Source organism: Podarcis melisellensis (genome assembly GCF_964234715.1).
Source record: "Podarcis melisellensis genome assembly, chromosome: 14".
NCBI lineage: Eukaryota > Metazoa > Chordata > Lepidosauria > Squamata > Lacertidae > Podarcis > Podarcis melisellensis.
In genome coordinates, this window is record NC_138546.1 from 42,300,521 (window position 1) to 42,361,468 (window position 60,948).

General features: G+C 47.0%; 1 protein-coding gene and 1 long non-coding RNA gene across 2 annotated transcripts; both read right to left on the reverse strand.

Moving 5' to 3' along the window:
- Positions 1–10,144: 10,144 nt before the first annotated feature.
- On the reverse strand, positions 10,145–12,983 carry LOC309356430. Its single transcript, XR_014162784.1, has 3 exons — positions 12,750–12,983; positions 11,042–11,159; positions 10,145–10,632 (listed from the first exon to the last, which is right to left on the reverse strand). It is a non-coding gene; the product is annotated as an uncharacterized lncRNA (long non-coding RNA).
- A 30,714-nt stretch (positions 12,984–43,697) lies between these two features.
- BCL2L10 (BCL2 like 10) lies at positions 43,698–56,782 on the reverse strand. Its single transcript, XM_081888821.1, has 2 exons — positions 56,265–56,782; positions 43,698–44,889 (listed from the first exon to the last, which is right to left on the reverse strand). The coding sequence occupies exons 1-2, from the start codon at positions 56,691–56,693 to the stop codon at positions 44,758–44,760; spliced, it is 561 nt and encodes a 186-aa protein (XP_081744947.1). The 5' UTR covers positions 56,694–56,782; the 3' UTR covers positions 43,698–44,757.
- Between the last annotated feature and the right edge of the window lie 4,166 nt (positions 56,783–60,948).

Sequence of the window (60,948 nt, forward strand, 5' to 3'; positions counted from 1 at the left end):
TCTTCCCTTTAAAGCAGTTATGGTTTCTCCCAAAGCATCCTGGGAGCTGTAGTTTGTTAAGGGTGTTGAGAGTTGTTAGGAAATCCCTATTTCCCCTCACAGAGCTACAATTTGCAGAGCTCCCCGAAGAGAAGGATTGATTGTTGAACCACTCCAGGAACTGTACCTCCCTGAAAAGAATAGGGGTCTCCTAACAACTCTCAGAAGGGACGTGGGTGGCGCTGTGGGTTAAACCACAAAGCCTAGGACTTGCTGATCAGAAGGTCAGCAGTTTGAATCCCCACGACGGGGTGAGCTCCTGTTGCTCGGTCCCAGCTCCTGCCCACCTAGCAGTTCGAAAGCACATCAAAAGTGCAAGTAGATAAATAGGCACCGCTCCGGCAGAAAGGTAAACGGTGTTTCCGTGTGCTGCTCCAGTTTGCCAGAAGCGGCTTAGTCATGCTGGCCACATAACCCGGAAGCTGTATGCCGGCTCCCTCGGCCAATAAAGCAAGATGAGCACCGCAACCCCAGAGTCGGCCACAACTGGACCTAATGGACAACTCTCAGCATCTTCGGTAAACTACATTTCTCAGGATTCTTTGGGAGAGACTGTGGCTATTAAAGTAACATAATAGTGCCTTAAATGTAATAAGGTAAAAAAGAAAAAGATAAAGGACCCCTGGATGGTTAAGTCCAGTCAAAGGTAACTATGGGGTTGCGGCGCTCATCTCACTTTCAAGCCAAAGGAGCCGGCGTTTGTCCACAGACAGCTTTCCAGGTCATGTGGCCAGCAGGACTAACCTACTTCTGGTGCAACAGGACACCATGACAGAAACCAGAGTGCACGGAAATGCCATTTACCTTCCCGCCGCAGCGGTACCTATTTATCTACTTGCACTGGCGTGCTTTCAAACTGCTAGGATGGCAGGAGCTGGGACAGAGCAACGGGAGCTCACCCCATCATGGGGTTTCAAACTGACAACCTTCTGATCGGCAAGTCCAAGAGGCTCAGTTGTTTAGACCAAAGAACCACTTGCGTCCCTTGTCTTAAATGTAATGTGCAGGTGTGGCCCTTATGAATTTTTAAAAACTATTTCAAATTCTAATGCAGACCCTTTCTAATTCACATCTCACCATCCTTATTTACAGAAACACTTCAATTACTCCCAATATGTGAATATAATATGTGTGTTATTAGAGAATGCCATTCGCTGGGATTGGCAGAAATGACTGAAGTGTAGTAATTCAAAGGCCAACATTTTACAGAGCGTGCAGAAGCTAAAAACAGCACACGGAGGCATCAGGTCACCATGGGTGTCCCAACCAAACGAGTGTTTTTCACTTCTATCATCGTGCTAATGCAACTCAGGGCTTAAATGTCATTTTGAAAGGCCAGAGGCTACAATATGACGCTGACCCACTTTATCTTGGTTCTTCACTGGGCCCGATGCCGACCTTTTCCGTTCACCTGTTCAATACAACAACAAAAAGGAATAGACAAAGGAGACCAACTCTGCAAACCAGCTAGCTGTTGCTGAAGAACCAAAAGAGCAAACGTGAATTTGCTTGTTTGGGTCACATCCTCATGCATCTGGTTAAAGCAGAATTGAATGTGAACTCTTCACAGCCCACCACACTGTGGCTGCCGGTATTGAACAATGCTTGGCAACTGGATTGGCAGGCGATCTGTGTGACAATAATTTAAGCGGGTACCTAGGATATCCAAAGGACTAGATTTGTGTCTATATTTAGACTTGTTAAATCCGCCAGTTGTCTTCCTTTCCATCCAGATCTCCCCACGGGGATTCCTGCTGGTATGGGGAAGGGACTATTAATGAGTCAGATGCCTTCATAATGGGGATTTGAGAACCTCCTCTCAACTCAAAAGACCCCCAGTAGAAAACTATCAGGGAGCCAAGGGACCCCAACCCCCTAGAGCTGATGTCTGTGGGTAGGTTCCCCTTTCTCAACTGTCAGTTAGTTAGGAAGGCAAAAGGTCAAAGCTGTGCGAAACAATGCACACTTTCCACTTATTTATACATTTTTGTACATATTAGTTTGTTGGAGAATGCAATTGCAAAATTCGGAGAGGGGCAAACTTCAAAGGCTCACTGTGTAGTGGTTGGAGAAGTGCGGAACAGGTCTTTTCACATTAAAAGGCAAACAAAATTTAATTTATCCTCCATCCCTAGGGAGGCGTGGGGGGTGAGACCTCTCAGCCATTGTGCAAGTAAGTAAGTTGGAAAGGAAGGGCACCCAAGCCCAACAAATTGAGCCTAGGCTGAGATCCTGGAGCTGAGCTTTCCTTGTATTGCGATAAGGCTTTTCTAGCTGGAGGTGTTGGATTTTTGTGCACCTCCAAATCCAGTTTCACCCTCCTCATCAGAACTTTAAAGCAGTTCAACATAACAATCAATCACATGCCAGTCTCCTCTTGAAGCTATTGGACAGGCCTTCTTGTCCTGGAGATGCTGTTAACGTTCTTGTGCAGCCAGTGCTGGAATTGTTCTTCCAACTTTAATTAACAGTGTGATCGTTTAATTAATTTTCGCTGTGCCTTCTTGTCATATTGGCTATGGCTTGGAGGCTCACAGCACCATTACTAACCCTTAGAACAGGCTTCCTCAACTTCGGCCCTCCAGATGTTTTTGGCCTGCAACTCCCATGATCCCTAGCTAGCAGGACCAGTGGTCAGGGATGATGGGAATTGTAGCCTCAAAACATCTGGAGGGCTGAGGTTGAGGGAGCCTGCCTTAGAAGAAGTAAAAATAAGAAGCTAAGCGCTATTGAAAAATATATTTGCTACCTTGGTATTTTCTTGCTCATTCAGGGTTTTATTTATATGCTCTGCTTCTACTTCATATCATAAAATAGAATAAACAAGGCACAAGTTGATTCCTGTGTTTTAATTCAACTGCCACGCTACTGTTCAAATACATTGGTTAAGGAAATTAATGAACAAGTTTCCCTCTAATATTGACATAGCTCTCTGTACTTACGTCTGAAGTCAGAAGCCCTACGATATCACGGACAAGGAATGACTCCAGGGCAAAGCCTTTTGAAAATCCAGTGTGTGGGTATATGACTCATCAGGCTTATTGCCCTCTGAGGGAACGAAACATGGGGTCAGCACACTTTTATTGCAACTTCAATTGGATCGTATTCTGTCAGCAACTTGGTGTGAGCTGAACAGTTTGTTGGGTTCGAGGTGAAAGAAGCAATCCCATGACTGCTCACTTGTAACCAAAACAGCATCTCAGCTCAGAAACTGGACTGCTTCCATAGTGGGAGCTCCTAGCACTACCCAGCCAGGATGTTGTTAGGGGGTCTGAATTCTGGGTCTTTTGCACAGGCTTCCAGATCTCTGGCTCCTTCCCCACCCCCTTTGTTTAATCACCTTGTCATACTTTCATTCAGTTTCAGATACCAAGACTCTGACCGCTTCCACACTATCCATTTAAATCACTGTGATACCACTTTAGCAGTCGTGGCTTCCCCCAATGAATCCTGGGAAGTGTAGTTTATTACAGCAGCTGAGAATAGTTCAGAAAGCCTTCTTTCTCCCACAGAGCTGCAGTTCTCAAAATGGTTACCAATCAATTCCTCTTCCCAAAGAAAATGCCAACTCCCAAGCTGCTGCTACCCCTCTGAAGACAACTCTTACCCCTTCCCCAACAAAAACCCCATTGCACCCCACTGCAGCCAACTGCCCCCGTCACTGACTCCTCCATTGTTGCTGCCACTGATAATGGCTCCTCCACCATTCCCCCCTCTCTGATGACAAATGATTATTTATCCTTTCATAAAAGAGAACATGACAAAATGGGCTATTGACTTGGGACACAACATAGACTATGATGCATGGGCTAAACTTTGGAACAAGAATCTAAAATTCATGCATGCTCTGCTTTAAAAGAGAATGTAATGAAAATGGTTTATCGCTGGTATCTCACTCCCACCAAACTGGCAAAAACGTATAGGACAAGTAGCAAAACTTGCTGGAAATGCAAGGAAAAGGACGGCGATTTTTACCACATGTGGTGGTCATGTAACAAAATAAAAGAGTTTTGGGAATCGATCTATAATGAGTTAAAAAAGATGTTTAAATATACGTTTCCAAAAAAGCCGGAAGAATTTTTGTTAGGCTTGGTGGGAGAAGATATTAAGAAGGCAGACCAAAGATTATATCTATATGCAACAACAGCAGCCAGAGTTTTGATAGCCCAAAAGTGGAAGTCAGAGGAGATTCCAACTGTAAGGGAATGGCAGATAAAGTTGGTCGAATACGCCGAAATGGCAAAATTGACACACAGAATTCGCAATCAGGAGGGGACGAAGTGAAAACGTTGGCAGGATTGAATTAAATCTTATGTCATGTTGTAATTTTTAACCAATGAACCTGTGAATTATAGAGTGGAATAAGAAAACTTGCAGAAGGGAAGGAGTCAATGGCTCTACGGAGCATAAAGTAGGATATATGTAATAAGACTTGGTGTTTTTGTTGGTTGGTGATGGTGTTTTTAAATCTCAATAAAAAGCATTGGGGGGGGAGACAAATGATTATTTAATAGTGGGGATGAGAAGGAGACTGAAAAGGAGGTCATTTTGCAATAGGTGTTGGTGGATAAGGAGTAGCAGTGGGGGACCCTTGTTTGGCCCCATGTCAGACATTTTACAAGGTCCCTCCCTCAAGGTTCAATCTTTTTAAGCATCAATATGAAGCCATTAGGAGCGTTCATCCAGAAATTTGGGGGAAAGGGGTCATCAAAATGCAAGTGACCCTCTGCTCATCTACATCAGGTGAAGCTGTGTAGGTGTGGAATCATTATCTGGAAGCTTTGGTGGGCTGGATGAGGGCCAATAACCTGAATCCCAACAAGGCGTTGTAGGATGGTAGTTTCAAAGAGAGGGAAGTAAGAGGATAGCTGGTGGACTTCCCCAAATAGTCCGAAAATCAGTGGTCTGTTAGGGGGATTCTATATGCAATATTCTGGAAGAAAAATGAAATTCCCCATTTGAGAGAACAGTATATCAAATTGTGGGGAAATGGCTGTTCTGAGTAAAATCACTGGGGTTTTTTGGTTCAATTGGGCCTCCTGCTGCTGCCATGCTGCCGGAGCACGATTTCTGTTCTCATCCTGAAGCAAAGTTCTTAACTCGAGGTCCTATTTCTGGGTTAGCGGAGTCTGTAACCTGAAACGTATGTAACCTGAAGTGTATGTAACCCAAGGTACCACTGTAGTAAGGAAGTGGGTGTTCATTATAAACCTCCCTGAATCTTATGAGATGTGATTCTGATTTCTTTTAAGGTATATATTTTCTTATTCTACTTAGGAATATAAGAAGAGGCTGCCGGATCAGGCCAACCAGATGCCTGTGGCTAACTCACAGTCAGGACCTACAAACAAGAGCACTCTCTCCTCCTGTGGTTCCCAGCCACTGACATCCAGAAACATAGTAAAAGGTACAGGTAAAGGACCCCTGGATGGTTAAGTCCAGTCAAAGGTGACTATGGGGTGCGGCGCTCGTCTCGCTTTCAGGCTGAAGGAGCCGACGTTTGTCCACAGACAGCTTTCCGGGTCATGTGGCCAGCAGGACTAAACCGCTTCTGGCGCAACGGAACACCATGATGGAATCCAGAGTGCATGGAAACACCATTTACCTTCCTGCCGCAGCAGTACCTATTTATCTATTTGTACTGGTGTGTTTTCAAACTGCTAGGTCGGCAGGGGCTGGGGCAGAGCAACACAAGCTCACTCCATCGTCGGGATTCAAACCGCCGACCTTCGAACCAAGAGGCTCAGTGGTTTAGACCACAGTGCTACCCACGTCCCTAGAAGCATAGTGCTTCTGACTGTGAAGGCAGAGCAGGCATCATGGCTAGTAGCCATTGATGGCCTCTTTCTCCTCCATGAATCTTGCCTCCTATTTCCACCTTTTTCCCTTTCTTTTTAATTTTTAATTTTTAAAAATAATAATTGAGTTTTAGTTCATGCCTCCTTACTAGTCAGTGACTCTTGAGCACGCACACTGATATCATTACTATTTTAAAATCAAAACATGTTATCATCAATACCCTTAATAATAAATAAACCATAGTAAATTGTAAGATATACGCAAATACTTTGCAGCACCTTCCTATTTACTATGATGTAATTGTTGTGAAGGATACAGATGATAATGCATATTTTATTTCAAAATGACAATTAAAAAACATCAGTCTATGCAATCTGTCAGGGCCATTGAAAATGTCCCGAGTTATATCTGTTTGAAGTAACATCCATGATTTAAAACAAAAGCTGGAAGCAGAAGTGAAAAGAGATTATGTAACTTTGCTGTACTATAAAACTTCTAGAAACATGCATTCCAATAACAGGCTGGTTAACCAACATTGCTTTGTGAAATTCCCTGCTCTCTCACCTCTGGGTCCTAGGGGTTGCCACCTTTAATAACAGGAAGTAAGGAAATCTTGACTTCCCCTTTTTAGGAAGACCCCAAAATTGTTGAGCTTTTTTAAGGAGAAACCAAAAATTCCAAATTCCAAAAAAAGAGAAGATTTTTTTGATTGACAAAGCACCACATTTCAGAAATTCCCCCAACATCATTTGCACCTTTGAAATCCTAGTAACGTCTGAGGACATCCAGACATATGGCAGCCCTTCATTGATTGGTCATATCCACTATTACCTGGGAGTAAGCCCCCAGCGCTTTCTACATCTTAATCCCAGCTAAACCAACAATGTACAGTGGTGCCCCGCTAGACGAATGCCTCGCAAGACGAAAAACCCGCAAGACGAAAGGGTTTTTCGGTTTTTGCGACGCTTCGCTAGACGATTTTCCCTATGGGCTTGCATCGCAAGACGAAAGCCCATAGGGAAATCTCGGGGACCTTTTTTTAAATGCTGGCGGTGGGGAGCAAAGCCTTCCCCCCCCCTCCGGACTTCAGAAGAGGTCCAGGAAGGCCGGCGGGGGCGAAAGGCTTTGCTCCCCACCGCCAGCATTTTAAAAGCGGTCCGGGATAGCAGGGAAGCGCTTCCCGCTATCCCGGACGGCTTTTGAAGGCAGGCAGGGGGGGCAAAGACTTTTGCCCCCCCTGCCTGCCTAACCGGGGGCTTTTAAATCGCCCCGGGACTGTCCGGGGCGATTTAAAAGCCCCCGGACGGCTTTTGAAGCCTCCCCCCCCGCCCGGCTTCGGGGCATCATCCCGATGCCGGGCGGTGGGGCAGGAACGCCTCCCCCAGCCGCCCGGCTTCGGGGCATCGTCCCGATGCCGGGCGGTGGGGCAGGAAAGCCTCCCCCAGCCGCCCGGCATCGGAACGATGTCCCGAAGCCGGGCGGCCGGGCGGGAAAGCCTCCCCCCCCCCGCCCGGCTTCGGGGCATCGTCCCGATGCCGGGCGGTGGGGCAGGAAAGCCTCCCCCAGCCGCCCGGCATCGGGGCATCGTCCCGATGCCGGGCGGTGGGGCAGGAACGCCTCCCCCAGCCGCCCGGCATCGGGGCATCGTCCCGATGCCGGGCGGTGGGGCAGGAAAGCCTCCCCCAGCCGCCCGGCATCGGAACGATGTCCCGAAGCCGGGCGGCCGGGCGGGAAAGCCTTTGTCCCCCCTGCCTGCCTTCCCAGGGGCTTTTAAATCGCCCCGGACAGCGGAGAAGTCCTCCGCTGTCCCGGGCGATTTTAAAATGCCGCCCGCCAGAAGAGGTCGGGGGAAGGCTTTTTCCATAGGAACGCATTAATTGATTTTCAATGCATTCCTATGGAAAACCGTGCATCGCAAGACGAAAAACTCGCAAGACGAAGAGACTTGCGGAACGAATTAATTTCGTCTTGCGAGGCACCACTGTACCCTTACCTCACTCAAGCTGAACTGCGTGCATTCTGCTGTGGAAACTTTGTTCCCACAGTTGCTGGAACGTTTTGAATGCAGTTTCAGAAGAATTTAGATCAGGAATGTAAAACCTGTGGTGCTCCAAATGCTGATGGACTCTACCTCTTATCCCTGACCACTAGCCATGCTGGCTGAGGTTGCAGACCCTCCAAGCATCCCAGGTACAGTCCCAGATTTATGGAAGCCATCCTGGTTTCTGATCTGATCCTAGGATGTCCTGCTATTTCTTAGTACATCCCTATTTCATCAGAAAAACGTTGGAGAGTATGGTAGGACAACCCTATTTTCACTGGTGAACTGTCAGAAGGTGTGGAGTTATGCGACCCCCCAAGCCAAGGAGATAAGTTACTATACATCCTTTAGGAAACATCTGAAGGCAGCCCTATATAGCGAAGTTTTTAATGTTTAATGTTTTATTATGTTTTTATTTATGTTGGACGCGGGTGGCACTGTGAGTTAAACCACAGAGCCTAGGACTTGCCGATCAGAAGGTCGGCGGTTCGAATCCCCACCAAGGGGTGAGCTCCCGTTGCTCAGTCCCTGCTCCTGCCAACCTAGCAGTTCGAAAGCACATCAAAGTGCAAGTAGATAAATAGATACCGCTCCAGCAGGAAGGTAAATGGCGTTTCTGTGTGCTGCTCTGGTTCGCCAGAAGTGGCTTAGTCATGCTGGCCACATGACCCGAAAGCTGTACGCTGGCTTCCTTGGCCAATAAAGCGAGATGTGCACCGCAACCCCAGAGTCGGTCACGACTGGACCTAATGATCAGGGGTCCCTTTACCTTTACTATATATGTTGGAAGCTGCCCAGAGTGGTTGGGGTAACCCAGTCAAATGGGTATAAAAATAAAATTAGTGTTAGTATTAGTATTATGGAAGAGGATGTCCCTATTTTCGCTGGAGAAATGTTGGAATGTATGAGGTTGTTGCAGCTAGAATCCAACACCACCAGATTCTCCATCCCTGGTTCATATCTTTAGAATTTTCATCTATAACTGAGCATGAAATTGTCAATCAACGCCAGTTAATGTGACAAGGTCCTGATGATCGCTCTGCTTTAATCTGATGCGTTTTCACACAGCAATTGAAACCAAGTTCACAGTATAGCTCCTCAGCTGACATTATATGGTAGCCCAGAGAGAAAAAATACACCTTAACTTTGAAATAGGAGCTTGGTATTAAAAATAACCCCTCACTGGTTGTAAACAGAGAACCCAACTAAGAAAGCTTTTAATGTTTTCTGCCAGACCTCTAGGCCGTGTTTGGTTACAAGAACATAACATTGCTACATCTCGGGGAAATTTTCTGTTTCAGCAAGAAGGTCGCTTAAAAAAAAAACCCTGATGTGCAAAAAAAAAAAGAATCTTAATGCTAGAAAAATCACGTCATATATTTAGTCAGAGTCACAAGACACACACAAAAAGCAGATAATAGGAAGTGGCCAAAATTCCTCCAAACAAAGAACTTTGGCAGAACTAATTTCTGAACAGGCTGCTCAGAGTGTTGCTTTCTTCTTAAAAATCAACCTCTTCCTTTCCTCTCTTCAGTGTATTAGACTCCAAAGCAAGAAGAATCCGCAAAAGGGGCTTCATCTGTGAAGAGGAAGGTGCTTACTCTGTCAAAGAAATTCTGGTCAATTAATGACAATATTTGGATGCCCATCAATACCAAGCCTGGCTTAGGACTGGGCAGCACCAAGAACCGCTTACCATCTCAACAAGAGCTCACCCAGACAGCTCTGACAGGAGCAACTGGTCTGTTTTGGGTTCTAGTTTTCTGTTGGGCTCCAGTTTTCTGTCAAAGAGCTCACAGTGTAGCTCAGGGGTGGGGAACTGAATGTGGACCCCCAGGTCTCTGTATGTGGCCCTCGGGACTTTCCTCAGCCCATTTCCCAGGTCACACCCTTTCTTTCCAGCTCCATCCCTCACCACCCAGGCTCTGAGACCTCCTTTGTGGATTTAGCATGGTTGGAAAGTGTCCTTGAACTGTGACCAGGTGAAATGAGAAACTTCTGGCCTCTCCGTGACTGGCATGTACAAAGGTCTGTCATATCTGTTGCTCCACCCACCATTGTCTCCACCCACCACACGCATATGGACCCCAGATTGTTTCCTCTGAGGCAATCTTCAGGCTGAAAATATTTCTCCGCCCTTGGTGCAGCAAGTTTACACATTGAGAACAAGCATAAAATAATAGATTTGTTGGCTCGGGCCAAAGGTCATTCTTGTGGCCTCATGTCCACTTCCCACAATGCCACCTTTGTTTAACCAGTATAAATGAAGACTTGAAGGCAACACCCCAGGAACTGCTGCTGCAGCCCCCAGCCTCTCTGGGGCCTGTGGGCACACATGGAATTAGGAGAAACTGTTGTGAGTGCCAGTCATAAGACGAGTGCTGCAGGGCATAGAAAAGAAAGACTGTTAAAATAGTGTGGTACCATTAAATCACAGAACACATCTTCCTCCATGGACTGAGCAGGCAGTGCCACAGATCCAATGTTGGCACCACCTCGGCACAAAATGTAGACCCTTGGAAGAAATCCCCATGATTTTTACAAAGGCATCTCCCACAAACCACAAACAAATTAAACCCACACTGCTGTCCATGGATTGTATTATAAGAGTCACCAGTGATATGCATCCTAAGAACTGCCACAGTGCTGTGCATCATTTTCTGTTCCACCCTGTATTCTTCACATGCAGCGCTATTTCTGTTCTGCTTCTGTCTGTCTCCTGCCGAAAGCTACATTGTTCACCTTGCTGTCCCCTGCGATGGAATTACATAACTTCTGTAAGTTACGTTGCCATTATGTTGTCCCAGTCAAAGGAAACACAATGCAAACGGAGGGAGGGGGAATTATGTATCATTTGCAGATTTGCAACAACAACATTGAATACTAGTTGCTTGGTTCCCATTCCAGACTAAAGACAAATAAATGAACATCAACAATTTCTCCAACCTCCCTAATTCTCATGTATCTTCATTGATTTTACATGGAGTGAGGTCTTCATCTCCTTCATCTCCAGCAGCCCATGCCTTGAACCAGCCCTGCCGCCAAAGCGCCACGGACAGTGGGGCATCTTCAAGCCACACCCTTAGTTCACATGAGACCTCTTAGACTTCACTGTCAGTCTACATCAACGGAGAATGCATGTGAAACACACCCAACAATCACCTATGATTACATGTTGAAGAATTAGATGATTTAACTTTCAGGGAAATACGTCTGCCATGACTGATCTGGAAGGTCATCGAGGAATCCTCAAAGGCATCTTCTGAGAAATTTCAGTTTTCTGGAACATAGTATGAAAAATTACAACAAAGCTTTGGAACTGTGGTTTGATGAGGATGCTTAGAATTCTCTGACAGGGAGCCCTTGCAGAACTACAATTCCCACAATTCTGGAGTGAGAGGTAAGGACTGTTAGGCAAGTTTAAATCCATATCAGGTCACTGGGGACTAGAACCGTCAACTGCCTCTTGTGGTGAACCACCGGAGCTGTGGCTTGGAATGTTTCCTCAGTGAATTTGCTCTCCCCGCCACCCCTAAAACCTGCCCCACAAGATTGTTGCGAAGATAAAAAGCAGGGAAGGGGACTCACCTAGAGCTCTTTAGAAGAAAAGTGAGAGAGTGTGTAACTAATAATGAAAGATGGTTGCACGTCACCTCAGTCTCTGAAGAGTGTCATATTCCAGGACTTCCAGGCGTACTTACCCGGGATCTGTGTTTCCTTTTAGAAAATGAGGCACAGCAGAGACTGTGGTGTCTTTACCATATAGGGTTTATTTACACATATATACAACCTGAGCCCATGATGGAAGGACTCCCAGCAGGTTCTTGTTCTCTCATAGCCACAGGAGACCAGGAATCAGTCAGACAACAGCCCTTTTGCATTTCCTCTTTCTCCAGCTCGCTACCTTACTACCGTGTTGCGTTCCTGCAAATGTCAAAGCTAAAACTCTGACATTGTCTTCTAACTATGTCAGAGCTCAGAGAAGGGAGTGTCCCTCTCAAGAGCTCATCACCTTGATTTGTTAGGTTAACAACTCATATTAGGTGGTCTTTATCAGGCTGGCCTGGCAATTCCAGCAATGGAAACCCAGTTGGATCTAGGGTTTAAGGGACCTTGATTAAATTCTAACCCTTTACTTGATTCCAGGAATTTGGGGTAGTCTGCCCCCCGACAGACGAAGAAGAAGAAGGGGAAGGAGAAGGAGAAGGAGAAGGAGAAGGAGAAGGAGAAGGAGAAGGAGAAGGAGAAGGAGAAGGAGAAGGAGAAGGAGAATTTATTATTTATACTCTGCCCATCTGATTGGGTTTCCCGAGACACTCTGGGCAGCTCCCAACAGAATATTAAAAACATGATAAAACATCAAACAGTAAACATTTCCCAATACAAGGTTTCCTTGGGATGACTTTTAAAAGGCAAATAGTTGTTTATTTCCTTGACATCTGATGGGAGGGTGTTCCACAGGGCGGGCACCACCACCAAGAAGGCCCTCTGCCTGGTTCCCTGTAACTTCGCTTCTTGCAGTGAAGGAACCGCCAGAAGGCCCTCAGAGCTGGACCTCAGTGTCTGGGCTGAACGACAGGGGTGGAGACACTCCTTCAGGTACACTGGGCTGAGGCTGTTTAGGGCTTTAAAGCTCAGCACCAACACTCTGAACACTGAACAATATAGTGACTGTCCACCATTCAGAACTGCTGCCTCCCACATTGGTTAGGCTGTGTTAGCAGCACCAAAGTGACCTCCCTGAGGTGGAAGCCTGGGCTGTGTTTCTGGAGGTCCTGGGCTGCTCAGTCGACAAGACCCCCCTCTCAGCCTTGCTGATGTGCTCCAAAAATATATATATATAAAAGATAGAGAGAGCCCAGAGCAATACCTTTGGCACCAGCTTGGCTGCAGGAGTTGCCGGATGGAGGCGTGCAAGGTGCCATCCAACTGCCTTAGGGACTCCGTTCCGAATTTGTGTAGGGTTTACTTCTGAGCCTCTTCTTTACTGATAAATAAATAAGTGCCCTAAAAGCAAGCAACAAGCATGAAACCAGCACACATGCTGTGTAGATCATGCAGCTGGCTTCGTGTGTGCTCCTGGAGATAAAATTACCCTGACTGCTATTGATCTGGGAGTGTTGAAAGCTCAAGCCAATTCAGTCATCCTATTTCTGCAAATGAATTATCTTCCTGAGAATACTAAACCCCCCCTCTCCCCAACACACACACACACACACGCACACACACACAGCCTCAACAACAATCCAATAAAACCTCATTTGCCCTGGGCCACCATTAGCTACCACTCTCTCTTCTCAAAACAAACACATGTCATGCCCTTAAGGCGTAACCACAGGTCAAGTGCAATCACTGTTGACCATATTCCCATTCAGAGCAGCTCCTAACCAGTTCGTGGTTCTCTTTCCATTTCTTCTCGCAATATTTACCAGCAAGGCTTTTCCGTGAAGAAAACAAGAACAGCACGTGTGGAACTTCATATTTCAAAGCTGAATCAATCCTTTTGGGCAGCGGAAAATGGGCAAACAGGTTTCTTTGTGGGAGAGCGGGGATGTTACAAGTGTCACAAAACACAGGAGTGTTGTAAGGTTATTTTGCTGCACTGACCCCTGCTTCCGACCTTCGCTGGTCAGCTGACAGTATTTCTGTATCTTCTGTACAATATTTTCTTTTTTAAAAAAAAAGGAACGAAAAACTAGAAACGTTAAGTGTAATTGGTCTTCCAATTGCATTTGAAGAAGAGCTACATTAAATTATTATTATTTCATTCATTTCCACCAAGTAACCTTAAAACAAATGAATAACTAAAAACATTATAGTAAATTAAAGACAGCATAGGCTTATTCAGTGTCATTACCAGACCCTCCAAGTGTCCCTGTTTTCCAGAGATGTCCCTGATTTAGAGAAGCAGTCCTGGTTTCTGGTTTGATTGCAGAATGTCTCACTTTTCCTTAAAAAAGGTAAAGCTAAAGGGACCCCTGACAGTTAAGTCCAGTCGCAGACGACTCTGCGGTTGTGGCACTCATCTCACTTTACAGGCCAAGGGAGCTGGCGTTTGTCCGCAGACAGCTTTCCGGTCATATGGCCAGCATGACTAAGCCTCTTCTGGCAAACCAGAGCAGCGCACGGAAACACCGTTTACCTTCCCACCGAAGCGGTACCTATTTATCTACTTGCACAGGCATGCTTTCAAACTGCTAGGTTGGCAGGAGCTGGGACCGAGCCACGGGAGCCGACCCCATCACAGGGATTCGAACCGCTGACCTTCTGATCGGCAAGCCCAAGAGGCTCCGGGGTTTAGACCACAGCGCCACCCATGTCCCATCCCACTTTTCCTTAGGATGTCCCTATTTTCATTGGATAAATGTTAGAGGGTATGGAATTACCCGACCCCTGAGCCATCTGAAGGCAATTCTGTACAGGGAAGGGGTTTTTTTATCTTTAATGTTTTTATATACAGTGGTACCTCAGGTTAAGTACTTAATTTGTTCTGGAGGTCCGTTCTTAACCTGAAACTGTTCTTAACCTGTAGCACCACTTTAGCTAATGGGGCCTCCCACTGCTGCCGCGCTGCCGGAGCACAATTTCTGTTCTCATCCTGAAGCAAAGTTCTTAACCCGAGGTACTATTTCTGGGTTAGCGGAGTCTGTAACCTGAAGTGTATGTAACCCAAGGTACCACTGTGTGTTAGAAGAAGCCCAGAGTGGCTGGGGCAACCCAGTAAGATGTGTGGGGTATAAATAGTAAAATTATTTTTATGAAATGTGACGTCCCTATTTTCATCAGAGAAATGTTGGGGGGTATGCGATACACACACAAAATCCCCATCTTTCCGTAAACCTATTGGGTTGATTGTAATGTCTCTTATAGGAGGTTAGTTTGATCATTGTCAATATAGACCAGATCTTCTCAATCTTTTCAGATTCGGCAGGAGATGTTTTCTTTTTTCCAATTCTTCTCAGTCATTAGCTTTGCAGCAATGATAAGGCAGGCAGCAACAAATCATTTTCTGGCATAGCGTGGGGGGTGCGGGGGGCCCCGGCCGCACCGGGCTCAGCATCTGGGGGTTAAGGTTAGGGGGCGCAAATCCACGGGTTAGGGGGCACAAATCCACGGGTTAGGGGGCACAAATTACTTGCCTTGCCCCGGGTGCTGACAACCCACGCTACGCCACTGCTCAGGACCCTTCTCAGGCAATGCCCTCTCCCCAGACCACACGCCTGCTTCCTCGGGGGACGATGACACCCTTGAGGTCTTTGGTCTGACTGGAATGTGTCCTTGAAGGAAGGATCCCTTGCAGGGATTTCTTTTGAGATATGACAGGTGCCCACTATCAGGCTTGAAAAACTTTCCCAGCAGGATGAATACATCTCCGCCCTGCGTGTCTACTTTGTATTGCTTTGAGGTTATTCCTGCTCAGAGCAGACCATCATTTGACTGTAGAACTTACTTGGCTACAAGCATTTAAATTTATCTGCTGTTATTCTCTGTGTTGTTTTTAATTGTTTTAAAGCTGGTTTTATTATACTTTGTGCATTGCCTTGAGATGTGTGGGTGGGCGGGGGGGGAGAGAATAAATCAATATGTGCAAAAATAAATGAGTAAAATTGAGCTTTGCTTTACTTCGGTCCATTCATTTGGACATGCCCATTCATTTCAATAGGTCTACTTTGAAGGAAAGTCAGATGCAACCCAGAATGCAGAGAGCTTCCGACTGATGACAGTTCCCTGCACTATGCAGCTGGGGAAGGAAATTGCATGTTTTCCTGACACAGTACTAAAATAAAAAATAATAAAAAATGGGCCTCTCTTTATTGATCCTGCTGCGTAGCAAATTGCCACAGTCTCTGAGCCCAGAAAGAGGATGTTTACACTGAGGGATAATAGGGTGTGCTGTGTGACATTTTATTACTCATATCCTTCTACTTTTTCTAAGGAAAAGAAAGCCGCGCTTATTTTAAGTCCATCTAGCACTGAACGTTTCATTCAGTCTGCAACCTACACAGTGGCGCTGTGCTTAAATTTATTTTTATTTCTTAATTGCAGGGGCTTTGCAGCACCTGTCTCAAACTCAGTGGGATCAAAGTCTCCTCTGTGTCCGCTTGCAAGCTCAAACTGTATACGTAAATTTCCTGTTTTGCAGGTGATTTGCAGTTATGGCAGATGTAAAAACGTCTCCTTGAAGAAGAATGCAGCTTGACTTCTGTTAGTTTCCTATGGTGAGCACCTACCAGCCTATGATTACATTCCTACAAAATAAGCATGTATGATGTGGCTGAGCAACTAGTTGCCTTCCAGGTATTGCCTTCCAGCATAGCTATGACCAGGGATGATAGGAGTTGTATGCAAGGCCGGCCCACCCATTGGGCAAGGTGAGGTGAGCACCTCAGGCAGCAGGATCCACAGGGACAGCAGATCATGATGCAGATTTTATTCCCCTGCTATTTCCTGATGTAAATCTTCACTCACCCCTTTTCCTTTGCGGGGAGGGAGGTGGCGTTTTGTGGTTTGCCTCAGACGCCAAAATGTCTTGGGCTGACCCTGGTTGTATGTCCACCAACATCCAGGGGGCCACAGGCTCCCCTTCCCCTATGAATGTAGCTAACAATGTGCATTCGTTTTGTAACAAAGGAAGCCCAGTTGGTTCAGTGTTCATTAATGAACGAAACAAATGGCAAGTGGTTTTTGTAGGGAATGGGGCAATAGATGGTTATTGTTGTTGTTCTTTAGTCATTTAGTCGTGTCCGACTCTTCGTGATCCCATGGACCAGAGCACACCAGGCACTTCTGTCTTCCACTGCCTCCCGCAGTTTGGTCAAACTCATGCTGGTAGCTTCGAGAACACTGTCCAGCCATCTCGTCCTCTGTCGTCCCCTTCTCCTTGTGCCCTCCATCTTTCCCAACATCAGGGTCTTTTCCAGGGAATCTTCTCTTCTCATGAGGTGGCCAAAGTCTTGGAGCCTCAGCTTCAGGAACTGTCCTTCCAGTGAGCACTCAGGGCTGATTTCCTTAAGAATGGAGAGGTTTGATCTTCTTGCAGTCCATGGGACTCTCAAGAGTCTCCTCCAGCACCAGAATTCAAAAGCATCAATTCTTCAGCGATCAGCCTTCTTTATGATCCAGCTCTCACTTCCATACATCACTACTGGGAAAACCATAGTTTTTACTATATAGACCTTTGTTGGCAAGGTGATGTCTCTACTTTTTAAGATGCTGTCTAGGTTTGTCATTGCTTTTCTCCCAAGAAGCAGGCATCTTTTAATTTTGTGGCTGCTGTCACCATCTGCAGTGATCATGGAGCCCAAGAAAGTAAAATCTCTCACTTCCTCCGTTTCTTCCCCTTCTGTTTGCCAGGAGGTGATGGGACCAGTGGCCATTATCTTCGTTTTTTTGATGTTGCGCTTCAGACCATATTTTGCGCTCTCCTCTTTCACCCTCAATAAAAGGTTCTTTAATTCCTGCTCACTTTCTGCCATCAAGGTTGTGACATCTGCATATCTGAGATGGGAATTAGCCCTGCCAATTCTCTCATCTGCATTGGCGTCATAGAGGATGCCACACTTCTCAAAACATCCCCCTAGCCATTTGTCCCCTGGCTATCCCAGATCATTTGTCTCGGAAAAAGGAAGCTGAGCTTGGCGTTAAGAAGCCAACCTCGGCCCCACTTCATTGCATTCTGCATAGCTCCAGTTCCCCCATAATTTCATTGGCTGCCATTTCCATCTCCACTTCCCACTGTTGTATACTGACGGCATTATGCAGCTGTTGGCAGCTCTTAGCAGAAGACAGATATATTTCAGCGTTGCATGAAATTTACGTTCCTTTTCAATCCTGCAGGCACATTGTTGAGAGGTTGAGTTATTTTAGGGCTATATTGCCTCAGCCACAGGAAATCTGTGGGGGCATTGAAGCACGAGAGGGTCTCAAATGGAGAAGAGTGGACATTTGCAAAGGAAACTGGGGGCTGTGTTCACACAGGACATTCCCACCTACCTGTAACCGGTATGCAAGGAACTCAAAGTGTTCTGGGGAATATATACTGACCTCTGCACTTCACCATACGCCAGAGCTTGCTCTTCCCTTAGCTTTCGATGGCAGTGCAGGATGGCACCTAGACCAAAGTTTGGGATAGTGTGCCTTCCAAATATTGAATTGTAGTTAAGGTATCTCCTCCTTAACCCCATGATATAAACGAAGGACAAACTTTGGCTAGAAGTCCATTGGCTCTGCTGTGCCAGGCCAGCTCCATCGGGCCTCCTCTCCCCTTAAGGGTCATCTGGGGGCAGCTGTTCCATCAGCAGGGCTGGCCCTCCCAGGAGCAGACTGAAGCAAGCACCTTGGGCAGCAGAATTGCATGGGGTGGCATTTCCTCAGGTGCCCTGCCCACTCCTGCTGCCAGGGCCAGGAGTTGTGTGGTAGCAGCTTCTGGCAAGATCATGCAAAATCTTGCAGAACTCTTGCGACGTCTCACAAGATCTCGCCGGAAGCAACCACTGCACAACCTCAGTAAATGAGGCTTGGGGGGCTGGGGAGGCAGGGGGTCACCTTCCTGTATCACCTCAGACAGTGAACTAGGATGGGCTTCCCCTGTCCATCAGACTGTCTCAGTGGGAAAGATAGGAAGCATGGTAGCTCCATTAGTTAGAACGTGGGGCTGACAATGCCAAGTGTTATGTATTCAGTGCTCTGTGTTTGCCTGAGCTTGAGTCTGGACTAAGGATTCTTTGCCCCTATGTTCTGATTCGGTACATGATATCCAATCACAGAACATTTCAGGATTTGGGCCTCTGCCATTGGCCCTTGAACTCTGAGTCATGATTCGCAGCTTGGAAGTTTAGACAGCCAATCACGTTGGGAGTGGGAGTGGCCCAGGCCTTCAGAAATGTATATAAGCAGTTGCTTTGGCCCTGTTGTCCAGTTCTGTTAGTTCAATAAAAGTTCTTTCTGTTATCACTGTTTCTTGCCTCGTGGGAACCCACCTACACTTCACCAAGGCTGCAGGTTTGATCCCCATATGGGACCGCAGCATATTCCTTCATTGTAGGGGTTTGGTCCCTTCCATCTCTAACATTCTATGGATGCTCACTTCCATCATGCACCTCCTGCCCCTGAACCGTGCCAGCTGGTCAACATAGGAACAACTGTTTAGAAATTGGTGCCTCGGTTTTTATTTTCGTCTTTTCTCCCTGTCCCCTTATGTGTTTGGGGTTTTTTGGGTTGTAAACATGTGAACAGGGACTGCCTTGTTCTACTTGTATGTAAGCCACTCTGGGAGACTTTTTTGGCTGAAAAGCAAGGTACAAATCATGCTCAAAATAAAATAAAATAATAAATAATATGTGGTTAAGGTGGAGAGACCTCAGCTGCAATTCTGGGTTTGGACAACATGTTGGCTTAGTTGCTTCACTGACCTAAATAAAACCCAGACTGTGACATCAGAGCAGACGAGGCACATGACCAAGACAAGTACCTTGTTGGCTTTCTGTAGGCTTCTGGTTGGCTGCTGTGGGAAAGGATTGGCCTGTGTAAAAGGAGACAACATGGAATGATTTAAAGCTATTCAAATAATGTAAGGCTGTAGTACTGTTATATGTGAGTAAACAGTAATACTATTGCACTCATTGGGAATTATTTTTGAGGAAGCAGACACAGGATCAAACTGCATATTCACTAGGCTGAGACGCACGACAGCTCCATAAAAAGGCACCCAAAACTCTGTTTTGCAACCAGCTTCTCTGTTACGTGCCAGTGTTGTTTATGCTTCTGGTGAAACCTGTATTTTTCCAGATGAAATAAGGGAGATATTTTTAGCTGGTCCCTATTTTTATAAAAACTACTTTTTGCACAAGGTACAACCACAGCATTATTCAGTTTCCTGCACGCTGCACCTTTTGGCCACAGTGTCAGCCCAAGCCAACCAAGGATATGGATGGGCATCAAGAAGGGAGAGAAACTCCTTCTCACATTTGCTTAGAACCACCAGTGATGGAAATGGGGCAGTTTGAAAACTTGCAGATCTCTTTTAGAAATCCCATTGTAAGCTGACAAAGAACAACTGTGCTGGGGAAGATGGGAAATTCCACTGCTCTGGTGCCCCCCCCCCCCCGTTTTCTGCTATCTTTTTCTTTGTAGACTTGCATGCATATATACTTAAGCCTTTCCTGGAACAGTTTTCAGAGGCCTAGAAGTGTCACTGTGATCCTTGCACAGATGACCCAAGTGTCCCTATTTTCCAGTGACAGTCCCAGTTTTACAGAAGCCATCCCAGTTTCTGATTTGATCCCGGAATGTCCCACTTTTCCTTCGGACGTCCCTATTTTCAACAAAGAAATGTTGAAGGGTGTGGTAGAATGCCCCTATTTTCGCTGGAGAAATGTTGGAATTATGCGACCCCTGAACTGAGGAAATAAGAAACTATACAACCTTTAGAAGACATCTGAAGGCAGCCCTGTATAGAGGAGTTTTTTAATGTTTAATGTTTTATTATGTTTATATATATATTGGAAGCTGCCCAGAGTGGCTGGGGCAACCCAGTCAGATGGGTGGGGTATAAATGTTGTTGTTGTTGCTGCTGTTGTTGTTAGGGAGTGGGTGGTGCTGTGGTCTAAATCACTGAACCTCTTGGGCTTGCAGATCAGAAGGTCGGCGGTTCAAATCCCCATGATGGGATGAGCTCCTGTTGCTCTGTCCCAGCTCCTTCCAACCTAGCAGTTCTAAAGCACACCAGTGCAAGTAGATAAATAGGTACCACTGTGGTGGGAAGGTAAACGGTGTTTCCGTGTGCTCTGGTTTCTGTCACGGTGTTCCATTGCGCAAGAAGTTGTTTAGTCCTGCTGGCCACATGACCCAGAAAGCTGTGTGTGGACAAACGCCTGGTCCTTTGATCTGAAGCAAAATGAGCGCCGCAACCCCATAGTTGCCTTTGACTGGACTTAACAGTCAAGTGGTCCTTTACCGTTTTACATTTACCTATTACAGTGGTACCTCGGGTTACATACGCTTCAGGTTACAGACTCAGGTTACAGACTCCGCTAACCCAGAAATAGTGCTTCAGGATAAGAACAGAAATTGTGCTCCGGCGGCACGGCAGCAGCAGGAGGCCCCATTAGCTAAAGTGGTGCTTCAGGTTAAGAACAGTTTCAGGTTAAGAACGGACCTCCGGAACGAATTAAGTACTTAACCCGAGGTACCACTGTATTATTATTATTATTATTAAAAAGGACATCCCTATTTTCATCAGAGAAATGTTAGAGAGTATGCACAGGGTTGAAATAATATGTTTATGCTCTGTTTTTCAAGCCAGTTTTCTGAAACTCCACCCCCAAACTAGGCATGATGCTAAATGTAATGGTTCTAGGGGTTGCTCGTGCGTAAACCGGCGCCACACCTGGCTGGGTTGCCTGAGTGAACCTTTTCTGTCTGGACAGCCACTCACCCGTGGCTGTCTCAATTGCTGGCAGAATCCATCAGTGGGCGTTTCTTGAACTTCTTCCAGCAAAGAAGCTCTTTGATGCCTAGTCTCCTCCTACTCTCCCTGCGCGGAAGCCTTCTGCGCAAGGAGGGTGTGGGCAGCGGAGGACCCTTACTCTCCCCGCTGGTCCCCGGCAAGGAGTCATGGGACCGCCTCACCGATTCCCCCATCTGCCCCCCCCCTTCTCCACTGGTGCTACGCTGATTCTCTTCCCCAGAAGATGGGCTGCCTCTCCCAATCCCGGGACGCTCTCTGGAATCCCTCTGGATCCCGCTCTCTCCCTCTGGCCCTGATGGCAGTTCCCTGACACTAAATGAACTTAAGGATGTATCTCTGGAGGCTGCCTCACACTGAGTCATAAGAACATAAGAAGCACCTGCAGGATAAGGCGATGGCCCATCTAGTCCAGTGTTCTGTTCTCACAATGGCTAACCAGGTGTCTGTGTTAAACCTGCCAGCAGGGCCTGAGCTAGGAGTTCTCTCCCCTCTTTACTGCCTCTGACTGCAGTGGCAGAGCAAAGCCATTCCTAGTTAGCAGCCCTTGATAACCTTGTCGTCTATGAATTTGCATCACGTCTGGCTGCGTTTGGTGTGTGGTGGCTGTTTTTTGCTGTTAATGGCTGGGGGCACTGTCATACAGTGGTTCCGCTCCTTCCTCCTGGGCCTTGTTCAGAAAGTGGGGGGGGGATGAGTGTTCAGACCCCTAGGCTCTCACTTGTGGAGTGCCTCAGGGTTCTGTCCTCTGCCCCATGCTTTTCAACATCTACATGCAGCTGCTGAGAGATATCATCAGGGGGTTTGGGCTGGGTGTTCATCAGTATGTGGCTAATACCCAGCTCTACCTCTCTTTCAAATCGGAACCAGTGAAGGTCCTGTGTGAGTGTCTGGAGGCGGTTGGAGGATGGATGGCGGCTAACAGATTGAGGTTGAATCCTGACAAGACAGAAGTACTGTTTTGGGGGGACAGGAGGAGGGCAGGTGTGGAAGACTCCCTGGTCCTGAATGGGGTAACTGTGCCCCTGAAGGACCAGGTGCGCAGCCTGGGAGTCATTCTGGACTCACAGCTGTCCATGGAGGCGCAGGCCAATTCTGTGTCCAGGGCAGCTGTTTATCAGCTCCATCTGGTATGCAGGCTGAAACCCTTCCTGCCCGCGGACTGTCTCGCTAGAGTGATGCATGCTCTGGTTATCTCTCGCTTGGACTACTGCAATGCGCTCTATGTGGGGCTACCTTTGAAGGTGACCCGGAAACTACAATTAATCCAGAATGCAGCAGCTAGACCGGTGACTGGGAGCGGCTGCCAAGACCATATAACACCGGTCTTGAAAGTGGCTGGGGGGACCAAGCCAGATGGGTGGGGTATAAAAAATAAATTATAATTATAATTATAATTATAATTATTATTATTATTATTATTGCGTACCTAGTTTCCATCAGGTGCTGTTGGTTGTTAGTTTGGGTGGTTTTTTTCTTATTCAAACATTTACAGTACATTGGTGCCCCAAATTTGAGAACTGTAGTTTTCCCTGCTCAGAGCTACAACTCCCTGCACCCTTAACAAACTACAGTTCCTAGGATTCTTTGAGGGAAGCCACATGCTTTAAATGTATGGTGTTCATCACAAAACCGGTACAGGGACCCAATCCAGAATGGGAACAGATCCTGACTTGAGACCTACAGCGGCATTTCCTATACAATAAAAGCTGTTGGGTTAGCACATTTGTTTATGTGCGTGACTGAACTGACACCCCCTTCTAGGCAACACAGAGCTACAATACCCAAAGTGGTTTAACAATCAATCCCTCTTCCCAGGGAATTCTGGGAACTGTAGCTCTTAACAAATGACAGCTCCCAGAATTCTTTGGGGGAAGCCATGACTGTTCATAGTGGTATCATAGTGTTTCAAATGTAGGGTGTGAATGAGGCCTTAGTCTAACCATTTTGTGAGCTTTGTGCAAGCAAATCAGGTTGAATGCTCGATAAGTAGGTTGTTGCTAGTGAGCATATTTTTTAGATTCAGGTGACATCCATAAGCAAGGACAATCACCAACATCATCACTCTGTGTTATCTTCAGCATAGATTGATGGTGTGTCATCCCCGCTCTGATGTAAAAACACAATGCAGATCTAATGAGCCAGGTGTTCATCTGTTAAGTATGAATGATGAAGCTATACCCACAAACAGAAGTGGGGGGAAACAGTAGTGGGATTTCAATACAGTCAAACCTTGGCTGTCAAATGTAATCCGTTCCAGAAGCCTGTTCAGCTTCCGAAATGTTCAATAACCAAAGCACAGCTTCTGATTGGTTGCAAGAGTTTCTTGCACTCAAGTGGAAGCTGAGTCGGAGATTTGGCTTCCGAAAAACGTTTGAAAACCGAAGCATTTACTTCCAGGTTTTTGGTGTTCAGGAACCAAAACGTACGATAATGGAGGCATTCGGGAACAGAAGTTTGACTGTACATGCCTTGTTTATCACAAGCATTTCCTTGGTGGAAGAACAATCTTCTCTGTTTTGCATTTATATAGGAGCACAATATTCAAGGGACAGCTTTTAACTCTCCCTCTAGCCAGGCACCCTTAACCATTGTGTTTGGTATTTTTAAACTCTTTCCATTTTTCCATGTGGGCTCTCGTTGAATAGATTTCCATAAAGAGCTGTGCCTTGTCCGTAAAGTTCATTGTGATGGAAAAGATTAGCACAGTCAAAATAAAAAGTGAAATCCTAAACAAATTCCTGAGATTAAAATAGCACGCTTCTTTGCAGTGCTGACGTTAATTGGAAGGTGGACAGGAAGTCTACAAAAAGCGTCCCTCCACAATGGATTAGTGGCTAGTTAACAACCTCCAAGGAGCTGAATTATGTTTGTGTTCGGGACAGATAAAAATAAACGGGCTAGCAAGCTAGCAAGACAGCATAAAATAAAGCCACTTTCATACAACAGGGTGAAGGCTCCGGAGTTGTACTCAGAAATGAATGGAACTGTTTGGTGTGACCCAGCCAAAGTTATGCACTTTGCAGCACCATCCTATTACTTGGAAATAATCCCCACTGAATTCAGTGGGGCTTCAGCTGCAATTCTAGGGAAGGGCATACCAGGAGGGAGAAAAGCTGTCGCTTAGTGAAAGAGAATCTCCCTTGCTTGCCTGCACAAGGTCCTAGGTTCAATCCATTTGCATCCATAGGTGAATCTAATTCACATTTTCCGAAACAATATGCAGACTGAAACACAGCCATGATTCAAAATTTGCAAATATCTGAATTTTGCAACACAGTTCTTCAACCAAGTAATGTGCGTCTATGATTCTATGTTCTAAAGTGTGTTATACGATATACGATATCTTTATTGTCATTGTCCCATGCACAACAATGAAACTGACAAACTACACAAAACCTTCAAAACCCCCTAAAAATTCTGAAACCCCATTTTAATATACACTGTGCATACAATTATGCATACAATTAGTGCAAACACCATATAAAAATGTGTTATGTAAGGGGAAATTGCTTTGTAAAAATGAGTATTTCAGGCAACATTGCATACAAAGATGTATGTAATTTGCTCTAAAATGCTGCTGAATTTTCATGAGGACTTAAAAAAAAAAGCACAAAATGAAGTGGAAATGTCAAGAACTGACCTTAAGAGTGGAAAACTGAGAGGAACCAAAATTGGCAAATTTGTCCATCTCTACTCCAGACAGGACTAGGAACAGCCACTGTCTGAGGCCGTGGAGAGCCACTGCCAATCAATGTATATTATCATTATTAGCAGTGCTCTGGGGGGACGCAGGGGTACGCATACCCCTAAACATTTTGTGAATCTTTGTACTTTTGTCCATTTACTGTATTTCTCCCCCCCCAATTTGAACTATAAAATGTTGATTTTCTTCAGTCAAAATGAGAGTACCCCTAAACATTTTTTAGGGGGGGGAGCACTGGTTATTAGTAATAATATTTAGCTGCCTAAGGTCTCAGTACAGGTTACAACACAATGTTAAAAATAGTTTTAAACAACTCATAATCACAGAAAGAAGGTAGATCCTAAAATATATATACAGTGGTACCTCGGGTTAAGTACTTAATTCGTGCCGGAGGTCCGTACTTAACCTGAAACTGTTCTTAACCTGAAGCACCACTTTAGCTAATGGGGCCTCCTGCTGCCGCCGCCGCGCCGCCGGAGCACGGTTACTGTTCTTATCCTGAAGCAAAGTTCTTAACCTGAAGCACTATTTCTGGGTTAGCGGAGTCTGTAACCTGAAGTGTACTGTATGTAACCTGAAGCGTATGTAACCCGAGGTACCACTGTATCTCAAGTGTCACAAGACAGACTAAAGACGTGCATCTTCAGCACTCACCGAAAGCTGTAAAATGAAGCAGTTCTGTGGGGAAGGGAGATCCATCTTAGAATGGCCTCTTATTGGCTGCCGCCAACACCCCACCCTTCTTGCAACCCGCCAAGCTGGAACTTGAGAGAAAAAAGGACCTAATGCCTCATTCCCCTTTGTGTCAAGCAATACCCGGCAGGGGCTTGTTGGCAGTGAGCACTACAAGGGTGGTTGCTGCTTGCTGGGATTGGTAAGACAGAAGGCAGGGAGGCTGAAGAGTAAGGGCAGCCAGAGCCAATAGCTGGCAGAGACCATTTGTTCTAGTTTTGACCCCATTCTCCTCTCTGTCGAATTCTTCACAAGAACATTGAGGGGAAGAAGCATTCAGGCAGTGCCATACCTGGACTGGCTGTAAGAAGGCAGGCAGGTGGGGACTGACTGAGGTTATCAGGGCCAGTGCCCCACTTGCCATAAAGGACCAGTCTCCACTGGGTAGGTGGTTCAATAGGATGGTGCCCCAAGTGTATCTCAAGAAACTGCCTTGGACAGAATGCCCCTGTCTTCTCTAAGGTCAAAGAGCAAGCCAGCAGTGAATCACACTGTTCTAAGTTGGAGTTAACTCTTTACAGTGGTACCTCAGGTTAAGTACTCAATTGGTTCTGGAGGTCCGTTCTTAACCTGAAACTGTTCTTAACCTGAAACACCACTTTAACTAACGGGGCCTCCCACTGCCGCTGCGTCACCGGAGCACGATTTCTGTTCTCATCCTGAAGCAAAGTTCTTAACCCGAGGTACTATTTCTGGGTTAGCGGAGTCTGTAACCTGAAGTGTCTGTAACCTGAAGCATCTGTAACCCGAGGTACCACTGTATTAGCAAAAACGTGGTCTCCACAATCTTGGCTGAGTGTTAGGTAGCTCATTCCCTGTGAGTCTAACTCCATAAAAATCACTTGCCAAGACAGAGAGTCCCCACCTCTAATTCCTCTCCCCTCTAGGGCTTTTCCCAAGCAAGCGGAGACTGCGTTTGTGAGCAGCCAACCTCTCCTCCTCCCTTTTCATGCCTCTTCTGGTTCTGGGAGACAAAGGGAGATGGGATCTTCTCCCAGCAGGAGTGGAAGATACCTACCCTGACTCATCTCTGCCTCTTGGCCGCCCCCTCCCATGTTCCTGCATCAGCTCCTGCCTCTGATTCTGGACTTTCCTCTGACACAGATTCTCCCTGCTCACTAAGCCCTGTCACCCCTTCAGCTTCTGGTACCTCTTCTTCCCAGGCTTCTCCCTCTCATCATTGTCTCACCACCACTCTTTGGGCTCTGAGCCTTGTTCCCCAGCTGGTTCCTTCCACCATTCCTCTGCGTCCAACCGGTCCATGACATCCTCTGCCTGGGAAACAAAGCCAGCATTTGAGGTTAAGAAATTCTTCTTAGATTGGGAATTACCCCTACAAATGTCGCTGTGATTCGCTACCTACCACAGCTGCTGAAGGCCTTTTCAAAACAAGCCGGAGCTCTCTGCTATATTTCAGATCGCTCCGTGAGGGAGCTTGCCGCCTCTTCAAAGTTTGGATTTCAGTAATGAGCTAATACTCCCAATGCCTCCAGCTGCCAACAGCTGTGCATCTTCTCTTAATTACATTCGCCAGGCCTTTTCGCAGGGAGGTGTTTCAGCGTGGGGCTGGACCTGACTTTGCAAAGTAATTGAAGCTTAAAAGGGAACAGTGTCAGCTTTCTATGGGGAGTCTCATGCTGTGGGATGCAAAACAAGCAAGCCAGGAAATTAAAAATCTATCACTCTGGCGTTAAATAAAGTTTTGGTGTGTTTTTTTAAGGCCCTTCCATGTCAGCCTGCCTCCCATTAGAAGTTCCTGGCTTTGTTGAATGGCATGATGTTACTGCTGTTAAGACTTCTTAACTTTCACCTAAATGTCAACTTGAAATGTCAACTACAATGGATTTTTTTTCTTCCTCCAGGAAGGAAACAACTGGTATGAAGTATGATAAATGAGAAGAATATTTGTTGTTTAGTCGTTTAGTCGTGTTCGACTCTTTGTGACCCCAAGGACCAGAGCACACCAGGAACTCCTGTCTTCCACTGCCTCCCCCGCAGTTTGGTTAGACTCATGTTTGTAGCTTCAAGAACACTGTCCAACCATCTTGTCCTCTGTCGTCCCCTTCTTCTTGCGCCCTCCATCTTTCCCAACATCAGGGTCTTTTCCAGGGAGTCTTCTCTTCTCATGAGGTGGCCAAAGTATTGGAGTCTCAGCTTCAGGATCTGTCCTTCCAGTGAGCACTCAGGGCTGATTTTCTTAAGAATGGAGATGTTTGATCTGCTTGCAGTCCATGGGACTCTCAAGAGTCTCCTCCAGCACCAAAATACAAAAGCATCAATTCTTTGGCGATCAGCCTTCTTTATGGTCCAGCTCTCACTTCCATACATCACTACTGGGAAAACCATAACTTTAACTGTACGGACCTTTGTTGGCAAGGAGATGTCTCTGCTTTTTAAGATGCTGTCTAGGTTTGTCATTGCTTTTTAGGAATATTTTATTACTACAACAGATTCCATTTTAGAAAACCAATCCCCTTTCACTCATATGCCCATCCAGGGAAAGGGAAGCTTTAAAAAAAAAAATGTGTTCTGTTGGGACAAAGATGCACACATGAAAGTACTTTTGCTTTCATTCTTATGTACATTTACACTAAGATTTGTTCAATAATGTGTATTGACCTATAGACATACTGAAAATGTTCAGCCTGGAGGGAAGAGACTTGGAAAGAAACATATTGACCATTTTCACACATATATAAAAGGGCTTTTTGGAATGAAAAGGGGGAGATTGATCACCACTTCCCTCGGGCAAGAGCTCAGATCAAAAGGCTGCCTTTCTAATCTTTATACAGCCGTTTGGTCAATGGGTAAATGTCCATCAATTGCTTTATTCATGTGCATCCGCTTCTATCTAGCCTGAACATTCAGGGTGCATCACATGCTATTAAAAATAAAATAGATTACCTCCAAGCGTGGCACTGTCTAGAAGGATTTGTTGGCCGGGGGTGAGCTATATTATCCCTGCAACTTGGACTAATTGGATGCAGGGGATATTCTGAGAAGGGCTTTGAAGCAATTCTCCTGTGTGTTCTTTATAAGGCCTGTATTTTATTTTGAAAATAAGCATGTTTTCTTAAAATAAATAAAACAGTACCTAAATCTGTTTAACTTTTTCATTTGCATATATCTGAACCTATAGGGATTTGGCAGGGGAATTTAATTCAGCTTTCACTGAAGACATTTGAAGACAAAACTACCTGATTCACATCTTCCTAAACAAAATTCAAATAGAAACAATACCAATAATACTAATATGCCGCCCATCTGGCTGGGTTGCCCCACATAACCTTCGAAATGTGCACTTGTCCAAGTTTTGAAATGCAGTTGTCTCTCTAGGGTAAAATGTGCATAAAAATGCATTGGTGAAAATAGCATACAAAAACAAATAGATATTATGAGGAAATTGCTTTGTGCATAGTAGGCAAAATTGCATACTAAAAAAAAATGTGTTTTATGAGAAATTTGCACTAAAACGCTGCTTTTCATGAGGAATTTTGAAAAAAATAATTGCAAACGGATTTGTAAATTATAATTATAAAATTATACCCCGCCCATCTGGCTGGGTTTCCCCAGCCACTCTGGGCGGCTCCCAACAAAATATTAAAAACACAATAAAACATCAGACATTAAAAACTTCCCTAAACAGGGCTGCTTTCAAATGTCTTCTGAAAGTCAGATAGTTGTCTATTTCCTTGACATCTGATGGGAGGGTGTTCCACAGGGAGGGTGCCACCACTGAGAAGGCCCTCTGCCTGGTTCCTTGTATCCTCACAATGAAGGAACAGCCAGAAGGCCCTCTGAGCTGGACCTCAGTGTCTGGGCTGAACAATGGGGGTGGAGATGCTCCTTTGGGTATACTGGGACAAGCCCATTTAGGGCTTTCAAGGTCAGCACCAACCCTTTGAATTGTGCTCGGAAACGTACTGAGAGCCAATGTAGGTCTTTCAGGACTGGTGTGATTCAGTCTTGGCGGCCACATTCCAGTGGCTGAGTGTTTGCTTTGTATGCAAAAGGCCCCAGGTTTGATCCTTGGCATCTCCAGGTCGGGTTGCAAAGGCCCCCTTGCCTGAAATGCTGGTGCGTCGCTGCCAGTCACTAGACAATACTGAGCTGCTTGGACCAATGGTCTGACTCAGGCAGCTTCCTGTGTTATCTTACATCATCAAGGACAGATTTGTCCACCTCTACAAATATATATATATATATGAAGTTTTGCACTGGTTTTGAAATATGCTCCAGGTATTTTAAAAAAGAAAGAAAAGGCGTGTAAGCAAGGAACTTACAACAAGAAATACTTGGCTGATAGTGTTCACAGGAGTCTGTCCTTTTGCATAACTGGGAAGGAAAAGCCACACGGTTCACATGAGTGATAGCAGGATAAAGCTTTGAGAGAGGGAAAACAATAATGACATCTGGATACATAACAAGGTCAGACTGCAAATGCAAATGTCTGGAAGGAACTAGCCTTTTCCAGAGGTTTGGGACTTGTCCATAGGTAGGCAAGCTAAGTCCTGGGTGCCAGATCCGGCCCAATCACCTTCTAAATCCGGCCTGCGGACGGTCCGGGAATCAGTGTGTTTTTACATGAGTAGAATGTATCCTTTTATTTAAAAAGCATCTCTGGGTTATTTGTGGGGCCTGCTTGGTGTTTTTACGTTTTTATGTGTGCTTTTATTTAAAATGCATCTCTGGGTTATTTGTGGGGCATAGAAATTCATTCATTTTTATTTTCGAAATATTGTATGGCCCCCCACAAGGTCTGAGGGACAGTGGACCGGCCCCCTGCTGAAAAAGTTTGCTGACCCCTGGACTTGTCCATAACTTCATAGCAAATTTCACCCTCCCCAGTATTGATGGTCATATGTTCTGATCTCTCTCCCCCCCCCTCCATATTTATTTTAAAGCAGACCATTCATAATATGCAATTACCCACTCCTTGTTTGCTGCCCATTGGTGCCTTGGTCAATCTTGGAGTTCTGCAGAAAAATCTAATAGTTGTCTTCCTCATGTTAGTGGCTAGAATTGTGATTTCCAGGTGAATTGAACTTACCCCCCCCCCCAAGTCCTTAGAAGAGTAGAAGCCTTTTTTGGACTATTTGAAAAAGCATTATAGCCAAATGAAATCACAGGCAGATTCAAGATATGAGCAGCGGAAGAAAAAAGATAAAATAATTGTATTACAGAGGGTTTTTTTTGTAATAGATAAGAGTTTATTATATAATGCAGTAGAAAAGGGTTTGAATAATAAACACTCTGGAGATGTGGGTGGCAAGTCAGTCTACGAAACAAAGTTGTTATGTAATTATCTAATTTGAAGCTAATTTGAGAAATGTTGGAAATTTAATAAATATATATATATATATACTTGAAACCTCCCAAGTTCTCTCTGCAATACTAGTCCACTCACACCTGGTCCACAGGTCCTCTGAAAAGTGGACACATCACTAAATTTGGCAAAGAGAGCAAAAATTCTGAACTGCTCCAAGGTCACCCAGAGAGCTCCATGGCTGAGTGGGGATTTTAAGCCCAGTCTCCCAGGTCTGAGTCCATAGGAGCCAACTCCTAGGAGCTGAGGTCCCTTCGTAAAATATTTGAGGGTGCTGCCCTCCCCCAAATTTGATGCCATTCAAATGCTGCGCATGCGCCATGTCTTCTGATCAGTTGTGCAGGGCGGGCCTTGCCTGCCCCTCCCCCAATATTTTCTTCAAGCTGGCCCCCCTGCCTGAGCCCAACACTCAAACCACATATGACCCCAAACCAAACCAGATAATCTCATCATCCAAATCAGCTTCAGCACTCTCTTTGTGGAGTCTACCTTTCCAAAGCTGCTTTTTCCTGGCCTCCTGCAGTAACGTGCAGCTCTTCCTGTAACACACACACACACACACACACACACACACACACACACACGGTTTCGTTAAAAAGAAAAAAATGCATTTCTTTTGATGATTAAACTAATGGAAAACCTGCAGGCTCGTAGCAGCAATGTTTTGCCTGCACATAACCTAGAGGGCAAGAGCACATTCCGGAGCCGTTTTGCAACACTGGCGGTTGAGTGAGAGCAGACGCGGAGCATATAATTGAAGACAGAAATCAACTATTGGGGAGGGGAGAGTTGGTGGGAGAGAAAAAGCCGCGTTTGTGCTCAGACCAGGAATTCACCAATGGAATGTGCAGTATTTGGTGGCTTCTGACTTCCTTCCACTGTGGCCAGCAGAGAAGTCTGCGGTGGATCTGTGATGCTCAGCAACCGTGGATAAATTTGCTGGTTGATTATAGGTCCGGAACCAAGAGCATACAGGCAAGCCACTTACCAGAGGGCAGGAAACAGCAGGCCCTCGCTGACTGACTTATGGGAGAAAAGCGGAAGGCGTGGAGAATGAGGGTCAAAAGAAATGCAGCGCAGGAATTTAATGATCGAACCTCCATCTTCCATTTTCTAAAATCTCCAGCGCCACTAATGGTTGTGGCTGTGGCACTGGGCAAGGGGGGTACTTACATTTTCTTCCCTGAACTTTCCTGACTGAAAACTGCAGACACAACCCCATTTTCCTGGGTGTAAGTCCCATGGAGGGACACAGGTGGCGCTGTGGGTTAAACCACAGAGCCTAGGACTTGCCAATCAGAAGGTCGGTGGTTCGAATTCCCACAACGGGGTGAGCTCCCGTTGCTCGGTCCCTGCTCCTGCCAACCTAGCAGTTCGAAAGGACGTCAAAGTACAAGTAGATAAATAGGTACCGCTCCGGCGGGAAGGTAAACGGCATTTCCGTGCGCTGCTCTGGTTCGCCAGAAGCGGCTTAGTCATGCTGGCCACATGATCCGGAAGCTGTATGCCGGCTCCCTCAGCCAATAAAGCGAGATGAGTGCCGCAACCCCAGAGTCGGTCACGACTGGACCTAATGGTCAGGGGTTCCTTTACCTTTACCTTTAAGTCCCATGGAATGGGACTTATCTCTTGAGTAGACATGGTTACGTTTCCATCCTAAATCCCCTATTAGTGTGTGGTGGGGAGAAATGGCCAGTGGATTACAGGTACATGTTTGCTCCCCCCAGCAGGAATAATAGCAGGTTGGGTGTTTAAGGGCAGCAGGCACAAACAGCATGAGGATTAAATGTGTTTCCTTCATGGCTCCAGTTCCCTGTTGGAACGGCACCTTTAAAAGAGGGTCTTACCGCTTTGGACAGCCTTGGTTCTAAGGTATGGCTTAGCATGCCATTCAAAACAGGCCAGCGAATCACATGGTGTGTTGTCTCTCTCTCTCTCTCTCTCTCTCTCTCTGTGTGTGTGTGTGTGTGTGTGTGTTTGTACTTTCTTTATCCATCCTGGCTCCTCTCCCCCCCCCCCTTTCAATGTTTGCTGTAAATTTGGCGCTGGAAGGATTTTAGGAATTTGAACTGCTTCCCTTTGCCAATGACGGTAAATAAAACCGCACATCCTCTATGGAAGCTCTGCTAGAAGCAGCAGACAATGGAAGGTTGCTGTGCTGTAAACAGGGCTAACCGAAAAAAGTTCACAAAATATAATTAGGAAGCCCTCCTGGGTAAACCTCCAGACGGATATTATTCAGTCGTGGGCTTCCCATCTGCAACACTCCAGATGGTCCAACCCAGCCTGAGCAGCCAAAGGAAGATTTGCTTTTGGGTGGCCTGAAGTTCTCATTGCTGGTTTTTCTGACTGAACACTTTGCATGGAGTTCAGGCTGCAGGCAGGGGTTACCCATTTGAATGGTTTAAAAGAGGAATTGGTCAATTCATGGAAGGTATGGCTACCTGTGGCTACTTACCCTGATGGGTATATGTCCTATGCCTGCTGTTGGAGGATATGCTTCTGAATACTGGGTGCTGGAAAATGCAGGAGAGAAGGGTGCTGTTGCCTTTGTGTCCAGCAACGGGCATCTGGTTGGCCACTGAGATAACAGGATGCTTGATTGAGGTGAGCCATTAGTCTGTTTCAGCAGTCAGGCTCTTCTTATATTCTCATAAATGCTCTTCCCTGCAAAAATGGCCTACAGTGGTACCTCAGGTTACATACGCTTCAGGTTACAGACTCCGCTAACCCAGAAATAGTACCTCGGTTTTGGATTTGGATTTGATATCTCGCTTTATCACTACCCAAAGGAGTCTCAAAGTGGCTAACATTCTCCTTTCCCTTCCTCCCCCAGAACAAACACTCTGTGAGGTGAGTGGGGCTGAGAGACTTCAAAGAAGTGTGACTGGCCCAAGGTCACCCAGCAGCTGCATGTGGAGGAGCGGAGGCGCGAACCCGGTTCCCCAGATTACGAGACTACCGCTCTTAACCACTACACCACACTGGCTCTCACCTCTCACACTGGATTAAGAACTTTGCTTCAGGATGAGAACAGAAATCGTGCTCCAGCGGTGCAGCGGCAGTGGGAGGCCCCATTGGCTAAAGTAGTCTTCAGGTTAAGAACAGTTTCAGGTTAAGAACAGACCTCCGGAACGAATTAAGTGTGTAACCAGAGGTACCACTGTATTTTAAAACATTATTAGTTTTACCTTCTGGTACCAAATAAGGAGTATATTTGCAGAATGTGAAGAAAATAGAGGCCATGTGTGGATGGCAGGTCCATAGTTCCTGAATTGTTAGCCCTCCAATCCACAACTGTTTCCAGGGCCATCAAACATTGTTGAAAAGAAAGAAGAAATTGACAGAAATCTCTGGCCAAACTCAGCAGCGGGGAGGAGGATGGGGACAAAACTGAAATTAGTTGATTCTGCCTATCATTGGCTTGGGCGCCCCCTACTGTTGGCCTCCCGGCCTTCCACCCAACCAGTCCCAATGGGCAGCAACCACTGCCATCTTGAGCATAGCTGAAGTATGAAGTCATAACGCCATGAGAAAGAAGCTGGTTTCTTCAAACCCAGGGCCCACATTGTCTTGCACGCTGTTCCCACAGTGGCCAACCAGATACCTCTGGCAAACCCACAAGCCGGACTTGAACACAGCAGCACTATCCCCTCCTGTGGTTTCTAGCAAATGCTATTTTTTTATTATTGCTGTTGTTGCTCAGAAACAGCCTACCTCCAACCATAGAGGCAGTGCATAGCCATCCTGGCTAGTAGCCATTAATAGTCTACGCAGGTGGAATGAGGGTGGCGCTGTGATTTAAACCACTGAGCCTCTTGGGCTTGCTAATCAGAAGGTTGGCGGTTTGAATCCCCACGATGGAGTGAGCTTGTGTTGCTCTATCCCAGCCCCTGCCGACCTAGCAGTTTGAAAGCACACCAGTACAAAAAGATAAATAGGTACTGCTGCAGCAGGAAGGTAAATGGTGTTTCCATGCACTCTGGTTTCCATCACGGTGTCCTGCTGTGCCATAAGCGGTTTAGTCCTGCTGGCCACATGACCTGGAAACCTGTCTGTGGACAAACGCCAGCACCCTTGGCCTGAAAGCGAGATGAGCGCCGCAACCCCATAGTTACCTTTGACTGGACTTAACCATTCAAGGATCTTTTAAAGGTAAAGGTAAAGGGACCCCTGACCGTTAAGTCCAATCGCAAATGACTCTGGGGTTGCGATGCTCCTCTTGCTTTACTGGCCGAGGGAGCCCCATTTGTCCACAGACAGCTTACGGGTCATGTGGCCAGCATGACTAAGCTGCTTCTGGTGAACCAGAGCAGCCCACGGAAATGCCGTTTACCTTCCCACCGGAGTGGTACCTATTTATCTACTTGCACTTTGACGTGCTTTCGAACTACTAGGTTGACAGGAGCAGGGACCGAGCAACGGGAGCTCACCCCATTGCGGGGATTCGAACCGCCGACCTTCTGATCAGCAAGCCCTAGGCTCTGTGGTTTAGACCACAGCACCACCCATGTCCTTTACCTTAATAATCTACCTCCAATCTACCTCTTTTAAAGCCACCCTAGTTGGCAGCCATCATTACTGTCGCCTATGGGGGAGCAAATTCTATAGTTCAACTATGCACTGCATGAAGATTGCAAGATGTCCTTCCTTTTGACTGTCCTGAGTACTCCCAACTGCCAGTTCGTTGGATGTTCACAAGTCCTAGTGTTTATCAGGAGAAAACCCCTTTCCTTCATCCCCTTTCTCCGCTCTACGCCTAATTTTGTCCCCTTCTCTCGCATTGTCTCTGAACAAAAAGGCTCCCCCCTCACCCCCAGTGCGAAGTCCTCCAGCAGTCCTGGGTCAGCAGCCTGCCGTTGGGTTTGTGACACCAGCTGGCATCAGTTAGATCAGTCCTCAGCAGCTGCTGTATTCATTAGAAACTGTAATAATGATCAAGTCTCTACCATTTTTCCAAAGCTCATATGGTTTGCAGCTACTATTACATTTCACTGACTGACAGCTGAGAAACGGAAAGACGCAGAGAGACACCCCCTCAGCTGCTAAGTCTGGGCTATGTTAAGAGCTTCTGAAGGGCAGTTCCTGTTACTGAGAGGTAATGCAAATCCAGGGCAGTTCTCCAGTGGCAATTTGTGCGAGTTCAAAGCGTCCCAACAATGCACATAAGCAACAATGGGGCATCGGCGATTACGGGAAGCCCACATATAACAGTGGATCAAATTTTCACCAGATGGTAGAGTGCTTCAGCTCAGGTTTCTCCTTTCACATAGTCTTTTGACCTACCCAAACCACACAGTTCACCAAGTTCCCCCACAAAAATGCACCAAGGCAAAAAGATACACATTCCGAAAGCTTTGATAACCGGTCCGTCAAGAAAACAGATGCTGGTTAATAGGTACCAAATATGCATACTCCTAAGGATGAGGTTTTCAGTCCAGTGTGGATCATGTGTACATGGCTGAAGTGAGGTTTTCAGTCCAGTGTGCATGATAATTGAGGGGAACAGTTGCATTCCTTAAATCAAGTTTGAAAATGGGCGTGGCGAGCTGTTTTGTGGCAAAGAATAGGAAAGCTGTTTAAATAGCAACTGCTTTGAGGTCACACGTGAGAGTTAAGGAATCGCGGTTATTTTTAAACCCCAAAAGATTTCCAGTTAAGGAAATTCTTCCATCTTTCATGACAGAGCACATTTTCATGTTAAGAATTTGCCCTTTTTTAAAAAATGCAAATGTTGGAACTCCCTGCAATTTGAAAACGACGACACAGATATGTTAAGAAGCATAGGGCTGGGCGATATGGGCTTTTCAACATTGCGGTATATCACCAGCTAAACATCGCAGGCTGGCGATATAATGCAGCGTTGAAAAAACAAGCTGCGAGGCGCCGGGTGAAATTGCCACAGCTCTCACTGCAGGAGCTGAGGCAGTTTCACCCCAATGGCTAGTGGGCTTGGTTCAATAAAGTGTTGTACGGCTCATCTGGGGTGCGGGAGGGCTCCTCATTTCTTGCTCCGTGTGGGAGCCAGAGCCAGGCTGGGGGATCCTTTAACTGCTCAGCTGAGGGGAGCAGACACCCCCCAGTCCTCAGCCAAGCAGTTTAAAGATGCAGAGGGAGGAACAAGCTGTATCGGCACCTCCCCAATGCAGCTATTTTCTTCCTCTGCGCAGTATGAAGGCAGAGTGGGATAGTGGTTTCACTCTGTGATGTATCGCTGGTGAAACTGCCACCGCTCCTGAGTCCCTCTGCTAGCAACGCTCACTGGAGGAAGTCGCTAGCAGAGGGACTCAGGAGCGGTGGCGGTTTCACCAGCGATATACTGCTGAGTGAAACCGCCATGGCCGTCTGCTCCTCATACCGGTCCTGGGCGATATATTGATACGTCACCTATTCCGCCCTGGAGAAGATGTTTCCCAGGGACCTCGCTGTCACGTTCCTGGGCTTTCAAAGAAAACAAAAGGCTCTAACGTCCACACACAGCTGCATGCAAACAAGAACTGCAGGGAGGCTTTTTTCTTGTGACATAAAAGCGAATTGAGCAACCACCCTCAAATCATCTCAAGCCTTTGGGATCTGAGCGTGTTTTAATTATGTCTGTTAAATATTGGCGAGGTTGTGCCATTTGTAGGAACACAGTTTCAAGAGCTAGCAGGAAGTTCAGATTGCACTAGGCCCCGACAGATAGGAATCTCCCTTGCGCACACACAGTCCAGCTAACTCAATACTGCGTTGCCCTAGCTGGCAGCAATTTCCCAAGGTTTCAGGTGGGTGTTTCTTCCAGCCCGACCTGGAACCGGGACCCAAGACCCTCTGTATGCAAAGCAGATGCTCTTGCCCCTGAGCTGCGGTTCTTCTCCAAACATTGTCTAAGGATATTGGGCTCCGAGGCTTCAGCCGAAGGGGTTAAGCCCAATGCTATTCCGAAATGGCAAGATGGGGAAATCTTCTTGCATTCCACAAAAAGGGAACTAGCTGGCACCGCTAACAAGGGCCAGATGTTACAAGTCACTCCTACAGATGTGGTACGAATTGAACTGCGATTACTTGCAGCTTCTGCCGCAGAAAGGGAAAGTTGTAAACATTTGTTGAAGTTCTCAAATAAATACATAATTACCTGCATATGCATTGATCAAATGCCTCGGTTCACATTCATGTATATGTATTTGGCTTTAAAAATATTTTTAAAAAGCATAGAATGGGCACAGGCTGCATCTGGAAAAGCCAGAAAAAACTCTTGCTGGTTTTCAGCAGCAGCAGGGATAACATGGAAACCCCTCCCATCACCCTTGACCACTGGCCATGCTGGCTGGGGCTCATGGGAGTTGTAGTCCAACCACAATTGGAGGACATTTTTCTGGTTAGTCCTGCAAACCCAAAGCTGTTTTTACTGTAATCCGCCTTGGGAACTGTTATGACTGAAAAACCTTCTATAAATATTAATGCTGCTACCCAGTTAAAGAAATCTTAAACTGATTAATCCTATGAATTTGTTCAAGAGTTTCTATTTGATTCACCAGCCTTCTAAAGCAGGGGTGGGAAGCTTTTCTGACTCCACGGTCAGATCCTTTTCAGCAGTGCTTTTTTCTGGGGTGGGACACAGATTTTGTGAACCTTTGTACTTTTGTCCATTTACTGGATTTATTTCCCCGGATTCGACCTATAAAATGGTGATTTTCTTGAGTCAAAATGAGAGTACCCCTAAACATTCTTTTTAGAAAAAAAGCACTGCTTATCAGGATAGACTTCAGAGGTCAAATCTGGTAGGTGGGCAGGGCCAGGCACCTGTCAAACGCCTGGTATCAAGCGCAAGGTAAAGCCCAAAGTTGACGCTGCTAAAACAAAAGGGATTATCCCCCCCCCCCCCGGTCCCTGCTTCCAAAGCATTGAAAGCTCTGGGGAATATATAGCAAAACATAAAATCAAAGAGGCGTTCTTACCAGTACAGGCACCACCCAATTTATGCAGGGTTTATATTCCAGGGCAAAAGGGACGTGGGTGGTCTAAACCAGAGCATAGGGCTTGCGAATCAGAAGGTTGGTGATTCGAATCCCCATGACAGAGTGAGCTTGTTGCTCGGTCCCAGCTCCTGCTAACCTAGCAGTTCGAAAGCACATCAAAGTGCAAGTATATAAATAGGTACCGCTCCGATGGGAAGGTAAACGGTGTTTCCATGCGCTGCTCTGGTTCGCCAGAAGCGGCTTAGTCATGCTGGACACATGACCCGGAAGCTGTACGCCGGCTCCCTCCGCCAATAAAGTGAGATGAGCATTGCAACCCCAGAGTCATTCGCAACTGGACTTAACGGTCAGGAGTCCCTTTACCCTACGTTCCAGGGCACCGTGTGCTTACGTGAAATCGCACAGATTTGAAATACCATTGAAAAAGCCTACAAACACCCCATTCCTCCACCCACTCGCCCCACCCCATTTGTGACGTTTCTGGGTCACTTCCAGGTTCCAGCGCAATGCGCCTATGCACAGATTGAACGTGTGCATAAACTGAGCACCTCTTTCAGGGTGGTGCTAGCGGCTTCTCTCTGTCAATTGGCTATGTACTCATACCAAAAACACAATCTAAGGTGAACTTCCTGATCGGAGACACCTTTTCGTTTGATCCAACCCAAATAATGGATCAAAGTAATCAGCTAAAGCTGCGGTACTAACGCACCTAGCCAATACATAAAATTAATGGTACATAAGAAGCTGCGTTATACGGAATTGGACAATGTGTCCATCTAGCTAAGTATTGTCTTTTCTGGAAGTGGCTCTCTACTTGGAGGCAACAGGGATCAAACCTGAGACTCTCGGCATGCAAGGCAGATGCCCTACCTCTGAGCTAGAGTGGACCACATGTTGAGGGATGTTCAGCATCGCCATACCTTGCCTGCTCTTGTGTTAGGAATGTCCCAAGCCCTCTTCTGTCTGCACCACCGCGAGAGCTAGCTATCTTAGCATCACTGTGAAACATACAATACTTTCTTACTTTAAAAAGAAAAAGGGTGTGGAGTTCCTTTCATTATTCCTTGCAAATCTAGGTTTACAATGGGAGGAGGCTCCTCTGTTCAAAAATAAATACAAGGACATGCTAAATTAAACACAGGAACTGCCCTGAGTGAGTGAGTTGATGCGATGAGTCTAAATGATCTAGAAGATGAGATCCAGAGCAGAATGGAAACATTCAGAAGCACTTACTGGGGGGGGGTTCTTATCTAGGGCTCTACTTTTTAAAGTATCATGTGTTGTGGATTTGCACACAGCAAGTGACTGGATCCAACCCATCATCGCTGCTGCTGCACAGACTCCATTAATCTCAGTAGGGCTCACCAGCAGCAGAAATGTTGTTGTGTCAATATCCCTTACAAAACAAGACACTTTTTCTTAGTACTAATGTGAGAGGTTGCAATAAAAAAAACACCTTCCCCTGCTCTTTCAGGCAAAACCAAAGTACCTGGAACTATAGGAACTTGCTACAACTTCCTAGTTTCTTGTTAGCAAACCAGAAAGTGAAAATTAAAAAGTGTGAAGGCTACGTAATGATTCAAAACCAGAAAATAAAAGTGACTGAAGTACTCTTGTGGACTTTTTAATCACTTCCTTGTTCTGTTTCATGCACCCTTGGCTAATTAAAATAAACCCAAGTTTGCATGTGCCTTGCCTTCTGTGTTATTCTTTGCCCAGACTCTTAAACTGCAGGGATCTTGCCATTTGCAGTTCTCTTTCTCGGTATTGTCACAACTATACACAACTAATGGGCCAGTATATGGTTAACCTGGACTTCTGTCCCCATCGAGCTTGTTTTGCATTTAAAGTTTAACGCAGGTGTTGGATAAACAGAAGCATCACAGCGCCCTAGTTAAGGACTTTTTAATACATCAGCAGTGGTGAATTGATGCATGAGCTGGTTTCAAACCTCTTTTCAAAAAATGCATTCTTCTTTCAAGCTGTGCAATTTGAACCAAAGTAGCCTAGGCAGTTTCACTTTACACAACTGCTGAAAGTCCAGCGGTCTAAATTCTGAACTCTACTCAGACACAGGATGCTCCTAAGCTGCAAGCTCTCCAATGCTGTGCACACAAACTCATAGAAGGCGACAGGTGCAGTGAAAACAGTTGGTGTAGAGGGAAAGCTACAACTCCACAAGTGCTTGGTTCAAATTTCACCTCTACCATGAATGCAGTAGGTAACCTTAAGGCTCCAAATGAGACACAGTGGCTTAGGATTGCACCATGTGGGATACTGATCGATCTTACAGGGTTGTTGGGAAGGATTTACACCAACATAATGTAGGCAAAGTGCTTTGAACATTCAAAAGAACTGTATAAATGTGGCTGGAGATCTGCGTGGCCTTTGGGCAGCTGCAATAATCTCCAGGTATATCCCTTGGCTCACCTTGCCGACAAAGGTCCATATAGTTAAAGCTATGGTTTTCCCAGTAGTGATGTATGGAAGTGAGAGCTGGACCATGAAGAAGGCTGATCGCCGAAGAATTGATGCTTTTGAATTATGGTGCTGGAGGAGACTCTTGAGAGTTCCATGGACTGCAAGAAGATCAAACCTCTCCATCCTTAAGGAAATCAGCCCTGAGTGCTCACTGGAAGGACAGCTCCTGAAGCTGAGACTCCAGTACTTTGGCCACCTCATGAGAAGAGAAGACTCCCTGGAAAAGACCCTGATGTTGGGAAAGATGGAGGGCACAAGGAGAAGGGGACAACAGAGGATGAGATGGTTGGACAGTGATCTCGAAGCTTCCAGCATGAGTTTGACCAAGCTGCAGGAGGCAGTGGAAGACAGGAGTGCCTGGCGTGCTCTGGTCCATGGGGTCACGAAGAGTCGGACATGACTAAACAACAACAACAACATATCCCTTGGCTACCATTGCATTCCTCCCTCAATGCAGTCTGAATTTTCACAACCCATAGGTCACGCCATGTTTGCAGAAGCAAGTCAGCTTTTCCTAGTACCATTGACCTGGCCTCCCTTTCTAACTGGTACACAGCAAACAGAGAAAAGGAACACCCCAACTCCATGTTGGGGTAAGCAATGTGTTGACTTCCAGATGCTGATGGACTCCAACTCCCACCATTCCCGATTATTCACCATGCTGGTTGGTGCTGTTGGGAACCAGAGCATAGCATGATCTCTAGAAGGTGTTCCATTGGCTACCACTGCTCTAGGTTACACAACTTGGCAACTGTACCCTGCTATTCATACCTTGCTCTTGTAGAATGGCAAAGCTAATGAACCTCAACCTGTACTTGATCTACCAATGTGGCTCTTCACAAAGAAAATAAAGAAGGTGCATGACGCCATGTGCTGCAGCCGTTAAGACTGTTTCAGACTACAATTCCCAGCATCCCTAACTAGCAGGATCAGTGGTCAGGAATTATGGAAACAGTGATCCAAATCCAGCTGGAGACCCAAGTTTGGGAAACACTGGACTAGGACCTGGGAGGCCAGGGTTCAACATCCCCACTCGGTCATGAAGTTCCTCTGGGTGACCATGGGCCAGTCACCATCTCTTAGCCCAGGCTTCCTCAACCTCGGCCCTCCAGATGTTTTGAGACTACAATTCCCAGCATCCCTGACCAATGGTCCTTCTAAGCTAGGGATCATGGGAGTTGTAGGCCAAAAACATCTGGAGAGCCGAGGCTGAGGAAGCCTGTCTTAGCCTAAACTACTTCACTGGGTTGTTGTTATGTAGTAAAGGGACCCCTGACCATTTGGTTCAGTCGTGACTGACTCTAGGGTTGCAGCGCTCATCTCCCTTTATTGGCCAAGGGAGCCGGTGTACAGCTTCCAGGTCATGTGGCCAGCATGACTAAGCCGCTTCTGGTGAACCAGAGCAGCACATGGAAACGCTGTTCACCTTCCCCCCGGAGCAGTACCAATTTATCTACTTGCACTTTGACGTGCTTTCAAACTGCTAGGTTAGCAGGAGCAGGGACCGAGCAACGGGAGCTCACCCCGCGACCTTCTGATTGGCAAGTCCTAGGCTCTGTGCTTTAAGGAGGAGTAAAAACCATGTGCTGCCACCCAGAGCTCCTTGGACGGGCAGAAAGCTAATAAATAAATGTACCCCCAGAGCTAGAGTCATCTCTGGACAAAGATGTACTAGGGCAGCAACCGGCATTTCATAAGCAGACAAGTTAGCTGCAAAGAATCTGCCATGCATCCAGAAGGGTAGTTGTCAGAAACCTTACCCCAGCTTGCAGAAAATGTGACTAGTGAGTTGCCACCATTTTTATCTCCATCTGTAGCAAAAACCATCCAAAAAAATATCAAGGAACCATTTCCTTTTTTCTTTTCACTTCTCAAGGAACCGTTTTTCTTTCCCCCACAAAGGCACTGCTTTGCACACAAAAGTTCCCAGGTTCAATCCCTGCCATCTCCAAGTATGGCTGGGGAAAAACTCCTGTCCTGAAACCCCAAAGAGCCGCTGCCAATCAGTGTAGGCAATAATAGGCTAGGTAGACCAACTGGTCCGATTCAATATAGGACAGGCTCCTAGGCATCGTTTTACAAGTGCTTTGTGCCCATGTAAACAAGAACAATGTATGGAAATGTCAGGTCAAGCCAAGAACAGGTGCTCATTTAAAATAAAAATATTCAGTTATATTTATTCACATATTAAAACTGTACAAGCTAAAGGAAAAGGACATCGAACACTTCCGAAGACTATTTCTTTACAATATGCAATATAACAGATATCCAAACTAGAACTGTTAAACAAGGTAGACGACAGGGACAGCCAAGAAAGCAATTTGGAGAGCTTGTTCCGTTTTGTTTGTTTTCTTTAAAAAAAAAAGGCATTTAACAAAAATAGATGTTAATCAGCTACCAGTATTATACAATGATAAATATTTCAAAAAATATATTAAGTTATATGGAGTTTATGGATTTGACAGGAAATCCACAGAAATCCCAGCCTTCACATGGACTTCCAAATAGACCAATTAAAAACAAACAAACAAGCATTCCAATAGTTAAGAACTGGTTCTGCAGACTTTACTGTTTTGGTATCAACATTCTTGTCGCCTACTTGTAGTGTAACTTATACTAACGTCATTATAACAAAAACACGTAAGCTATAATGCTCTGTGCAATACGGATCTGGCAGCTATATATTGACGAGTGGCCTCAGAATGTTTGCATTGCAGCACAGGTGGAGCTAAGCTCCTCATTCTTGTTAATACTGGCTCACATTTCACAAGGCAACATCTCCCCACCCTGCCCCGCCCCGCACCCCACAACATACACGCAAACACACAAAGAAGAAATCCAAACACATCTTCACTTGGGTTCCATTGCAAGCCCACCATTAACATTTAGCATAACATCCAGCGCTTGGCAGTTGCCGGGATGAACTGGGGCAACCGCAGCTCTCACACGCACCAAGATCCAAGAAGATGCCCAACCTCAGGACTCAAAAATCTAAGCGGCATTCGTTTCTCACTTGTACTGCTAGAATGTTATGTGCTTGTCAATGTTCTGCTCCGACTTTATAGTTAAAAATATATATATATATGCTTCTGTCTTCCAACCGTTATAGAAATATAGAATGGACTCTTCACCAGCATGTTGGCAGTGTTAGAAGAGAGTTTTCTCCACCTCCCCCTCCTTCCTGTAAGTCAAGTCCACTGATGTAGTCTTTTATCGCACCGCCAGGAGGAAGGCCAGCCCAGCCAAGCCAAAGCCAGCTGCCGCCATTATAGCATTGCTTATGGTACTGTTCTGGTCAGCTGCATCCGAGCCATGTTTGTTGAAGAAGTGATAGAAGCCATCCTAGGAAAGAAGAGAACAAAGTCTTATTTATTTATTAACTTTATAGCCCGCTCTTCCTCCAAAAGGCATCCAGGGCGGCAAATGCACAAGCGATGAACCAATCAACAGTATCTAAACCAGTGCTAGAAACTCAAGATACAGAAGCTGGGTGCCAAATGGCTCCTTAAGCCAAGGTTACATTCGCCAAAATGGAATGTCTAGTTGCCATTTTGGGGGAAGATGGCTCTAAAGTATTATTTTTCAAATGATGGATTGACTGTGATTATCAGTTAAATATGTGGCTAGTTCAGATGATAACCTTGAGGGGTTGAGAACTTACAGATGAAAAATCGCTTTAACCAGGGACAGTCCACATATATATTGGCCTATCCCTACCTCTTTTGCTTAATGGTTACACAGACCATTCATAACGTAAGAATCTTCATCACAGCTGTGAGCAGGGCAGTGGGGTATGCGAAGACAAGCCACAACAATTTACAGTAACGTTTCTTGACTGCTCCTGCTCAGGCTGCACAGAAAATGCACTCTGGTTCCTGAAATTCATTCTGATTGCGCAGATAAAATGTAAAGGACAGAATTCTACAGGATGTGCTGCTATGTGTGAAAACAGTCAATGTTTCAGTTATCCCCTAGGCATGCACCTCCAGAGGGTGGGGAAGTCAGGTGCCATCCTGGTACCTGGGCATCTCCGTTTGGTCGCAAGTGGTTGATGGTCAGGTGCAAAATGTGCCTGGTGAACTTCGAACACTGCTCTCAAACACCACCATTTCATGTGCCCTGGACTCAGGCCTAGATTAAGATCACGAGGCTAAATACAGCAACAAGAACAACTTATCTGAAAGTTAGCAAGTGTACTCAAATTAAAAAGATAATCTGCACTAATTTCCTTCAAGTGCTTTTCTTCTTTTCCTGTTTCTCAGCTGGTAAACTGGGGGCATGAAAATTTCTAAGGTCACAGGTCATGTGGCCAGCATGACTAAGCTGCTTCTGGTGAACCAGAGCAGCGCACGGAAATGCCGTTTACCTTTCCGCCGGAGCGGTACCTATTTATCTACTTGCACTTTGACGTGCTTTCAAAGTGCTAGGTTGGCAGGAGCAGGGACTGAGCAATGGGAGCTTACCCCATCATGGGGATTCGAACCGCCGACCTTCTGATTGGCAAGTCCTAGGCTCTGTGGTTTAACCCACAGCGCCACCCGCATCCCTGGAAGCTGCCTTACACCGAATCAAAACCATTGGTCCTTCTAGCTTAGTATCATCAACTCTGACCAGTAGTGGCTCTCCAGGATTTCAGAGGGGGGGGTCTCTCCCAGCCCTCCCTGGGGCCTTCTGTATGCAAGACAGATGATCTACCACTGAGCTAAGACCCTTCCGCTCTGACAGCCGAAATAGTTAATCCAGCCCTGCTTAGGCCCATGAGCCACTCAGTTCAGTGCTGCCCTATGACAGAAAGGAACTGGCAGCTGCACGGCCAGATCTTTCTTCTGAATAATCAAGAACAGCAGTAATACGACTCCAGATGGTCATGTTTGAACTCCTATTTGGCAGATGTCTATGTAAACAAGTTATGCTCTTAATTTCTTCCGGAACTTTGTTCTTTACACTTTAATTTGTGCAAACAATGGGGGCATTTTCCACTGAATGTCAGTTTACACTCCTGGCCAGCAGCTGCTATGGGGTCATTAGCATTCAGGTGGGCTGCCTACAGAAGGGGAGTCAAGCCCTCAGCTCCTCTATGGAGAGGGCACAATTAAGCCAGTCACCTTTTGCAACTACTTGCTTGGACGTACAATGGGTTTTCCAAAGCAGAATTAAAATCCAGATCCTTAAAACAGGAGTTTTGGAAACAAGATCCCCCTTCCACATTTTATTGCCGTAACAATCAGCCACAAACTGCTTTAGAATCACCAGCAGGGCAATTAGCTGGACCTTGGGTGTTGCTGTTTTTTTAAAGAGCTTTATGATGGAAAAGAGAAACTGCAAGTTCCAAAAGACATTAAGGGCAAGAAGAGATCGACAGCCAACAATTTTATTTGAAAACCACATGAGAGCAGTGTCTGGTCTGGGGCTCCTGTATTTGTTCCCCTCTCTAGCTCAGTTGCTTAGAGCATAGTGCTGATAATGCCAAGGTTGCAGGTTCGATCCCTGTATGGGGACAACTGCATATTCCTACATTGGACAAGATAATCCTCAGGGTCCCTTCTAAACCTACAATTCTATGATTTCTAACCTTTAGCATGAATTTCTAGGAGCAGGACCCAGCAGTTAGTAGGTGCTTTTTTCTTCAACTTTCCCCCTCAGCCTCTGAGGGTGAAGAGCACTGACCTCAAAGCCTTGCTTCTGTGTAAGAGTCAGAACCAAGCAAGCTGCCGCTGGAAGCCCAGCGCACAAAGAGGAGCCACACAAAGCCTTGCCTCTCCGCCACAATCAATGGCAACCCCATCCCACCTGCCATCTTCTGGAACAAGGCCAGCGTTGTTGGGAATCAAAGCTACAGAACTGCCACAGTAAATGGCATCAGCGGAGCACAAAATAGGGCAGGGCACATAAGACTCTGAATACTGACACTATTTCCTTCATAGGTATAGCGCAGAGATGAGAGAGCATCATGTGCACAAGCCACATGAGCACCACAGTGTGTGTGTGTGTGTGTGTGTGTGTGTGTGTGTGTGTGTGCTAGAAAGTGCTGGGCACAGTGGTTTCCAAACACATGTGAGACAGTCATGTGGTCTGACCATGTGACTAGGAACACATGTCCCTCCCATAGCTCATCTGCCACAGACTGGATCTGCAAGCTTCAAAGCAGATCCTTGCGCATAGCCGGGAAATGGGATCTGGTTACACCTTTCACAGGGGACAGAAAAAGAAGCTTTTGTCCACGACATTCTTTTATGCCTTCCTTTGTGAAGTAGGTGCTTTGGGGCACTGGTCCTCTGCAGAATAGGATTACAAAGGTGCTTTGGTGGGGAGTGAAGTGGGGCAGATTCCTCATCCAGCCAAAGAAGCTGCTTTGAATGGACTTTTTACTTGGCCTGCTTGAAAACCGAGAACTGAATGCAGGTTTCTCTGTATTCTTTACCAGCAGTACTGTGGGAAATAGTTGCTTTGAAGTTGATTATTCAACATTCCTGGCAGAGGTTTAAACCCTCACCCACTCAACAATGGTTAGCACCAGATTCTTCGGAGAGGCAAGAAACTCTACACTGAAAGGAGTGGGGGCGGGAGAAAGAGCCGAAACCCCTTACAGTTAACATAAGGAAAGAGGCATTTCTGCTTGGGGCAGGGAAAAAAACAATAAGGAAAGCCATTCCTTTATAATTGCTGACCCATCAGATTAGCAAGGGATGTTTCTCCTTCCTTTATTTTTGTACCCATTCATGATGACCTCGGTTACATTCAAGAGAGAGGAGTTTTGCTCAAGGCTATATAAAAAGTTATGTTAACTCAGGAATTCCTGAACATGCTCACAACAAGCCTCTGTCAAGGGGGGTGGGAAGCTGGAGTTCTTTAGTTATAACAAGGCTTGGAAGGACGCCAAGCACTTAAGAATCTAAAATATTCTCCCTCTCCCTCTCATTCCGATTATATCCAAGACCAAACAAAGGCTTTTGTTGGCAGTGTTCTCTCCCGTTTCAGGTAGATCCCTGGGAAAGGAGGGAGAGCAAAGCTGCTAGAGGCCTGCGACAGACAACTGTGTTGGCTTTGTCCGACCTGTCCGACCTCCACCGCTGGAGACATGGGAATCACAACTGGGGAGAGAGTTGCGCTCAGGGCTTTCCACTAGGCATGCAGTTGGCCACTGGGAGAAGCTTATACTGTACTTATGCAGGCTGTTGTGCCATGACCCCTACCTCCCACTTTAACCTGCATCGCCCAACACTCAAGTCCCCTTGAGCCTGTATACACACAAGCAAGCACAACATGAGAGCAGGCGGCACTGAGTGCCATGTGCCAAACAGTGCCATCCCCTGGCGGCCACACATCCTGCACACCCAGAAGAAGAAGAAGAAGAGTTTGGATTTTATATCCTGCCTTTTACTCCCCTTCAGGAGTCTCAAAGCGGCTAACATTCTCCTTTCCCTTCTTCCCCCACAACAAACACTCTGTGAGGTGAATGGGGCTGAGAGACTTCAAAGAAGTGTGACTGGCCCAAGGTCACCCAGCAGCTGCATGTGGAGGAGCGGAGACGCGAACCCGGTTCCCCAGATTACGAGACTACCGCTCTTAACCACTACGCCACACTGGCTCTCTGCCAGGGATGCTCGAAGGCCTCCTCCTATGTGGAAGGACCCATAGCTAAGTGATAGAGCATTTGCCCTGCACACAGAAGCTTCAATCCGTAGATCCTCCAGACAGGGCTGAGAGAATCCTACCTGAAACCCTGGAGAGCTGCTGCCAGTCAGTGTAGCCAATACTGAGCTACATGGACCAAGGGCGTGTCATGGAACACGAAGGCTTCCTGTGTTCCTGCAGACATTCATGCTGCAGGGGAAGGCTGGCTGGCGCACGCAACCCCAGGGGCGCGGCCACACGGAGCAACCCTGCTTATGCGCTGGTCTGATGCACAAACACAACTTTTCAACAGGGCCCCAGGGGAATGCCATTCCTCTGCCTCAACAGAAACTCGCATCCAAAGCAATTTCCCATAAGCCAGTTTAACAGCCGTAGGCTTGGCCCGTGGTTTTTATTAGAGCTGGGGCAGCACGACCAGCCGGTCCTGCTGCACCTCTCTCCCACACGAGCCCCAGAAGATGATGAAGAAGAAAAATAAATCTGCGCTTCTTCAGCTAGGGAACTTCCAAAAAGAATTGCCAGCTGCTTCTGCCTTCATCAGCTTACTTGGAATAATGTATTCCAATTGTGGTCTTTCAGTTTTGCGGCTTTCGTACGTGTCAGCAGGAAAACTACAGGGCTAGGCAGCAAGGCAGGGAGCAAGGCCACATCACCACAGGCCTACTTTGGGAGCTCCAGCGCCAGATGTGAAGACGTTCGCTCAAAGCGCAAGACTCCCCTGCCTCAATAAAGCAGGCAGGAGGTAGCATGGGAGAACCGACACACCAACACAACCCCCAAGGACAGCAGCGGCTCCATGATCTCACTGCGCCCCACCATGCTGCCTATGGTGCCCCACCTAGAACACTCAGACAGAATGGAATTCCATCCTGAAGTCCCACCCCTCTACCCTGTTCCATGCAGGTACCCTCTTAACTCATAGAAACATGATGGAGTCATCCCCTTGGTCAGTATTGCCTACACCAGCCTCTCTCAACCTTGGGTTCCCAGATGTTGCTCGACTACCACTCCTATCATCCCTGACTGCTGCCCCTGCTGGCTATGGATGATGGGTGCAAGAATAATGCTCTGCCATGGAGCTTTGCCCTTTCCTCGCAGGATCAAGACCAGAAATTGCACAGCACGTGGGACCTCCAGAACCCCAAGCTGCCAAAGGGCACAAGTTGGAAGGTTGTCTTTGGAGAGTTAGACACTTGCTTACATCTCATAAGCCCAGGGCCACAGGCACTGTTAGAAATTAGCCAGGTGCCAGGCGCCAATTGCGACCGTGTGATCTCGGGAGATTTCCCTCTAGCTGGCATCTCCAGCTTTCTTAAACAGCTAAGCAGATGAACTTATTTACTGCATTTATATCCCACCCTTTTCCTACAAGCAGTACATGGCTCACCACTCCTCCTCAGTTAATCCCTACAACAACCCTGTGAGGTAGGTTAAGAGGCTGTGTCTGGCTCAAGGTCACCCCCTTACCTTCATGACTGACTGGGGATTTGAACCCCTATCTCCCAGCTCCTAGTCCAGCACTCTAACCACTACACCACACTGCCTTCCTAGAGTTCTTCTGCTGTGGGGCAGCTATATAAATTAAGTAGGCGTGTAAATATGGGGAAAGGAAAATGTCACTTAGAGACGGATCTGCAATATTTCCATTGGAGCTTAAATTTGTTTTATTCTGGATTGTTATAATGTGTTATAAACCACTTTGAGATTTTGTTTCTTTAAAATATAAAGCAGTATAGAAGTGAATTTAATAATAAACTCCACTGGGGGTGGGGAGGCAATGGTGCCTGACATACCGTTGTGGCGACTGCAACATGCGTTTAAGGTGCCATTTGGTGACTAGCTTACATATCTGAGTTTCTAATATTGGCCACAGATCCATTCCCCCTCCATGCCCAACACTCGTAGCTCCACAGAGACTAGACCCAGTAGTCATGCTAAGTCGGTTGTAAGCCTGGGCTATATATCCGCCCAGGACCGGTATGAGGAGCAGACTGCAATGTCGGCTTCACTCAGCAGTATATTGCTGGTGAAACTGCCACAGCTCCCGAGTCCCTCTGCTAGCAGTGTCCACTGAAGGGAGTCAAGAATTACCGTATTTTTTGCTCTATAAGACTCACTGTTTCCCTCCTAAAAAGTAAGGGGAAATGTGTGCGCGTCTTATGGAGCGAATGCAGGCTGTGCAGCTATCCCAGAAGCCAGAACAGCAAGAGGGATTGCTGCTTTCACTGCACAGCGATCCCTCTTGCTGTTCTGGCTTCTGAGATTCAGAATTTCTTTTTCTTGTTTTCCTCCTCCAAAAACTAGGTGTGTCTTATGGTCTGGTGCGTCTTATAGAGCGAAAAATACGGTACTTCCTCCAGTGGGCGCCAAGAGCAGAGGGACTTAGGAGCGACGGCGGTTTCATTGCTGAATGAAACCGCCATCCCACTCTGCCCTCATATGGCGCAGAGGGAGAAACAAGCTGTGAGGTGCCGATACAGCTTGTTCCTCCCTCTTCATCTTTAAATTGCTCAACTTAGGACTGTACAGCTACCCTTGCCTCAGTCCAGTAGTTAAAGGGTCCCCCAGCACAGTGCTGGCTCCCACAAGCCGGTGGCCGAGTGGGGACTCCCTACAGCAAGCGGTTAAAGGAGCCCTGATGCTCCGCTTGCAAGTGGCATGAACACCAGGGCTGTCTCAGCTGGGGAGGGGGAGCCTTCCCTCCCCCCAGCTGAGTGGTGTAAACCTAGCCCACAAGTGCCTGGGTGAAACCACCTCAGCTCTCGAGTTGAGAGCTGGGGTAGTTTCAGCCGGTGTCTCGCAGGCAGAGGCCAACGCACCTTTGTTTTTTCAGCATCGCGGTATAACGTCAAACCATGTTTGGCTGGTGATACACCGCGATTCTGAAGAGCTGTTATCGCCCAGCCCTAGTCGTTTGTTGCCGGCTAGTGTATTTATACAAAGCATTCTACACTTGGCAACAACAACAAAGCACTTTGCACAAAACAAAGCTTCCTTGACCAACTGTGCAACCGTTAGGCTCTTGCAAGCCGCACGTAGGTGACTTGCCATTGGCTTGGCCCTTGAGCGCATCACTGCTATTTCAGCTGGTCCAGAATTCAGTTCATACACAACTGGTTGTAGAGCTTGTGACACCTATTCTGTGCATCAGGGCAGCCAACATGGTGCCCTCCAGCTGTTGCTACTAGGCTCCAGTCATCCCTTACCACTGGCCAAGATGGCTGGGGCTGATGGGAGTTGTTGAAGCGCAACAGCAGCAAGAGGGAGCCAAGTTGATTGCAAGATGTTAGCCACGGGTGACACACTTGGTTCCAGATAAACCTTCCAACGTACTAGTATTTTAAACCCCAAATGGCCAGACTCCTGAATATCTTAGCATCTTATATGTATGCACACGAGATCAGCTACATAGAACTTTCCTCAGTCAAGCAGCATTTGAAATTTGCCAGGCGCATTTTGGAGCTGGCTATCAGCTGCTTGTGACCAAGTGAAGATGTCTGGGTGCTAGGATGGCGCCTGATGTCTCCACCACCGGGAGGTGCATGCCTGGGAATCCTTGGATCTTTACTGCTTTCACACACTAGCAACGCATCCTGTAGAATTCTATCCGTTATATTTTATTTGATCAGAATGAATTTCAGGAACCAAAAAGTTGTCTTGAAAAATACAACTTTCAAGCCACCAGGCCTCAAATTGGCAACCAGGCAGTCCATTTTGGCAACTGTAACCCTGGTTTAAGGAACCATTTAGCACCTAGCTTATATCTGAGTTTCTAACACTGAAATCAAGGTTTGGGCAAAACAGTGACAGCTCCCATCAGTATTACAAGAACCCATTTCGTAGAACTCAGAGATGCCAGTTCAGTTTTCTATGATCTCAAGTACAATGGCAACATGCAAGGTATTTCCTGGTGTACAGGTGCCATGAAATACCCGTTCCACATTTGCAATAACTCAATCGTTTAGCAGTGCCTACAACTTTGGAACTCCCTGCCTAGAGATCAAGGTGGTGCTTTCAGTGCACTGTTTTCAGTGCCTGCTAAAAACATTTCTGTTTAGATAAGCCTACTCAGATGCTTAGAAAGTTGAGCAATTTTAATCTGTTTTAGTATTTTAACTTTTGTATGCTTTAAAACAGGGTTGTTTTATCTTTTGTAAACTGCTTTGAGGGTTGTTGTTCTTTTTACAATCAAGCTGTGTATAAATTTTATGAAATAAATCAAACAAGCCACACTCTTTCTAGCCCACTCTTCCAAGGGGGCAGTCTTCATTTGAGCTGTGTTGGGATGAAGAAGAGGTGGCTCAGACATTTCCCAGTCTTCCTTTGTAAAGATACATCCCCAAAGCCTGCAGGGCAGGGATGGGGAAGCCTTTTCAGCCAGAGGATCATATATGCACTCTTCTCTGCAACCTTCCTGGGGCTGCAGGTCAGTGTCAAAAGTGGGAAGAGCAATGGAGGCAAATTGCTTTGCACAACAGGCTAGTTTCGGGACATAACAGCTCTCTTATCTGACCTTCCAGACACATAAGCAACATGATCAGCGTTCAAGGACAAGGCAGGCAAACACAATCAAGGAAGGTTTGAAGCAGGGCTTGTGAGTGATGTGGCCTGGAGGAAAATCCCAAGGACCAAAGAGAGAGGCCTGGAGGGCCATGTCTGATCTCCCAGGCCTGAGGTTCTCCACTCTGTTATAGGAGAGCACACCTATCCAAGCTAAGAAATCAAGCTACACCTTTATTTGGAGAAGGACTATATACCTCAGTGGTAGAGGATCTGCTTTGCATGGAGAAGGTTTCAAGTTCAACCCCCAGGTTGGGAAGGGAAATGGAACTCCTGCCCAAATCCCCGGAGAGCTGTTGCCAGTCAGTGTAGAGATATTGATGTAGATGGATCAATGGCCTGACTCAGAATACAGCAGCTCCCCATGTTCCTATACTGCCTTCTTTTGGAAAACCACTTCGGCCAGCCAAGGGGAGCTTCCTTGCAGCTGGTCGTAATGATTATATAATTGAATGCACTGAGCAAGAGATAACAATAACGCTCCTTTGCTAAAGAAGAAGGGCTAAGATCCACCCACCATTTGACCCCAGGGCATCCACACTTCCTGTGGGGCATGGCTCTTGCTTTGAACAACATGGCTAAATTAACAGCGGGAAGGAAATTAATGCAAGCCAGCTGCACTCCACCTGCTGCTGAGCTAAAAAATCTGTAGGCAAGCCATTGCTCTCGTCCAGAGCCACCTTTGAAGTTACCACTGGGTGGGTGCTGTTGTTTTTTAAGACTAGGCATCCACCTCTTGAGGACACCCAGCAATAAGATATGCAGAACGGTGGATGCCCCACAAGTATGTAGAAGCCAGTAAATCCACCCCAGGGGCCCTATCTGCAGTGCAGACAGGTGAGATCACCATGTCTGGTGCACCAACACACATTTGCAGGAGCAGCCTCCGCTGAAGGACGCAGCTACCTTGTTGCTCCAGACCATGTCCAGATAGAGGAGAACAGAGCATGGGGCTTTGCACTGTTTTCAGATTGACAGATCAGAGTACAAACACAGTGCAGAAATTGTGCCAGTGGAAGACCCTCAGAGCAAAGTTTTTACTGCCTTCCATCATTAGACTGCTAGTAGCCAAACAGCCTAGACTCCCAATACCTTCTATTATCTATGGAGCTGCCCAAATCCCATGTATCTGTGCAGATTCTGCTTGCTTCTTTGGGAAAACAGCTTTGCGCTGTTGTGTCGTTTTTTTAAAGCAAGTTTCAAATGCTCATGGTTTGCAGAACGTAAGGCAAAGCAAAGCAAAAATGAAAGAGGCGACACAGGCCAAGCTTTTGCAGGGCACCTCGATTTCACACCTTCCCCCTCAGTTCAAGTCTTCCTGCCACCCAGGTCCTTCTGAAAGTATCCCAAGTTCTGAAGACGCCCAACCAAGTGTTAAGGTCAAACAGATACATTTGGTTGTACAACTGATTTCAAGGGCAGAACCTGAGCTCTCTCTGTGCCAGCCAGATGGGCATAAGCCGTGCAGTTGCCCCAGAAGCAAAAACTCAAAATGGAGCATCGTTTCTGAGCAAGGGCACCCATTTGATTGCTGCAAGACCAAGATACACCAAAGCAGCCTAATTTAAGAGGGACAAAGACCACAATATGGAATGGAAAAGGGGGACGGGAAAGAGAGAAATGAGAACAGACGCCCCATCAAAGCTCTTTCTCACGGTTTGTCACGGCCTTCTGCTTCCCTTATATGGGAAAAAATTATCCAGGCCTCCCTAGCAGTCATTCCTCTTTCTCTCTGCCCCCCTCCTCTCCTTCTCCTGTATGTCGCTGCTCCCCTTGTGGTCTGTACTGGGGTTATGGGGAGAGGGAAGCAAAAGGAGGCGCTGCTCGCCACCCCATAGGAAAGAAAAGCCTTAGATTTTTTGGAGAGGATGGTGGGGCGGGAGGAGGGAAGGTAATGCGCGTATTCAAGCGCCGGAGCGAGAAGTCAGCTGGCGAAGCGCGCGTGCCAAGGTCATTCCCAGCGAGGAGTCCGCGTCCAGGACTGGGAAGGGGCGGGCAGGCGGGCGGGCGGTGGGCCCTGCAGAATGGGAGGTGGGCATCAGAGGCCGGCTCTGCAACAGGAAGCGGGGCGCAGCGGGAGAGATTGCACAAGCACCCTAAGGCGTGCACAGCCGCCCCCCAAACCTCCGGAAGAGAAAGGGGTACCCAAAGGGCTTTCTACGGTTGCGCGCTCCTTTGCGCTCGGTAGCGCGCAACAATGGGGGGGGGACCCGATTCACCCTCCCACCCCACAGCGCTGCAGGCATTGGGAGCGAGGAGGCGGAGGGTGGGTGGGCAATGGGAAAGCGGCCAAGGCCAGATCGGGGACGGAAGCGCAGCCATTACTGCGCGAGCCGAGAAAAGGCTCGGTCCGTTCCGCAGCCGGCGGCGAAAGCGGGAGGTTGCCTAAAAGAAGGGTGATGGTGGGGAGGGGGCGCCATGGATGTCGCGGGAGGAGGCGCAGGCCGCTCGGGGGGCGGGGTGGGGACGGGAAGGGGGGGTCGCGCCTGCCTGCCCTCCCGCCGGCTTTACCGTGCGCTTACCCAGCCGCCGTGCGCCTCCAGCCACTCTCGCTTCTCCCCGGCCAAGTAGGCGGCCAGCGCCTCCGCCAGAGCGGCCGTCTGGTCTCGAGCGCCGCGCTCGGCCAGCGCCGCCGCCAAGTTGCCGGCGAACACGACCAGCGCCACCACCCGGCCCCAGTTGAGGCCGCCCTCGGCTTCCATCTGCGCCGCCACCCGGCCCAGCAGCGCGGCCGCCTCGCCCGGCTCCTGCGGCAAGGCGGCCGCCGTGCAGGCGCTGCGGAAGAAGGGCCGCTCGCGGCTCTCCAGCTCGTCGGCCACTCGCCGCAGCGTCTCGGCCGTGCGGCTGGGCGGCAGCACCGCGGCGCCCCCCTCGCCCCCTCCGCCGCCGAGCCGGTGCTGCAAGTAGTCGGCCATCAGCTGCACCGTCTCCTCGCGCAGCGCGCCCGGCATGGCGGCCCCCTCGGCTGGCGCGGCGGCTGAGGCGAGCGCGCAAGAGCGACGACGGGGCCCAGTGCCGGCGCCTCGGCGGACTAAGAAGCCGCCCACGCGTCCCCGGCCGGCTTCACGGCGCGCCGGCTCCGCCCCGTCTCTCGTTTCCCCAGCAGGGCTGGCGCGAGGGGCGGAGCGCCTCCCTCTCGGCTCCGCGGCGAGGCGGAGAACAGCAGGCGACGGGGAGGAGGAGGAGGGGGCAGAAGCAGCCGGAAAACGCCTGCAAGGCTCCGGGCGAGGGGGCGCTTACAAGCCCCATCCAGTCAGCTGGGGGTCTTGGGGAGGGGCGCGCAAGTACCTGGCAGTGTGCCTAATTCTCTTCAGCTGGGGGGGGTTTACTTCTGAGTAGACCTGCCGGTCTTGCTTGCAGTGCGTTGGGACCCGATTCCACCAAGAACAAGGGATGCCGAGGAGCTGTCCTTCAAACGCCACATCCTCAGGGCCTGGGCGTAGCCTGGATTTTTGCTGGGGGGCAGGACTTGCTTAGGGGGCTCAGAACCGACGTGATTGGTCAGTTAAGTATTTCTATTGTTTTACTTGATGGGGGGCAATTGCCCCCCCCCAGCTACGCCCATGCCTCAGGGCCAGGATGGGTGTGTCTGATATTTGGCACCTCGACTCAGTGGCGTAGCGTGGGTTATCAGACCCGGGGCAAGGCAAGTAATTTGCGCCCCCTAACCCATGGATTTGCGCCCCCTAATGTGTGGATTTGCACCCCCTAACCCATGGATTTCCCTAACCCCCAGATGTTGCGCCCAGTGCGGCTGGCCCCCCCTGCACCCCCCACGCTACGCCACTGCCTCGACTACTGGGGGGGGGGGCAGTTGTTTGTTCATAAGCTAAATTATATGCCACCTTTAGCTTCCCAGGATCTCAAGGGGGTGTCCATGGTTCTCCTCCTGCCCTTTTCATCTTCACAGCATCCCTGGGAGGTAGGTCAGGCAAAGAGGCGTTGAATGGCAGAAAGTCACCCAGTGAGCTTCATGGCCCAGTGGGGATTCGAACCCTGGTCTCCCAGGTCCCAGCCCAACGCTCAAACCATTACGCCGTACTGGCTCTTATTTCTTGCATTTATTAAATTTATAGACCACTTTCATCTTCCAAGGAGTTTAAAGTGGCGTGAGTGGTTGGGCTAAGAGATGGTGGCTGGCCCAAGGTCACGTTGCAGTGATTAGGGAAGGGAGATCAGTCAATTAAGAAAGCTTTGATCCAGTAAAAAGATGTTCCCAGTTAATCAATTCACTGGCGTTTTTTAAATAAACGACTTTTACAGATGTTTATAAAAGCTGCAGGTGGCAAGCACCACCAGTGAGAGAAGGGAGTGGACAGTCTCTCTTAGTACAGTATACTGTATTTCCAGTGACATTTGGGCCACGTCTGAAAACAAAAAGCATGTTCTTTCCTCCTCTTTAGGCCTGTTATTTTTCTCATAACAGGGAATGTCTGCATATTTTAAACTAATACATTAAATTATTGCAGTGCCTAAAAGGAGCAGATTAAAGGCCTCACCCAAACTATACATTTGATGTCCCCCCCTCCCCCAGAATCCTGGGGACTGTAGTTTGTTGGGAGCTGCTGGGAGACCCCTATTCCTTCCACGGACAATTTCCAAAGTTCCCTGGGAAGAGGGATGGGTGGTTAAACCACTTTGGGAAAAGGTAGCTGTGGGCAGGAGGAAACGGGGGTGTCTCCTGACAACCTAAACAGCAACCTAAACAAATTCCGTTCCCCAAGATTCTTTAGCAAGAGCTATGACTGTTTAAAGTGGTATAAGTCTGCTTTAAATTTACAGTGCAGATGAGTTTTAAGAGTGCTGTAATCCGGTGATGGCCATCAATATATTGTCTTGACCTAAATAACCCGCCTTCTTAACTCGTTACTCTCCTCCTTTGTCTGAACTGCTCCAGCTGCTGCTGCATGTAAATGTAACATAAGAACAAGATAATCATGGTTTCATAAAGTGATTGGTTACAATTTTTAAGTGTTGCTAATATAATAGTAACATTAATATTTTGTACTGTTGAGTTCTGCTAGGCATATTGTTTTCTTTCATATTGTATTTAACTTTGTTAAATTTTGAGATTGCTTTACACTGTATTTTTATTTTATATATTGTTTTGATATTGGGTTTAATATTTTGACTTTATTTTGTACATGGTTTTGATATTCTTTTACATTCTATTGGACCTCTACATTGTATATATGTTTCTGACACTCTGTTATATTGTATTCAAGTTCTATTTTATGTTAAAAAGCAAATAAAAGATGAACACTAAAAAACATATATATATTCATTCCAGGGGGTTCCAGGTACTTACCCAAGGTTTGTGTTTCCTTTGGGAAAGAGGTACAGTGGAGGTGTGGTGTCTTTATGGTATATGGTTTGTTTACACATACAGTCATGGGAAAAAGAAAGTGACTGGGAGTGGCCACCGAGACCATATAACACCAGGCTTGAAAGACATATATATATATGTATACACACACACACATACGCACATAAACACAGACACACACACAGACACACAGACACACACACACACACACACACGTATTTATAAAATCCTCATTAAAAGAACATAACAAGATTACAAAGTGATATATGCTTGGGTAGGCTTGCTGGAACAAAAAAAGCTTTTAGCAGGCACCAAAACAAGACAGTAATTTTGCCTGCCTATCAATGGGCAGGGAGTTCCGAAGAGTGGCTGCTGCTGCTGCACTTAAGGATTGATTTCTTTCAAGTGCAGGAAGCACATTGTCTGGGACTTTTTAAATGCCAGTTCTCCAGATCTAAGTAGTAAAATATGCACATATGGAATGAGGTGATCTTTCGGCTGTTCCCAAGCTGTTGAGGCTTTTTATACCAACAAACAACACCTTGAATCTGACCCAATAGCATATAGGCAGATGCTGCAAATCTCTGAGCCAGGAGTGCCAGCTTGGTCCCACGACTGTGGGTGTCCAGGGCCATGGGTGCCATGCAGACTGCATGGCCCTGGTGCTGAAAGTTGTGGGTGCCCAACCCCTTCATGGGGAATTTTGTGGGTGCTTGGGCACCCAGGGTGCCAGCACCTATGCTCTGAGCATAGGTGTTCTATGCAGACAGGGTCTCACCCCGTCAGTATCTGTGCTGCAGCATTCTGCACTTAAAGAAGAGAAGTCCCACTCACAGGGCATTGCAGAAATGCAGTCCTGGAATCACCAATGCCTGAACCACTATAGTCAAAGTTATGCCAAATCAGGAATGGGTGCAGTTGTCTCATCAGCCCAAACTGGCAAAAAGTGCTCCCAGCCACCAACGCCACTTAGATCTCTAGTAGCAAAGATGCCTTTTATAAGATCAGACCACTGGTCAACCAAGCCCAGCATTGTATCTTGACTGGCAGCAAGTTCTCCAGCAGAGGATGTGTTACACCAGCCTTTTAAATTATCATTATTTTATTGAACTGATATTCCACCCTTCTTCCCGAAGGAGCCCAGGGAAGCAAACAGATCCACAATTTAAAAACAGGAAACAATTCTAAAACAGTTAAAACTTTCTGAAAACAATTCCAGATAAAAACATGTTCCATCCGATGATCTTGGGGTTCCAGGAACATTATTCTTCAGCCATCACATGCCTAGATAAAAAGGAATGTTTTCAATTTCCTCCTGAAAGTAAATGACAGCATTCCAGGGCCATGGAATCACCACTGCCTAGACCCTGACACAGGTGATTGCCAACCAGGCAGCTCCCAATTGGGGACACCACAAATAAGGCCACACCAGCACCTGCTTTTACACTGAGTTATGAGGTAGGTTTTTGTTCACCCTTTCCTGGAGGTCTGCTGTGCACAAAAGACAACCAGGTTCAACCACAAGAGAGAATTTTTGTTGCAGCAAGATCTTTTCCCAGCTCTGGATGTGTTATGTGGGATACATAGGAATGCCTTTATTACACTGTTGAGGCTGCACTCACACACAGACACACAGTACTACAATCTCCAAGTGGAATGACATTCCAGCGGGTTCCAGGTACTTACCCAGGGCTTGTGTTTCCTTTGGGAATGAGGTACGGTGGAGGTGTGGTGTCTTTATGGCATATGGTTTGTTTACACATACAGTCATGGGAAAAAGAAAGTGACTGGGAGCGGCTGCCGGGACCATATAACACCAGTTCTGAAAGACCTACATTGGCTCCCAGTACGTTTCCAAGCGCAATTCAAAGTGTTGGTGC

Excerpts from the sequence above, each read along its gene's own strand:
- BCL2L10 (XM_081888821.1), bottom strand. The coding sequence starts at position 56,693 with ATGCCGGGCGCGCTGCGCGAGGAGACGGTGCAGCTGATGGCCGACTAC. Across the intron at positions 44,890-56,264 it reads TGGAGGCGCACGGCGGCTGG|GATGGCTTCTATCACTTCTT; the intron begins GTAAGCGCACGG and ends CTTCTTTCCTAG.